The 72,089-nt window shown below is 33.9% G+C and overlaps 4 protein-coding genes across 4 annotated transcripts; 3 read left to right on the top strand and 1 right to left on the bottom strand.

Moving 5' to 3' along the window:
• Nucleotides 1–13,829: 13,829 nt before the first annotated feature.
• LOC141387002 (transmembrane protein 145) lies at nucleotides 13,830–22,399 on the bottom strand. Its single transcript, XM_073955997.1, has 6 exons — nucleotides 21,512–22,399; nucleotides 15,620–16,052; nucleotides 15,409–15,552; nucleotides 15,276–15,346; nucleotides 14,928–15,217; nucleotides 13,830–14,866 (listed from the first exon to the last, which is right to left on the bottom strand). The coding sequence occupies exons 1-6, from the start codon at nucleotides 21,997–21,999 to the stop codon at nucleotides 14,643–14,645; spliced, it is 1,650 nt and encodes a 549-aa protein (XP_073812098.1). The 5' UTR covers nucleotides 22,000–22,399; the 3' UTR covers nucleotides 13,830–14,642.
• Nucleotides 22,400–29,019: 6,620 nt separating this feature from the next.
• On the top strand, nucleotides 29,020–31,184 carry LOC141405313 (uncharacterized). The gene is made up of 4 exons (XM_073989516.1): nucleotides 29,020–29,622; nucleotides 29,680–29,757; nucleotides 29,815–30,182; nucleotides 30,242–31,184. The coding sequence occupies exons 1-4, from the start codon at nucleotides 29,267–29,269 to the stop codon at nucleotides 30,421–30,423; spliced, it is 984 nt and encodes a 327-aa protein (XP_073845617.1). The 5' UTR covers nucleotides 29,020–29,266; the 3' UTR covers nucleotides 30,424–31,184.
• A 15,223-nt stretch (nucleotides 31,185–46,407) lies between these two features.
• On the top strand, nucleotides 46,408–48,709 carry LOC141405879 (uncharacterized). Its single transcript, XM_073990728.1, has 6 exons — nucleotides 46,408–46,996; nucleotides 47,057–47,134; nucleotides 47,196–47,474; nucleotides 47,535–47,588; nucleotides 47,650–48,179; nucleotides 48,239–48,709. Exons 1-6 carry the CDS (start codon nucleotides 46,617–46,619, stop codon nucleotides 48,418–48,420), a joined length of 1,503 nt encoding a protein of 500 aa, XP_073846829.1. The 5' UTR covers nucleotides 46,408–46,616; the 3' UTR covers nucleotides 48,421–48,709.
• Nucleotides 48,710–56,963: 8,254 nt separating this feature from the next.
• Nucleotides 56,964–70,285, top strand: ppk9 (pickpocket 9). The gene is made up of 8 exons (XM_073992310.1): nucleotides 56,964–57,956; nucleotides 61,634–61,831; nucleotides 62,481–63,002; nucleotides 63,059–63,213; nucleotides 69,644–69,709; nucleotides 69,773–69,864; nucleotides 69,929–70,034; nucleotides 70,100–70,285. Exons 1-8 carry the CDS (start codon nucleotides 57,262–57,264, stop codon nucleotides 70,204–70,206), a joined length of 1,941 nt encoding a protein of 646 aa, XP_073848411.1. The 5' UTR covers nucleotides 56,964–57,261; the 3' UTR covers nucleotides 70,207–70,285.
• Nucleotides 70,286–72,089: the final 1,804 nt, after the last annotated feature.

Here is a 72,089-nt window from a genome sequence, read left to right as displayed (position 1 = left end):
ATCTTCTGGGATTGGATCTGTGGTATCTTCGTCGACTTCGCTACTATTTGATACCAAAAGTTTGGAAAAATGCTCTTTCCATATCCTTATCACACTATCTGTATCAGTTACCAGATAACCTTGTGGGTCTCTGCAGGAGGATGTGCCAGTTCCAAAGCCATCAGTTTGATGTTTCACTCTTTGGTAGAATTTTCGGACTTCATTCTGTCTCCTGTACATCTCGATTTGTTCACACTCCCGCTTTTCCATCTCTCTCTTTTTCCTGCGGAAAAGACGTTTCTCTTCTCTTTTTTTCTCCCGATACCTCTATCGTGCGCTACGCGTTGCTACTGATTGTGAAGTAGCCCTATATGCCGCATTTTTCTCTTCGGTAGCAGCACGACACTCCTGGTCATACCATGGATTCCTTGGTGGAGGTGTCTGGTATCCAAGTACTGATTTTGCGGCTGTTTGCATGGAATGGGCAATGTTTTGCCATTGTCCTGATATGTTATCGGGATGAGGAGTGCTTTGATGAAGCAGTTGGGCCAATTGAGTGGAATATGCTGTGGCTATCTGTTGTAATTGCAGCTTACCGATGTCCAACTTCCGTGTTGTGTCTGTTCGCTCTTTGTTTGCTACGTTTAGTCTGGTACGTACCGTTGCTACAACAAGGTAGCGGTCCGAGTCTATGTTTGCACTTCGGAACGATCGTACATCCAACACGCTTGATGCATGTCTTCCATCCATCACAACGTGATCAATTTGATTTCTTGTTTTTTGATCTGGCGACAGCCAGTTGACCTTATGAACATCGAGATGCTTAAATCTGGTACTGCTAACTTTTTTTGCAGCTGCAATGTCTATCAACCCCATACCATTGTCAGATGTTTTACTGTGGAGACTGAATTTCCAGACTGTTAGGCCAAAGATATTCTCCTTTCCAATTTTGGCATTCAAATCGTCTAGTATAATTTTAATGTCATGGGCAGGGCAAGGGTCATAAGTTATATATCTTTGGTCCTTGTCTTCAGTGGGAGCATGAGCGCAAATAAAGCTGATGTTGAAGAATTTTGCTTTTAATCGAATTGCAGCGAGTCTTTCATTCACTGGGGTGAACCTCCGACCAACTACAAGTCCGCAACCAAACTCATGCTTTGTGTCATGGAAGCTATAATACAGTGCGTCACCTTTAGGTGTTGTTGTGACGCCTTTCCCGTTCCATCGTATTTCCTGTATGACAGTAATGTCGGCCTTGTACTTTTCAAGTATATCTGCCAATGCGTAAACCGCACCTTCTCTATAAAGAGAAGTGCAGATTCTAGGTGCAGATTCGCAGATCATACTTAAAACGTTTGCGGGGTTCGTCAACTTTAGAGGGTTTGTTTTTCTTTTCTTTCGTTTTTCATAGCAGGCTGTTTTTTTCTAGGGGAGGTTACTAACCTGACGCCCAAACCCAAGTTGTTAACGTTCTTATGGGTGAACGCGCGGCACATGTTAGCTCACTACCTTTAACGGGTGTTAAAGGCAGTTCCCCAGGTGACACCACGGAGAGGTCAGTGTCCACTTGATATGAAAGAGGGACCAAGATAAATCCTGGGCTTTGCCATGTTAAAGCCGGTCAGGACCGTTCCTTTGTATCTTCCATCCCCTACGTCACCCAGTGTTATTATTTAGTAAAATTATAACAACAATCATACGCACTAGGGTTACAATGTTACGAAATATTTAAAAAAAATTAAACAAACAAAAATAACATAACTCATCTATTTTTTAGCCAATTTTATTGTTTTCTTAAGCTTATTTAATTCCCTTTTTCATAATGGTAAATACTTACATTGATGTCTCCTAAGCAGCTTAGAGTCCGTGGAAAATCCGAATTTGTATAATTTTGTTCAAGTTTTGTATCATACTGTAATGGATTCATGCAGGTTCTAGAACAAAGCTAATATCTATAATTTCTAATACGGATGTAATAACCAATCTACCGAGTTGGCAAGCACTCTCTGCTACATACACATTAGCAAATTAAATTAATAATCAATCATTACTCATTAAAACAGCCAAAATCGTTCACTTGAATTAACAAAATTTTTAAAATACTTCTTATGTTAAAAAAAGTCAAGAAAACTTTCAGGTTCATTATTGAGTACAAAGTTATTTACAAACAAAATCCATATTAGATCCATGCTAATATCCACAACTATGGAGTACATTGGCCTTAATGATGTCTTTATGTAGTTGCAAATTTCCCTCGAGTTATTTTTATACCCATCAACTGTTGCTAAAAGTTGTCGCCCGTCTAACGATATATCTGCATGTATGTGGTTTATCCGTTATCTGACACAGCACATAGATACAAACACGCACACACACTGAGGCTCGCAATCTGTTATTTGGTGGTTTGTTTGTTTTTGTTTTTCTCAAAACAACTAATTGGCAGTGCAAATATAACGTGTATTGTTGTTGTTGTTCTGGTGAACTTATATCCTAGAATGAAATTATATTTGTTTCCTTATTTCATCAGTATAGCTCATATGGCCAGTCCCTTGTTGATACAGGATTCACATTGCCTTAATAAGATTCATTTTTCGTAGAAATCAATTATAATTGTGATTTTGTGTATGATTTTTATTTTTGTTATTAGAAGAATGGGCAAAAATATCTTCCTGTTTGGCTTTAATACATAATAACTACACAAGCTTTAAATCGTAATAGCAAGGTATTCCTTTTTTTGCTAAAAATTGTTTAACAACTAACCCCCTGTTTTTGTAAAAAAAATTATGAGCCGATTCCGTACAGCGAGGCGAGTCGTGTCGCGTTGCCAAATGCAATTTTTCGATTCCGTATGGCAATATCGCCTGACGTCGTCAAATTTTGTCGCCGGAAAATGAACATTTCGGCGACAAAATTTGATTAGCTGTCGCCGTACATTTTTACTAACGAATAAAAATAAAATAAAAAAATAAAAATAACTTGTTATCGACGATTATTTTCTATCGCTGTACGTAGTGCATTTTTTAAATTTTGTCACAGAGACGATAGACGACGCGACATGACTCGCCTCGCTGTACGGAATCGGCCCATTATTCTTCTCACACGAATTGTCAAATTTTGTAGATCGATTTACTCGCTTTAGCGCAAATGTAGAGCGCGGGAATTCTTAGCCGAATATGGATACGAAAAATTTGGTATGTATATCTTCTGAGAGCTGAGCTATAGATGCCTAAATTATTATGAATATAGACGAACGAACAAAAATAAGTTACAAAAACAGGGGGTAAGAACATAAAACCCAATTTGAAAACAATGTGTCTAATATCTTAAAAATGACTTAACTTGTCTGAATTTAACAATAAGCCCCGACAACATATATCTCCATACGTCTCCCTTGAACACAGGAGTTCAATAGTACGACCCTAACCAGGACATTATATTTTTTTTTGTCCTGGACCAAATACTTCGGCAAGGTAATAGCCGCTTAGTCTCCGCGAGAAAAAATGAGGTCGCATATCATTGAGATAATACTAAAACCGGGCTGTGCTTACTGATTTCGAAAAAATCTCTCCTTGTGCCCTCCTCAGATGTGTTCCCGTACTCAATAAAAGTAGCAAAACGTTCACTTTACTCTTAAAACGAAAATTCTCTTTAAAAACTTTTTTACTGACAAATTTCTGCCAAAAAAAGTAGCTATGTGTTTGCTGATTGGGCCTGTCAATCTCCCAATTCGCTCTTTTGCAAGTTTTACAATTAAAAATGTACTTACTTTAGCGGAACTTTTAATAGCTTAGCGTATGATATATAGAATACACATATACCTTTACTTCATTACTTCATGTTTATATCTTACAGTTTGATTTCCCTTGTTTTTCATAACATCGCTACAAATTATATTCTGATATATTCTGGAAGTCAGTCACCTTTCGCTTCTAACCCTCCCACAAAAATGTACACAATAGACAGACGGTTAAAAAGTTGAGTAGTTGTTACAAATGTTATAAAATACCCATTCTGAAGTCCATCCTATATACATATATAGTCACCTAAAATTCCTAAAGACGTAACTCAAAAAAATCTAATGGGTCGATTCCGTATTGCGACGCGAGTCATGTCGCGTCGTCAATCGTCTCTGCGACAAAATTTAAAAATCGTACTACGTAAAGCGGTAGAAAATAGTCGTCGATAAGAAGTTATCGATGATGTAGCGGAGCGTTTTTTGTTTTGATTTGAATAAATCAGAAAAAATATCAGAGCAAGTTGTACACAAAAGTTATAGTTTTCTAAAATGATAAACTCAGTGGAACTATTTTTTGATGATAGTGAAGAAAATATAGTGAACGTAGCATCTATAAGGCGACACTTAAGAGATAAATCGAATCCTTTAGAATTGCCACCAGTATTGTGAGTATGTGTGGTTTCCAACAATCATTTATATAGTAGAGGCATTAAAAATTGCCTTTAAAAAACCCACAGATCAACAGCAATACAGCCACTCCTTAAAGTGTATTGTGCTTTAAGATTTTTTGCAGAAGGAAGCATTCAAAAATCCCATGTCAATGACTTTAACCTCGGGATGGCTCAGCCCACATTGTCAAAGGAATAAGTTAAGTTCTGGAGTTAATAGAGGGAAAACTGTGTAAAATTTGGATTGTTTCCAAATTAACAGAATAGCGTTAAAATAAAAACTATTTTTATTCAAAAACAAATTTCCCGGGCGTTGTCGGATGCATTGACGGAACACACTTACATATAATGGGACCAAAGGAAGACGTTCGCCATTTATATCTGAATAGAAAAGGATATTTTAGTTTAAACATTTTGAAAAACAAAAAAAAAACATTTTGTTGGCAAGTACGTTGTCAATTTCTACTTCATTTTGAGGTCCAATTTCACTGTTATATCATCCTATGTCGCTTCAATTCCGTAGATCGAACCTGCAGGATTTTAAACCATATTAATGTGTAGTAAGTCTGCTACCGCTTGCTCCATCGACGACAAAGATATTTCTTGTGATGGTCCACCTCCTGTAGCTGTAATGTTCTTATTTCGAGACATTTTTCTTTAGTTTGGATTTAAAATGAGTCCATACTCTGTGCCATTCATCTGATGTACCTACACAACTATTTAATTACTCCGCAACATCCTTCCACAGCTCATCAAAAGTGGCTTTATTTTCGCCAAAAAGTCTGACTCCACGAGCTACGTTTGAGTGGGCTTCCATTTTTTCAAGCAGCATATCAAATTGCTGTTTTGTAGTAATTTTGACCAATATAAGTACTGAAACCCCAAAAAACGTATATAATATTAAATAAATTCACTTTTCGGGCGACTTTTCCCATACGTAATGGAAAAATTGCATCTGGAAACTCGACACGACTCGCGTCGCAATACGGAATCGACCCTTAAATGCGTTTTTTGATTGAATCTGATTCATAAAGCTAAAATATATGGTCTTGAAAATTTGCAAGTTTCTACGTTTAAAAATAACGACCCCATTCAAGAAATGGCATTTCGGAAAATGTGGTAAAATTGGCGTTTTGGTTGTAAGGAAGTATCCCAAAAACAGTTTTCATGTTATAACACATAAGAAAAAGCACATAAGATGCCATCTATATTAATTTGTTTTAATAAAAATATCAGGATTTTTTATGCCATCAAACATTTTTTATTCTATATTCAGCAACGAGAGAACGCCATCTGTCGATTACTTGATAATGTAAAAGAAAGCTATCACTGAATGTGCCTATGTATGTGTATGTACACCTAAACTTTGTTTTACGAAAATGTATGAACAAATCGTGTGCTTTCAAGCACAAACCAATCTTAAACATTTAACTTGTAGACAACAAAAACTTTCATTTGATTCTCCTAACAGATGTCGCAGTAGAAAGATTGCAGTCAGAATCCCATTGCTTGCAGCCTGAGACAATGAAAATAAAACCAAAATCTGTCATATATCGTCAACATAAATGCCCAAAGTCGTATCTCCAAAAAAGTCAAAATTAGTTTTTTTGATGGAATCTAATACATAAGATTAAAATACATGCTCTTGCAAAATTTCCAAATTAATAAATTTAATTAACAAAAAATTGCATAAACGTTTACGTTATTGATTTCTTATATACACCTATTTATAAATACTTTGTCAATTTGTACTTTGGAGTTATACAAAATTTGAACACACATAAACACATACATTGAACATAGTAAACTTAGATTTTATGAACCTTTATGTAAATCAAAATTTATAATTTTCATTCAGTCTAAAATAAAGAAACGTTAAGAAAACAACAATTGCCGAACAGTTTTAAATTTTTTCCGAAGAAATATTGACAAAGAAAATATTTTTTTTTTTGGATTGTTCAGAATTTTTTCCGTAATTGTGTACGGATATTTTGTTTGAGATTTGCTGCCTTGGAATTAATCTGGATTGGATTTCCAGACTTTCACTATCTCGAGACTTTCACTAAATCTCTGAACTCTGCCAGAATTTTCCACGTTTATGTGTGGAAGGAAGTTGGAAATTTTTCAAAGCAATTTTTGGAACTTTGCTACGTAGTGGTGAGTAATCATGCCTAGATTACGTTCAAGATCCGTTTCTCCTGTTAATGGGTTTCCGTATTAGTTAAATGCAACAATGAGGGCGCAACTCCACCCATAGAATATCAACTAATGGGCGTAATTGAAGGCTTAAGGGATTTGAACAGAGCCGTTGTAGAAAGCCGTACGGATATTACTTCTTTACGGAAGCAAATGGATGACATGGAAGTAAGAATTTCAAGAACCGCAATGGGAAGTTCAAGCTCAACAAGAAATGATGTGCAGTTGCCAGAGAGAAATATATCAGGTGAGGATGTTACCGGTCAGCACGACAATTCCAATGCAGAAGTCCGTGAAGAGCAAGTTCCGAGCAGGAAGGTAAGAGATGCTGCATCTCATCATGAAAGATTTGTGTACGCAGAAGGTATGTGCAAGTTGTACGACTTGCCGCCATTTACCGGTAATGCAGACGAATGGCCGTTATTTATTGCCAATTTTTATGATACGACTGAAGCGTTTAGATACAGTCATCGCCAGAATTTAATGAGACTCCAGAAATGCCTTTCTAGACCTGCTAAAGAAGCTGTTTCATCTATGCTTATTTATCCGAATGATTTTCCGAAGGTAATAGAGGAGCTAGAGTTTCGTTTTGGGAGGCCAGATATATTAGTACGGTCTCAAATACTAAAAGTGAAGCAATTCCCAAATATTTGTAAAAAGAAACTGGATCAAATAATATATTTTTCAACGACAGTGAGAAATGTAGTTGCCTTCTTGAGGTCAGCTGGATGTCAACACCATTTGATGAGTACTACACTACTGGAAGAAATGGTCTCAAAACTTCCTGTCGAACATCAATTTTAGTGGGCTAGAGAAGCTGCAAAAATTAAACCATTCCCGACTGTGTCTGATTTGGCCAAAGTTGTGGGTATGATGCCATGCAGTTCCTCTTCACTGGTTCAGCCTCCAAATAAGATGATGATTCTCGACAAAACCAAGAATGTGAAAGAGAAATGTGAAATTTGCAAAGGGGATCATATCATTGCCAAATGCAAGACATTTATTGGGAAAATCGCAGTCCCTGAAAGGTGGGAAAAGGTAAAAAAGTTTAAGCTTTGTTTCTCTTGTCTTCATAAAGGTCATGGATCTTCACTGCTTCAGCCTCCAAATAAGATGATGATTCTCGACAAAACCAAGAATGTGAAATTTGCAAAGGGGATCATATAATTGCCAAATGCAAGACATTTATTGAGAAAATCGCTGTCCCTGAAAGGTGGGAGAAGGTAAAAAAGGTCAAGCTTTTTTTTCTCTTATCTTCATAAAGGTCATGGATCAACGGTATGTCGGTTTAAAAAGACGTGTGGATTGGATGGCTGCCAGCGGTTCCATCTACGCAAATGTTGAATTGCAGGTATCCTCACGGTTGTGTTCAAAGTTGTGCCTATTAAGCTATATGGATCATCAGGATATTTGAAAGCATATGCCATGTATGACGAAGCATATTTTATTTCCTTGATCGACGAAAATACTGCTCGTCTGTTGGGACTGAAAGGCAAGTATTCAGATTTGACATTGCAGTGGTATGGAGAAAAGGTGGTAAAGGAGAAGTCCTTCCGTGTCAGTTGTCAAATCAAAGGAACTCATGACAAAGCTGTTAGATATGAACTAAAAAATGTTTACACTGTGAATGAGCTGCGCTTGCCTGTTCAGCCTTTCTCAAGATCGCAACTTCCTGGTTTAGCTTCGTTACCTGTTGAAGTAATACTTCTTGGTTTGAACAATGCTTTCTTAGGTGTACCTTCCGATGTAAAAGAGTTTGACAACTTAATAGCCTTACAGTCAAAATTAGGATGGATTGTTTACGGTGGAACTGGATATACTAATAACCAGCCAACGGTTCAAAAATTTGTACCAAAAAGTGTCCAGTATTTCTTTGCCACAATGTGAACATCAAGTATTATTAGTATTATTGAAATGTAAACAAGTAAACGGCAGATTTTGGGAAAACAGAAGTATATGCCGGCAAACATTAGACCAATGTGCATTCGCAATGAGCGTAATGTGAATAAACAATCAACTCTGTATGAAATTCACATTTTTTGGGCAAATATGGGAAAACACATTTAGATTAAATATTTGCCTAAGAAGTCATACATTAGAACCATGTTGCCCAAGGGGTATTCTTCAATTCTTTCTTTGAGCTCAGGGACCCAATTCTGTTTCTATGAAAATGTGAAATGAAAAATTGTATAAAGGAGAAATATGTCAAATGAAAAAAATTATAAAGAAAATATTTTTCATTTTCATAGAACAAGAATCCAGCCCCAGGTCTGAATTTTCCCTGGTTTGACTAGAAATCAAGAAAAAACACAAAAAAATTGCTAACTTCAACACATTTTTACCAATTTTTTTGTATTACCACCAATACAGCTTCCACAAAATTTATTTATATTTTTATATTAATATTATAATAAATATATTGACAGTTCGGGACTTATTAAATGGTGAACGTCAACTTCAACGATTGAAAAACATTTTTGAATATTACCATATACATATATCGCACCTGTTCAACAAAACGGTAGTAACTCAAAATTTTGACATTTTCACATTTTTTTAAAAAAATATACATAATGATCAACTCCAATAACTGTAAAAATCTCCAATTATTTCCTCTACTATTTCGTCAAAATATAGATCTATAGATCGCTACCGATCAGTAAATTTTGCAAGCTGTCAGTGCGTTTTGTAAACATTTTTCTCTGCAAAGTGGAAAGTGATGAAAGTTAAGCCAATGGGGGAATACTCCAGACTTAAAGAATCATATGATTGAATCTTCAACTAAAACAGAACAAACAATAATAATAAATAAATTACTGTGATTAGTATAGGTAGAGTAGTTGAAATTTGTGACCTTTATAATTAACAGCCTGTATCTATATGTCGAAAGGAAAATGTGTACGAATGAAACAGGCCAAAGCTTGTGGGTTTTTTTCATTTTTTTTTTGAAGCAAAAGCAATGGTAACAGTATTTCGAAAACTAAGGTTTGGAAGTGGTTCATTCGCACGCATTTTCGTTTCGACCAAGGCATTTCGACCAGGTAGTGGCATCGACATATTTGTAATATGTTATTTCAGGCCACCATGTTATAAAGGCCTCCACTCACTTATCAGTCTGCCCGACAGCATTTGTGATGGTATGTGTAAATTTTGAAAAATTTTAAAAAATGTATGTGTGAGTTTTACAAGACCCCAGTCAGCATTTTTTGAAAATTTTAATCAAATTCGAGTCTTTTTTGATCCGACTTCACGATTAAAAAGCTAGAATATAAGCTCATTTTCTGATCATAAATGACTCCTTTGTCGGTAGGAAAACATAACCTCAGGCGACTCGTCTAAGCAAATCACAAATGAGTCTTCCTCTGTATTAGTTTCGAGTCATTTTTGCCCATTTTCTGATGGTATATAAACTCTTTTTCGATTCGCATTTCAATCATTTATTGGTGATTTGTTGAATAATTTGGGACTCTTTTTTGGGTCATGTTTATAATCGTTTATGAATCTTTAGGGAGTCATTTATGAGTATTTTTATTAAACGAAATAAATTAAAAGAATTTCCCCTTTATTCTCTTTTTCTTTCCTTTCCTTTGTTTTCTTTTCTGCTTTGTTATGACTTTTAATTATCCTTTATGTTGGGCGGTGAGTATACTGCTTCTTCATTTCACTTAGCAAAACCTGAACATGTGTTGTGTTTGTATAAACACTTAATACGTTACATTTACATATATTAAAATTTTGTAGAAAGTGTATATGAGAATTTTATTTTTTTTATTTACAACCAAATAAAAATAAAACAAAGCAAACAGTTTTTAATCACCTAACTGTTCAAAATACGATCAGAAGATACATAATTATAATCACTTTTCAAACACCTGCATGACCCTTTTTTGATTAAGCACTTTTCAATCTTCCAGATGATCAAAATGTGACAATAAATAACAAAAAATGGTCACATTTGAAACACTTCAATGACTAATTTGTGATAGCTACACATTTATTGTTGTATTTTAAATTGAACTCTTTTTAATCACTACATGGAGTCACTTTCGAGTCCCTTTCTGATCATACAAGCGACTTAATCAGTTTTTGATCACCAAAAGGACCCTAAAAAGACTCCTCAATGTGATTTTTGAAAAAAAAACAGGCTTCCAAATGCTATACGGGGACTGATGATACTCAAAATAGATTTCAAAATGAGCCCCCATCAGTCTGGGTGAATTGTTTTTATTTTCAAATTGTCAATATACAATTTTCAAAAACAAATAATAATGTTTGTTAAGGAACAAAGAAAAATTTAAAATAATTCATTTTTGTAGTAAAATTTCAAGATTTCGAGAATTGACTGAAAGCTTTGCTTTGCTACACACTTGTCATGCGCACACATACAAAAAGAGTTCTATTTGTCCTCTATTTTCATAGCACGTACTCTATGTCTTCTATTTTTGATTTATTTACAAATACATTTGAATGAATAGGTAATGCAATGAAATCAGAGTCAGAAATTAAACAAAATATTGTCTTAGTTTTGGCCTGCAACTTGTCATCAATGGGTACAGGGGTACTATATAAGTTTCTGGCGTAATAATGAAAACGCGAAGATTTATCATCAACAAAGGTTTTCTAAAGTATTCTCCAGCTTGATTTATACACTTTTTCATGCGCTCAAACCAATTGCTGAGGCCATTTTTCCACTCCCATTGAAACACCTCCAAATTGTGGTTTTTGAACGTTTCAACAGCATTTTTGTTACGAACATATCCGAATAGATCCATGAATCGTCTTCCGCGACGGTCTTAAAAACGTCTTCTAAAGCACGACGATCGTATTTTTTCGAACTTTGTTACACCGATTGACACGGAATCCAACGAGAACAAACCTTTTTTGAGACCATGGCGATTTTGCATTATCAGTTCACGCACGACTGCCCTTTTTAGACGATCTTTGTTTTTGGAGCGACCGTCGACCACGATTGAATTCATTAAACCAGTTTTCACAGTGTTATAAAATGCTGCATTGCTTCATCGCCATACAAAGATTACATTTTTTCGATGCACTCTTGCCGTGATAATCCACGTCGAAAGTTGAGAAAAATGATCGGACGAAAATGTTCACAAGTAAAATCCATTTTTTGGAGGATGGATATTTAAACTTCACGGTAAACAATGAAACACATGGTCTTCCATAAAACTTTACTCAGTACGTTTATGATAAAAAAAGTCAATATTTCCAATGGAAATTTGAAATGGACAGAAACTTATGTAATAGCCCTCGTACCCTCGTATATGTACTCTATTTTCATCCAAAAATATTGCTCACAGTAACTATAATGCTAAGTATATAAATAAAAAAATTAAATGCCATCAAGCCACAAGACAGTTTGCATTTATTCCATACACTTATATAACATTTCTATAATGAAATTGCATCAATATTATCAAATGTATTAACATTGCTTTTAAAAATGTTATGGCTATACGTAAATCAAACTGGAAAAATCCACATAGGTTCGGCTGAGGTTCATTGACGTTAATTTGAAGAGAAAACATATCTATCTAAAAAAAAAACTAAATTTTTAGACATTATTGATATAAAACACTTAAATGAACATTCTATACTCACGACATTGTCCAAATTCTTGTCTTTGGATAAAGTGTATTTTAACTCAAGTTCGAACAACAACTGTTTTATATCCTTCACGCAATTCTTTATATCAGACAAAACATAGGTGGTAATAAAAATTTCTCCCATATTTATTAAAGCTGCATGCAGGGTCAACATTATTACAGGAAATTGAAAAGCCTTCAGAGATGTAAACCATGTAAACCACCAGATGATCATATTAAAGAACAAAGCAATCAATGCAATCATTGCCGCCAACAATATGGACAATACTTGCCATTGAAAAATTATCAGCGATTTCTTAGTCGCGTTGCAAATTTGTTTAAATACTCTCGACAAAAGATGTATTCTAAAGCAAATGGAATCACCCTGAACTTCATTCAGTTCTTCTTTCACATATTGTAACGCACAACTGGCATAACATATACAACAGAAAAAGAAATTCATGGTGTAAACCGTTAAAGACTCCAAGCAGCCAAAATAAACAGATAAAAGGATAAAATTCAGCGATGGTTCTTTAACAAACATGAAAATTCGAAAATAATACATAATCATCAAACTGATGGTTGTTAAGAGTTTTAACCATATCAAACGATCATTCTTTTTCAGTATCCGATGCCGTTTAGATTCATTCAATGTATGGAAATTTTCCAAACGCAATTTTTCAAAATCTTGTATTACACTGTATAGATTAGCACTATGCCTCCATACTCCCCACAGAGTAAATAGTAGAGCCGGCAATCTTAAAATAGTTATGGCATAATTTAAATTTACATAAAAGGAAGATTTCCTATAAGCCGCATTGTCAATATCGGATGATGTCGCAGCGTAGGGTAGGAAACCAAAATACAATAAATGTAAAATTCCACAATAAATTTTGTTAAAGCGACCATTTGGTGAAAAACGTTTTGTTTTAAAATTAAATGGAAAATTCAACAACCCAAGAAGTTGTGTAATGAACAGAGCCACATAGAACCCATATTTGATAATAGGATTTAGTGTTAACGGTGTTGTTGATTGAGACATTACTGAAGTGTGTTTTTTTGTTTTTAGTACTTCGTACAGATATTTTTCTTGTTAATATTTGCCCTTTAGGTAGTGAATGTAGATTTCACCGATAAGCATAAATGAATTAATTAAATAAAATATTTATATTTTTGAAGGCTACCTGGTATGAGTATGTAGTTCTTAATTTTGGATGGTTTTACAACAAAAGAATATTCTTATGAATTTATATATTAAATTCAACGGAACTATCGTTAAGGGCATTATACGCTGAAGGTACCTCCAAAACTAACTGTTTATATTATAGCCTTTTGCTGGGTTAACCTTCTTTATGAGGATTTGTTTGACGTATATGTAATGGAATTGACATTTAAAACCCAGTGGGTTTGTTAAATCCGGTTATATATGTATAAACGTACTATAGTGTCGTTTTTATAAATTACCTTTTGCTAATGGCTGGATTTTAAAAGGCAAAATAAACGATTGTGTAAGTTTTTAAAAACTAAATTTCACATTGCAAATAAATGAATGAACGATCACATTTACCTTTATAATGGTTAGAAGGCTTCAAAACTGTTTGAATAATGCAACCTATAACAATAAACGTAAAAATAACAATTCCCACATTTGTTAATTGATTTGTTTGTTTTATTTTTTTTTTTTTTCTTTCTTATCTCTTTTCATTTAAAATTTATATGACGTGATCAATGGCTGTCATATTTTTATGATGCAATTTAAAATATTGAAATCTTGTAGATCTTACATAGAAATATACACTAAAAACTAATGAATGTATGCAGCGTTTTTTTGTTTTGTAATGTAGTTTGTATTATGTTTCTGTTTCGATGTTACTTAAATATAACATATTCAATGATATTTTCTTAGAAAAATATACATGGAGTAATAATAATAATAACACTAGAATAATTTTTGTTATGTTTGTGTGTCTCATTTCATAAATCACATAAAATAATGGCTATCATTTGAATGAAAGTTTTTTTAATGAATAAAAACAGAAACCATGAATGTTAATAATAATGATCAAATCAAATGGAAAACATATCTAGATACACAGTTATTTTACATAGTTACTAACGTAGAATGTGTGAACTTAGAAAATGTTCGTTGCTTATGTTAAGTTATAATTAATCAATATCGCTAATATTATTCTGTATACAATACAATATTTGAATTATACAAATAAAAATAATAAGAATAATTAAAAGAAATTCTCAAGTTATAAACAAGATTATCACGCTGTTATTTTAGCATTTGGCAAATGCTTATACAAAAAGAGTCTCAACTAATGTATTCCTCTGTGTATTGTGTATGAGATGTGGGCACAATACAATATTAAAAACCATTATCATAAGCACTATTCAGTAGTAATTGCGCATTTTAAACATACGTCCTATTATGTTAGGGGCGGTGGCATATGTCTATGCCACAATATGACTATTCTTGTTAAGGTCTGTTAGAAGATCAGCATCTAAATCTTCTGCCTCTAAAAGGTCTGTGCAGGCATCACCGTTTGGCCTATTCGTTGAATGATTATTGGTGGCATTGGTAACTACCACTACGGGATTGTCTAAAGAATTTTGTCTTCTTTCGCGTTCTCGCACAATATGTGGAGCCTCATTGAATTCATCTAATTCATCCATACCTGGTGGAATAAAGTAGACATGAAACATTCAAATATATGGGATCAACATATTTGCACATACCTGCATATTTTGAGCCAGTCAAAAGTAAATACTGTCCAGATCTATTTGGCCACAAAAGTCCCGTCATAACACAATATGCCAAACAATCAGCCGAATTTGTAATACCCAATAACAATTTATAACGCCACATGGGACTAACCTGTAGCGCCACTATGGCTACAATGGGTAGATAAATAAACCACACAAGACTCGAGGCTCCCAGATGTAGAAGGAAATCCAATTTTTTCGATGAGTGTTCATATTTCATGGTATTACGTAGTTCATATAGGAACCATAACATGAATGTTGTGCTAAAAGTGACATGTCTTGGGTGAAATAATGTCTTAGCAAATGTTTTATTATATTTACCGTAATATGAGAACTATCCATCCAGGCCATGTTTGATATTCGTCCACATCGGATATTATGTCAACTTCCGTCTATATCATTAAAAAAATAATTAGTTTACATTGGTTTTCAAGCGGCACATACACGAACTTACTCTATTCCAGTAGTAGAGGAACACGTGAAAAGCACAATAGGGCACCCATATACTCATCAATATTATCCAACCTGTACGACTAATTTGTTGACGTGTCACAGCCCAACCCTTGGCCAGTAGTAGTAGAATTAACATAAATGTGGTCTATATTGGGAAGAACAAGCGTGATATAATACCACCAAGGATATACATATGTCGTTCCAGAACTTACCCTACTAAATATATCTAAAATATCTCCTGATGTTTGCAAATTTGGCAGTCCCATGCCATTGCTGGCATATTTTATGAGATGTGCTGTTATTAATACTAAACTTACGAATTCACTAAGCAGACTGATTGTAAACAATTTTGTGACAGGATGTTTTTGTAATCGCACCGCGTATATTTGCATGGGCAGTAGAACAATGTATACCAGAAGAAATATCAAATACATTTCCAATAGATTTTGTTGATCGAAGGAGAACTCATACGTCAGAGGATGGGCAGCCGAATTATTGGGATGACCATTGACAACATGTATGTCATACTGTAGTACGGAAATACTGTTATTTAGAAAAGATGCTGGTGCTGTTAGGGTATCGTAGGCGTGCCATTGACACGTTGTGCGATTGCGATAACATGCCACAAGGGCCACATACCAAAACCTATAACAAAGAAAGACCATTTTATTTGGATAAATATAAATATTATGACTTATCCGTAATTGATTCATGTTTATTTATTTAGTTTATACAAATACAAGAAGCTAGGCCATGATTGATTAGTTCTAAAACCCAAATAACAGCTAATAAACGGAAAACTACGAAAAGGCAAAAGTATTAATTAAGCCAACCGGGCAATTGAAATTTCGGGATACATTAACACACAACAAATTAATGAGCATTTATAAACATTAGTTGTGTTAAACATACGGACTATCCTTATAAACAAGTACTTCTCCAACAAAGGCGTCAAAATTGGTAATAGTATTTGTTTGATCCAATACTGTAGAATGTTCCTGCATTTCATATTCCTAATAGAACATTATGAGACAACATTTAATACATATATGTGATGATTGATTGATTTAATACATTATGTATACATAATTTTCGAAAGAACCAAATTATATCACATAAGTAGAAATATGATCACGATATGGAATATGAAAAACTAGATCATTACTTTATTCAACATAATCTAAAAACACCCAATACAATACACAAGGCATAACGACCCAGCAAAATTTGAAGGAAGCGGTTCCATGCGATGACGTGATTTCATGGCATCTTTTGCATTGGTTCAAACGAAGTCGTGAAAGATCCGATCTTTTCATTAGCATTTGAACCAATGCAAAGGAAGCGTGAAAGATCCAATCTTTTCATCAGCATTTGAATCCATTCCATCTTTCCAATAGAGATGAATTTTGTGTTTTAATTTATACAATTTTTTCTAAATATATGTATAAGATTAATTGTCAGAGACTCTTGATGTTGTCGGAGACTCGAAATCACAACCAACGTTGTTAAAACTCTCGTCTTAATGATGTCATTGCAAATGGATAGTGCAAATGACATGCCAAAGCATTGGTGTAAATGACATGTTTTGGATCCAAAAATTAATAGCATCTTTTGGGGTCCACGCTCATATAAAATTCATCGATGAAGATCCTAAAAAGATGACATGCCAGATCACTTGCACCCATGATTGAATGGCATCTTTGGCATCGAACATTTTGCTGGGGAGTGTATGAACCAATTCGGATCCCAGCAAAATGGTCGATGCCAAAGATGCTATTCAATCATGGGTGCAAGTGATCTGGCATGTCATCTTTTTAGCATCTTCATCGATGAATTTTATATGAGCGTGGACCCCAAAAGATGGTATTCATTTTTGGATTCAAAGCATGTCATTTACACCAATGTTTTGACATGTAATTTTCACCAATGCTTTAGCATGTCATTTCCACCAATGCTTTTGTATGTCATTTTCACCAACCATTGGCAATGACATTATCATTACGACGAGAGTTTTAACAACGTTGGTTGTGATTTCGAGTCTCCGACAACACCAAGTCTATTGTAATTAAATAATCTTATTAGCCGATAGCCTTAGATGCTAGTGCTATTTTTTATATAATTTTATTGTAATTTTTTATTATAATAAATATTTGAAATAAATCAATAAATAAATCATCTTATATATTTAGAAAAATGTGTATAAATAAAAACACAAAATTCATCTTTATTGGATCGATGGAATGGGTTGAAATGCTGATGAAAAGATCCGATTTTTCATGACTTCCTTTGCATTGGTTCAAATGCTAATGAAAAGATCGGATCTTTCACGACTTTGTTTGAACCAATGCAAAAGATGCCATGAAATCACGTCATAGCATGGAACCCCTTTCTTCAAATTTTGCTGGGATGTTCTTAAATGCAAACAGCATAACTTCCTTAACATGAAGTTTACCTTATGAATGGAAACATCTTGCATGTTTCCGAAACACATCGCTTTAGTTTTTTGAGTATTAACTGAGAGTCTATTGAGAGTGTTTTGCAAGACAATGATTTTACTAAATACATAATAGAAAGCTTTTTAAGCTGGAAGCTTCTGTAACATGGATACTATGTTAAATGATAGTTTTGTCATAGACTAATAAAAGTATAGACAGAGAAATTGTAGTGTTCTTTTCTGTAGGTGTCGCCCAAACGGAAACTACGCAGACATCTCACTCAATTGCAAAATGTTTTGGGGTAAATTACATTATTTTGTTGAATATTTTTATATGAGGATGTAGATCCGGCCAAATAATACCCAAATATTGTCTTTTACAAGATAAAATAGTTTAAAAATTTATAGTTATTGTCATTTTAGAAATTGAGTGCATAGCTGACTGACTCAATTCACACTCAGTGAGAGAATTTAGGTGAGATGATTTCTCTGCCTATACTTTTATTAGTCTATGATTTTGTTTTATGTACAGATCGACAAAATATAGTATTGCACACATACACTCTTTGTTGTCGACATTCTGTTGACATCGTTTTTTTTTTTATTTAACAGAATACTTGTTTTTTTAATCTCGTATATGGCTTTCCCACTTTTTTTTTGTTATTTTTACAATGTTTTATATCTATCTGATGCGAAAGAAATGTTGATCTTTGCGGAAGAAGGTTTTCGTACGAAAAACAGATGTTTTGCAGAACTATAAACAAGCAACGGCTGATGTCGTTGGCAAGCACTTTCAAAATATTCAAACATTTTTATTCACATTGTTTATCATTGTCTGTACGTCTACACTTGAAGATGTTAAAGTGAAAACCCCCCTGAAAGAGAATCTGGCTGAAATAACTATTAAAAAGGCAAATCTATGCAAGGGACGAATCAGAAAAAAAACTAAGAAATTGATAAAATTCTAACGACAAAATGATGTTAAAAATATATACACATAACTGTTCTAAGAATTTGTAAATAAACCCCAAGGTTACTAAGTTGATTAGCAATCAGTAAAGTGAATATAATTTCTATGCAAATATGGTCATAGTGAATCAGGGGGTTTTCACTTTAACACCCCAGCAAAATTAAATGGAAGTGGTTCCATGTGAAATCATTGTTTCACTGGTTCTTTTGCACGAGTTCAAATGAAGTCGTGAAAGCTCCCATATTTTTCATCGAATTAACATGAGTTCAAATGGAGTCATGAAAGATCCGATCTTGTTCATAATATTGTCATGAGTTCAAATAAATTTATAAGTAACCGCACAATAAATAATCATTACTTGCAAAAGTAATTGTTAACATGAAAGTCAGATGAAAGTGATCGATAGAGTAAAAGTTAAGCTTTTTTGTAAAAATACCATAGAAATTGTTAAAAATTTAGAGAAAAAAAAATAGTTTATATTGGGAAGCTTGTTTCCTTTTGTGGCTATTAAAGAGAAGTATAAATAAGAGCTGTTCCAGCCGACTAACATCGAGATATTAAAACCTATCGAGCTAGAACGTGCGAAGCCGCCGCCAGAAAGACATATGAATACTAGCCATGTGATTACGACCCGAAGGAAGTACAAAACGCCAATGGAAAGACTAAGTTGAATATGACATCTAAACTTGGAGAAACAAATTAGAAGATCAGTGCGTTTGGAAATCTATTCTTAGTTCGGCTTATGGAACAATATGTTGGTTTAGAATAAAAGCCATTAAAGTAAAAATGAGACCACAAAAACATGATAACTATTACAGAATTCAAATGTATACTAGATTTCCCAAACGATGAGCCCGGTGCAGAGATTGCCACATTATTGGAAAAACGGAACCCTAGTTGAATGAAATATCTTGCAGCCATCGGAGGAGATAAATATGATTTTAACAAATCAATATTAAATGGAATCTTGAATCTGGTGATAAAAATCATCTGTGCATTGTATTTTTATGGTTCAACAAAATGCAAATGTTATTTCCGATTGGTGAAAATCCGGATCCAAAGCATTGATGCAAAATGTCATGACAAAGAACTGGTGCAAGATACCATGGCAGTGACAAAGATGTAAATATACTAAGATGGGAAAAGTCAATTGTTAACATTTGTCAATAGATGGAGTCAAGCTCTGTTGTTACGATATCATAACAACATTCTGTTAAGTAGTTAACAATTTCAGTCGTTTTTAACCGCTTAGTTCATATTCAATGAACTGGAAACTATTATGGAAAACAATCCTAAGTCCAACTTTTATTTATTTATATTTTTATTTATTTATTAATCAACTTTACAATAATTCTAAGCCATCGGGCCAATTAAAATGAATTAAATTATATTACATATTTGTGTTTTTTTTTTTTTTGCTTTATACCCCTGTTGTTGATAAAATGTTTATATACTTTGTTTAATAAACATATTTGCATTATGCACCTTTTCCAGTCTTTACAATTCTATGTCTTTGACAATGAACTGGTGCAAGATACCATGACAATGAACTGGTGCAAAATGCCATGACAATGAACCGGTGCAAGATGCCATGACAATGAATTGGTGAAAGCGTGAGCCACTCCCTTGTAAATGTCATCGGTGATTCATCTGAATTGTCGCCGATAACATGTCACTTGCACCCATGATATAACTCATGATTTGCCATCGAACAATTTGCTTCGTAGCGATAAAATGTTTGAATATTTTGAAAGTTTATCTTGTTCATTTGTTCCAACTTTAGGTTACTGTCGCCTGCCAACGACATCGACATCGGCCGTTGCTTGTTTAAAATTCTGCAAAACACCTCTTTTTCGTACGAAAATCAACCTTCTTCCGCAGAGATCAACACCTCTTTCGCATCAGATAAATACAAAACATTGTACAAATAACAAAACAAAAATGGAAAGCTACATACGAGGTGAAGATTGGAAAAACAAGTGTTCTGTTAAATAAAAAAAAAACAATCTCAACAGAATGTCTACAACAAGGAGTGTATGTGTGCTTTACTATATCTTGTCGATCTGTACATAAAACAAAAATATCACTTAACATAGTATCCATGTTATAGAAGCTTCCAGCTTAAGAAGCTTTCTATTATACACAGCAAATCGAAAAGAAATATGTTTTGATATTTTTGTACAAAAGATTAACGTTTAAAATATACCTATAGGTTTTGTGGTTAGATTGGTTTTTATGTTTTCAATTAAAAGACTACAAAATTCATGAATTTATCAACGAAGTCCTTACGATCACCACTGTTTATTGTTTTGTATGTTTATTTCCTAGGAAGAAAACTCACTAGGAAGAGAATCTATGTTTTCGTCATTTTCATACCATCAACCTTTTAGCCAGTAAATCGCAACCTGTCACTAAGATCCAACACAATACATTTTTATCTTATCTTTCATTGGTCTTGCTGACATCTTCTAGATATTTATGGACACGTGAGAGGGGGTTAGGAAATAAATTCTAACACAACACAATTATATTGAACAGACGGAGAAACATTAACACACAAATAACCCCAATGACCCCCAAAATTGCATTTGCCAATTGGCAAACCGTACCTAACTACCAACAACACCACCCTCATCTTCAATCAAGGCCAACACAAGTAGAATTAAATCAGACAAACAAACCAAACAAAAAAGTACTTACCTTGGCTGAGAGACTTCACTGATGACATATGTAAATTGATGTCCTGCAACAACATTACTCGGAGCATCTTCGTCTAAACATAATTGGCCCTTTGGACATGGCACACGTCTCAGGAAATCTCGTTTGCCGTGGACATTACAATCGGGATCGTAAGCCAAGTATTGGATGTTTTTAAACATATGCTGACATGCCAATTCACGCCCGTAAACGCTCAAACTGCGATTATTATAAAAATCCACGAACGTTGATTTATCCAGCACAGCTAGAGTCAATGGCTGGTGGAAATCTTTGTCCGATGTTATATTGCCGTATATGTAACCGAAAGAGTCTTGCGGACGATGAGACTCTGCTTTTTGAAAACCGAATTTCACTAGAAACTTAAAAAAATCTTGTGTATCGAAGGATCCTTGTAAGTGTGTGGAATCGACAACAACAAAACACAACCACATCCACATACAACAAATTTGAGTCCTCCCCTTCATATTCATATTTTTTCTTTCTTCCTCTTCTTTTGCCACCTTTCACTTATTTTCTTTTCTCGTTCTCATTAAGTTAAAATCACAACGACCGGCATTGATTATTTTTTAAATCGTTTCTTTTTCCTGAACATTTGTTCAAAAACAGCTCTCACGTATTTACTTTTATTCCTCTGTTTAAATTTTATTAAATTTATAAATTATTTATTTTTTCTTTCTTCCTGTTCTGGGTAGGCAGATGGGATCTACAGATCGGAAAATGAATAGGCTATTGGATCTATAGATCGAGACAGAAACAAATAGGGATACGCAAGTCGACTTCGATTAATCGATGATTTGTTCTTTCCATGGTACAATTAAAAAGGTAGAAACAACGGCGAATTGCTAGAACAAAGCAACTTTTTTGTAATGTAAAATGTCAAAATTTTCGCCAAATGATCTCTTGTTGTCTCTTTTTATCGCTTGTGTTTGTCTATAAAGTTAACACATGCTATCTCTTACTTACCGAATCATATAGTTTTTTGTTTTGATTTTTCATGGCGAATTCCTAATTTTTGACGTTTTAGATTCGATCAGCTGGGCTGAGCATCTACCTTTCTAATTGTACCATGGTTCTTTCGATTAATTGTATATTGCTCCGTTCCGGAATCTGCAAGGAGCTACTTGCTCTGTTCCAGAACCTGCAAGAAGCTACTATTTTTTACTACGATAACACTTTTTTCTTTATGTTATCGAAAAAAATTGTAAAACTTAGTAGGTTCTTGCAGTACAGACCAGTACAGACCATATAATAAGGCGGAAAATACATTCAACGTTTGAGTTGGGCGTCATTTTTGATAAAAGAATAATGACTTTTTGGCTTTTTTTTTCTCAAAAATGATTTCCTGTAGCGAGAGTGAATGAACTTTTGCCTATTAATGCCAAAAATAACAACGTTCATTCCATTTAAATATTGAAAAAGGTCCCGCACAAACCACATTCAATTTATTGGTCTGTTCCAGAACTGCAAGAATCTACTAATTTTTACTATTTTTTCCGATAACATATATGCTATCGTAGTAAAAAATAGTAGCTTCTTGCAGGTTCTGGAACAAAGCATATGTGATACATGGAATAATATTTACCCCCAGTTTTTGTAAAAAATTTTATTCTTCTCACACGAATTGTCAAATTTTGTAGATCGATTTACTCGCTATAGCGCAAATGCAGAGCGCTGATTTTTAAATGAGGAATCCTTAACGATATATGGAACGGGTATACCAAAAATTAGATATGTATGTCATCTGGGGGCTGAGCTATGAATGCCTAAATTATTACGAATATAGACGAACGAACAAAAATAAGTTACGAAAACTGGGGGTTAATATATGATATAAAATTATATGTATAGCTCTGTTCCTTTACTTACCTGAGGTTACCATTTCTTACCATTTTTAACCTGTAAAGTGTTCCCTTACTTTTAATAGCATACAATTTATATGATAGCAGTTTACCACTTTTACCATTTTTTGCCACTGTTACCATTTTTAAAATAAAGGAACAGACCATATGTAATAATACATGATACAATGATACAAGATAACTAGGCGTTTACACCAGACAGTTTGTCTTCAAATACAACTCTGATTTACTAACACATACATACATTTGTCGTTTGTCTCCCAGCTGTCCATCATTTTTTCATAGACAGTAGGGTTAACAAATTTTTGACATTTTGTGAATAAAGAAGTGAGATGATAATTTAAATGTGTTGAAAACAAAAGAATAGGTACAAAAACAAAATATGTGAACGGAAAACAAAAAGAAATCTATGATTTTCATTCATAATTTTACAACTGTTTTTGCAGTTGTCTGGACGCAAGTTTTGGGTTTTTGACAATCAATACATGAAGTCAACTGTCCTGTCTTTTGTAAACGCAGGGTAACCTCACACTCAGAGCTTGTATTCGCTTTGCCGTCCCTTGATTGACAAAATGATTTTGACAAACTTTGTATGTATGTATATGTTAAAACATACATATGTCATGTTTATTTACATTTCAAATTCCAAACTAATTTAATTTAAAATTTTTAAATTTTCAGACAATTTGGTGTCGATGTTGCCCTGTCTGTCCGACCGTCTAAAGGATAACTCTCGAATGGATAAGCTGATGCAGTCCAAACATTGGCCTCGTCATATTTTTTTTAAATATTATTCAATTTCGAGAATGGGGCATTTCGGTCGACATCTTCCGATACGTCCTCCATAAAAGTTCAAAGATTTGGTGCGTACCATAACTCACGAACGGATCAAGTGACTTTGCCTAAAAATTATTCCTCGCAATATTTTTTCCAGACATACATACATATATCAAGCATGGACTATATCGATCCAGTCCTTCGAGTACTAGCTTTGAAATTCCTTATGGTCCTGTTAAGAGTGATATGATGTGTTTCGTGATCAAGTCTATGATTTCAAATATATTTGTTCAAAAGCTTTAAAGCTCCAACAGCGACCAATATATATGGCTGGTCCAATATATATGGCTGCACATCGGAATATTTCTCCCAAACATCATTGCTTCCTGACATAATGATCCAAATCTCACAAAATCATACGGTGACACTAAAATGAATGTTTGGCACAATGAATATTGAAATGACTCCCCATATATGTATATAATAATGTGTATAATGACTACAACATTATATCTTTTTTCCTTGGGAAATTTTTATTTTTGTAAAGACAAAACATACATAGATGTGGGTTTCCTTAGAGGCAGTTTACACTATCTATCAATGTCATATGACACGAAATAAAAACATCCATATCTACCCACGGAGACAATGTGGAGACGTAATTTTATTATATTTTTGTTGGGGTGGACGCACAGAATAAATGGCGTAAGAAAAATCTCCAATATTCCACATATTAGTGAATATTTAACGATGGAAAATTTCATGTCATATGGCATTTACATATAGTGTAAACTACCCCTTAAGTTGGTTTTATATACATATTCTTAAATATTATATATTTTGTAGAATAAAAATAATACAATACACAGATTTTATAAGATTACAAAAGTTTACATCTTGGGGGGCAGCGGCGGCATTCTTCTTTCTAGATTCACGTGTTCTATAGTGTGTTAGCGCGGTTGGCAGCAGCATTAGTGGTAGCAACAGCAAAGTGGTTCTTAGCCAATTCCTTCTTCAAGGTGGAACTATATTTGCAAGAAAACCTTCATCTTTGTGATATTCAATGACTTTACACGATATGTTTTTTACATATGAGTTGTCACTTCTCCCATTAAAAATATATATGCAAAGTGACAGCTCATATGTAAAAAACATATCGTGTAAAGTACCCATAATAGGCCATGTAGATATGACATCATTAGCCGGATTTAGCACATTATCAGGTTTTATTTGTTAAATCCAGCAAAAATCTACCAGATTTCCCATACAAAAATAAATCCTCCTATTGAGTGGATTTGTTTTAAATCCTCGTATACAACTCTGTTTTTTGCAACATGTTGCTAGAAAATACAAAAATGTGTCGAAGGTCACACAAGAGTGGTTTCATTGAAACTTTTAGGTATTTATAGATCGAGTTCCCCACTACAACAACTTCATGATATTACTCTACTGTGGATCTCGACCTAGGAACCTTTGTTTTCATGAAAATGTTGATATGTAACTCTCTAATGTGACCAAGGACGTTGCAAGCTGACACAAGAAACAAGGTAGATGCATCGGTGAATTGGTACACTGAAATTAATTTAAAATGTAAAAATTTGTAAACAATGCGAAAAATTAAATTCCCAGCAAAAAAAAAATTTGGAAGTTGTGCAATTGGAGTTATGATTTCACAACATCTTTCGATGTAGTCCAAAAGAGTTATGGGTATCTTTAAAAGATACCCAGAAAAAAGTGCATAGTTAAATCACTAGAAAAATTGCCGCTGGAGTACATCCTTTCCTATGAATTCACCTATGAATTTTACAAGAGAGCTCGCAGCTAGGATGCACTCCATTTTGCTTCCACGGCACACAGCTAGGATGCACTCCATTTTCGATCCAAATCACAGCCTTTGATGTAGTGTTTTGGATTGAATTTAAATGCAGTCTAAAGATGCTATAAAATGCAAGCCATTGCAAAAATCCCAAAATAAATAAAATACATTGCTTATTCATGTAAACAAGAATATTAACATTATTACACTAATACAAATTATAAAAACTCTCCATTACATTTGATCATAACTGAATTTACTTCCTCTGCTCTGCTTTTTGTGACACTGCAACTGATATTACTTCTTGCGGAGTGCATTTTTCATAACTCCGTGTGGACTGCATCGAAAGATGTATTGAAATCATAACTCTGCATTGCACTACTTCCAAACTTTTTTGCTGGGATAAACAAGAGTGTATACATTTCGAAGAATTTTGCATAAAATAAAGAAATAACAACTTAAGTTGCGAAAAATTTTGCTGTAATTTACGAGACGGAAATTTTTAATGGAGTGGAGTTGGAGTCCATGTCGAAAGCTGAACTAGTGATGGGAAGGCAACATAAAAAACTTTAGGATGATGAAAGAAAATCAGATGCATTTAGATTAAATCGAGAACGGAGGAAGTAAGTTCAAATGTGATTGAAGTTAATGAAAACTTTTTTTAATTTGTGTTTATATAATAAAGTTCTTTGTGTTCTTGTTTTACACAAATAATAAATGCATTTTATTTATTTTGGGATATTTCGCAATGGCTTGCATTTTAATTGCATCTTTAGACTGATTAAAAATGCAATCCGAAGAATGTATATAAATTCAATCCAAAGAACTGCATCTTAAGTTGTGATTTGGATCGAAAATGGAGTGCAGCCTAACTGCGCGCTCCCATGTAAAATTCATAAGTGAATTCATAGGAAAAGATGTACTCCAACGGCAAATGTACTGCATCCGTGGATGCAAACATTTTGCTGGGAAAAAGTAGTAGCTTCTTGCAGGTTCTGGAACAGAGCATATGTAAGCAACAGACGCAAAAACAATATGTAAATACACTTCATTTATTTCTAGGATTTCATTATGTCCAATTTACATTAGCAACTTTTTCGTCATTTGGAGCTGTTTCGTCATTTATTTGCTAAAACAGTCAACATTTTGCGTCATTTACCATACAAAAATAAATGACGATAGCTGCGTCATTTATTCTAAACAACGCACGAAAACACCATACTATTATAAGCAGCCCTGTTTTTTGTCATAAACTACCAAAAAATGCAACTGTTTTATGATGTCTTTGTTTGTTTGTGTGTGTTGTAGAAAAACAAAAATACTCAAACGATGACAAAAGTGAAAATAAATGTTTAAAAAACTTGCAAAAATTATGTATTTTTGTTTTTAGAATTAATTTAAGTTATTCGATACACATTTGTGTTGTGAAATTCCTATTTCTCTGAATAAATATATTGTGTGCTTGTGTTTGTGTTATTGTATAAGTGTGTATGTGCGATTGTGTGCATAAGCAAATGACGCAAAAAAGCAGATGTAAATACACTTCATTTGATTCTAGGATTTCGTAAAACGAAATCATTTAATGTGCATATGTAAATTTTACTTTAAACGACATTATAAAATGTGCTTATCTAAAAAGGCTTTTGCTTTTTTATACCCTGTTTGCACTTGACCGGATTTAATAAACCCACTGTGTTTCAAATGCCAATTCCATAGCGCGAACGTCAAATAAATCCTCATACAGTCTTTTTGGATAAAAGAATAAAGAAAAATTTGATCTATGTTGCCCTTGCTGTTTATTTCTTTTATCAGAAATTAAACCCAACTTTATAGGTATGTATGTTGGATGTATGTATTTTCGGCTTAACTATAATAATTTACTCAAACGTGATTGTGTTTTCGGATTAATTCATTATCAGTATGTGTCTTTAAGTCGAAACGAAAATGTGTGCGAATGAAACACACCCAAACTTCAGTTTTCGGAATATTATTACCTTTGCTTTTTCTTCAAAACAAACTTTAAAACACACACACGACTCGTATCTCGAACATTAATTTCCTTATCGACAACAGAAACAGGCTGTATGTTTCGGTCATAAGCATTCTTAACAGAATCCCATCATCCTTTCAATCATTTTGTTTGTGGTCATATTTTATAGGTCGCTCTATAGATATCATATGACAGAAAATAAAAGCATTCCATATCTACCCAGCCAATGTGGAGACGCAATTTCACTGCATTTTTGTCGGCGTGGACGTAAAAACTAAATGGCGTAAGTCCCGGGCCACACTAGAGTAATTTCACTGAAATTTTGGCATGAAATTATGCGTCTCTCGATCGAGTTCCATAATAGAGTAAAATCATGACATTGCTGTTGTGGGGAATTCGACTTAAGAACGCCTAATTTCATGAAATTTTTTAATGAAATTCACTCTAGTGTGGACCGGGACTAAGGAAAATCCCCAATATTGCACACATTAGCGAGTGTATAACGATAGAAAATTTCAGCACATATGACATTGATATGCTTGTGCTTGGTTTACATTACGAAATCCACTCGATTTCAACTGTCAATTCCTTTGCTTCTACGTCAAATGAAAACTCGTCTGAAATCGACTGGATTTCATTTGACGTTTAAGCAAAGGAATTGACAGTAGAAATCGAGTGGATTTCATAAATGTAAACTTACTATTGGTTTACATTTACGAAATCCACTCGTCCAGGCGTCCAGGCAACTGCAAAAACATTTGTAAAATTATGAATAAAAATCGTCGATTTCTTTTTGTTTCCCGTCCACATATTTTGTTTTTGTTCATGTTAATTTTTACAAAAATGTCAAAAATTTGTCTTCCCTACTGTCTGATGGACAGCTGGGAGACAGCCCGGTCCACAATAGAGTGATTTCATTGAAAAAATTGCATGAAATTATGCGTCCCTAGATCGACTTCCATAGTAGAGTAAACTCATAAAATTGCTGTAGTGGGGAATTCGATTTAAGAACGCCTAATTTCATGAAATTTTATAATGAAATTCACGCTAGTGTGGACCGGGACTATGTTATCGAAAAAAAATTGTAAAAGCGTGTACATTCTTGCAGTGCTGGAACAGACCAATTATTAATTGGAACGTTTTTAAATTTGTTAGGTTCGTGGTTTAAATGGCGACAACACAACAAATAACCAATAACCAAACATACCAAACATCAAACACTTCTATCGGACTTTTTTTGTAATCTTGGATTGGCGTATTTTTTGAATCATTTAATTTGGGGGAGAAACAACAAAATGATGGAAAGCTATAAAGCATTAAATAAGGAGTTGGTGGAAGAAAACCAGACCATGAGGAAAACGTTGGCGGAGTATCAGACTGAGATAGTCCATCTTAGAGCTAAATTAATGGAGGTCGAAATAAATTATAACAGAATAGGTATACAAGGGGCCTCGCTATTAAAAAACTTCTTCACAGAGCAGCTGAAAATATTAGATCCTCAATCTTCTTTATTGGAGAACAATCGAAGGCGTAGCACTCTGTTGGCTGAAGAAGCAAGGCGGTCCAGTTCTGTGTTACAAACTCCCAGATCATTTAACTCGACATCTCCTGTCCGATCCTCCGATGTTGAAGAAGTTATGGAGAGAAGCCGGTAAGAAAGTGCTAAGCAATTTTAAATACTTACGAAACTAATGAACATTTTTTGCAGAAATATAAATGATGGCAATATGCGTGCAATAGTGGAAGAACAGGAAAATGATGCCAATTTGGAAACGGAAGAGGAATCGTAAGTTACCAAAAAAACATAGAATAGTATGTGTATTCTCAATGTTTAATATTTTAGCAACAATGTAATGTCCCATCGCGATATAAGTGAATACATGGCAAATATGTCGCTGGCTTACAGGACAGATACAACAGAAGATACCGACGCCGATGACGAAAATGAACTATCATCAGCAAGGCAAACAGATACTGGTCAGAGGACATTAAGGGACGTAACAAACACACATATTTCCACTACGAATGAAACGGCAACGTCACCAAAATGCGGGGAATTTGTGACTGTAGTAAGAGGCGGAAGATGTAGAGCAAATACAGCTACGCAAAATAACATAGGGAACGATTCTGATGTGGACGAAGTACGACACTTAACACGTTCAGGAAAGGTGAACTCATTTTCTGCGTCTTTCCCATTGTGCAAAAATAGTAGTAAGTAGTGTCGCGTTATATTTTATTATTATTTACTGATATACATATTTTTATTACAGCTGAAAATGATCAGACTGCATCACATTCCCAAGATGTATCAATGGAAACAATAGAAAATTTTCACGAAGGGAATAGTAGCACCCCAAATTCCAAGGAAACTACTTCAAGAAGACCGCAAAGAAGATGTAAACCAAAGTCTTTGAAAGAAATATCTTTACAAGTTAAATTAAGAAGGACATGACATGTTGACGTACGTACAAATTGAACTGCAAGTTAGATACTTGTTATTTTCGGCTCAAGTTGAATGTTTTCATTAAGCTCGGATCGGGAGCAAATTTATTTCACAGGTAGGTCTTGTCACCCTGATCACAAATATATATAACATTTATTGCGGAAGTCCATGCTTCCCGAGATATGGGCCTCTGAAGTTCCGAAAATTCCCTTGTTAAAGGCCGACTATTTAGACAAAAATGTATGATTTTAAAGGAAATTTTGTTCCCGTTCCCTAGATTTGCATCTGTCCATAGGAGAAAGTCTTAAATCCCCGGCCGAAGGCCGGCTATTTAGAGAAAATGTATGATTTTAAAGAAAATGTTGTTGCCGTTCCCTAGATTTGCACCTGTTCATAGAAAAAGCCTTAAATCCTATTTATAATAAAATGTATAAATATTATAGTATATTCCTTTACAGTAGTATCCATATTATCATTATCCGTTCAAAAATAGCGAAGTTACATACAAAGGAATATTCCGAACTTCAGAGGCCCATATCTCGGGAAGTATGGACTTCCGCAATAAATGTTATATATATTTGTGATTAGGATGACGAGACCTACCTGTGAAAAAAATGGGTTCCGATCAGAGCTTAATGAAAACATTCAACCTGCTCCTGTAGTTATAAATATATGTACTTTTGTTAATTAGGAAACACGTCGAATGGACTAATTAGTAATAAAAATAATTTTTTAATAAAATCGATCGTTTATGCCTATTTCTTTATGCTACTCACAACTGGAACCGATTAACTTTCATTTGCATTCGGGAACTAACAAATACATGAATCGAAAAGACCGTTCTTATATTAAATCATAAAAGTTCTACGATTACATACATATCTACATATATGTTCTGTTGGTATGCCTAAATGATTGACGTTCGACTGCCCTTTTATTTTTTTATCAGAAGTAAGCAAGGTAAGCAGGCAAGGCAGCTTATGTACGCAGGCCTTAATAGTCTAGAAGTTATGGCCAATTTTTATAATTGCAATAAGTTGCTAAATTGTTCCATGGAATCTTTTTTTCCTGTTTTTGGCAGTTTGTGTCACATGGAACACGTTTTGTCACATTTTAACCAAAACACGTTATATCATAATGGCGGCCATACACTAACTGCCAAACTGCACTGCCAAATGACCCCTTCTATACGTGTGTGATTGAATAGTGTGTGGCATGTCTTCCATCCATTTTTCAGAAATGATGAATTTTCCTCCAAAAGCACGATTTTGAGTTAAAATTTTCGACAATTTTTAATTTCTTGTGAAGCAATATTTGTTATTTTCAAAAACTGTCTGTCGATTGCTTGGAGAATAAACAAAATTCATCGGATTGAAAGGGGTTCATTTACAAAATCAAAACTTTTTTGATTTCAATCCTGCTTAAACCCAGATAGCATTTGGAAGACTGTTTTTTCAAAAATCAAAAATCACATTGCGGAGTCTTTTTAGAGTCCTTTTGGTGATCAAGAACTGATTAAGTAGCTTGTATGATCAAAAAGGGACTCGAAAGTGACTCCCTGTAATGATTAAAAAAAGTACAATTTATAATACAACAACAAATGTGTAGCAATCACAAATCATTGATGTGTTTAAAATGTGACCATTTTTTTATTTATTGTCACATATTAATCATCTGGAAGATTCCAAAATGCTTAATCAAAAAAGGGTCATACAGGTGTTTGAAAAGTGATTATAATTATGTATCTTCTGATCATATTTTGAACTGTCAGGTGATTAAAATCTGATTGTTTTGTTTTATTTTTGTTTGGTTGTAAATAATTCTCATATACACTTTCTACAAAACTTTGATATAAATGTAACGTATAATATTAAAGGTACAGACAAACACAACACATATTCAGGTTTTGCCAAGTGAAATGAAGAAGCAGTATAGCAACCACAGCGCAACATAAAGGATAATTAAAAGACATAACAAAGCAGAAAAGACAACAAAACAAAGGAAAGAAACAAAAAGGAATAAAAAGAAAATCCTTTTAATTTATTTCGTCTAATAAAATGACTCATAAATGACTCCATAAAGACTCATCACTTATTATAAACATGACTCTAAAAAGACTCGAAAAGGGTTCCAAATTAATCAACAAAACACCAATAAATGATTGAAATACGACTCGAAAAAGACTTTATATACCATCAGAAAATGGGCAAAAATGACTCGAAATTAATGCAGAGGAAGACTCATTTGTGATTTGTTTAGAAGAGTCGCCTGAGGTTATGTTTTCCTACCGACAAAGGAGTCATTTATGATCAGAAAATGAGCTCATATTCCAGCTTTTTAATCGTGCAGTCGGATCAAAAAAGACTCGAATTTGATTAAAAATTTCAAAAAATGCTGGCTGGGAAATACTCACACATACATTAACAAAAACTTCAAAATATACTAATACTATTACAAATGCTGTCCCGCATGCCCACAGTGTATGGGCCGCATTATATGAAGTCCCAGCAAACCAAAAGCGGAAGAAAAATCAGAGTTCGGACCGAATTCGGTCCGAAAGTCGGATGAAACATCCGAGTTCGGGTCCGAACTCTGACCGAAAGTCATATGTGTTCTCTGACCGAAATTCGGATGAAAATCGGATGTTTTAGCCGACTTTCGGACCGAATTCGGTCCGAACTCTGATGTACTATCGTATAAATTTCTGATTTATTTACCGGAAGTAAAATCTTGTGAAATTCGAAAGTGTTTGCCGACTTTCGGACCGAATTTGGCCCGAGTCAGATGAACTTAGCGTATGAACTTCTGATTTATTTACCAGCATTCGACCAGAATTTGTTTTTATTATTAAAGATGTTGAAAATACACAGTTATAGCAGGTTTATATATAAGTAGAAATATCTAAATCCTATACAAGTTTATCTACTTCAAACATATTAAGGGTTTAATATCATATTATGCTCTGTTAAATGCGCGACTTGGTGGAAAAACAAACAGTGGAGAACAACAAATTCGTCAACATGATCTGTGAAATATGTATGTAAAACAATTGTTATTAATATATGAAAAAAAATACATGTCTTCACATGCAAAAAATGTTGATACATTTAAAAGTGTTAAGAAACTTAACTTTGGCCATATACAAATATAAAACATATGACTTTCCACGGAATAGTGTTGGAGTTTGACGAAGAAAATCTTTACATTCATTAACTTTATAAAAATAAAGAAATATGTATGCAACCGATCACTATGAATAACATTTAAACACTATCAGCATCAACACGCATTACAAAAATAAACCAAATCAAATTTGTGGTCCGATACAGAAATTAAAACCCGAGCACTCAATTTTTCGTTCGTACTGCATCATCTTCGGCACATCAATTACATATTTACAATGTGCGAGCGAAACATGTACAATTCTTTTTTCTCTGCTTATTTACACTTAATTTTGTCAAAGCAGCACAAGGGTAAATAGAAAAATTCCCTTCAGAGAGGGAGAGGACGGGAAAAAGTTCGTCAGACTAGTCGGACAGAGTTCGGACCGAAGTCGGTCAGACTCTTCGGGAAAAACTTTCGACTTTGAGCAGACGCGTCGGACGTCCGACATTGTGTTTGCTGGGGTGTTACTGTGGAGTTGAAAAATCAGGACTTTAAATGAAACATTTATTTTTCTCATATCATAATGGTCCTTTATTACAGGTTTCCTTAACATTTATTTAAGGGATTGCTTCCACTCATCACTATTCTTTTGTGGTAAAAATGTCGATCGGACAAAACGGATTGAAATTTTGCATTTCTAAGGTAACATAAAACATTTAAATGCATTTTTCTTATAATTCCATTGATGTAGTCGGTGTCCACACTAGCTTCAAGTCCAATGAACGTTTTTGCGTATATTTTTGTGGACTAACGTTAAAATATTGCCTTTAAACTAGGGATTTTTTGTTTAAACGATTGATAAATTTTTGTTCCATACGCCAAACGACATGGATATGGAACTAACAAGTTCAAAGTTGTTTTGTTCCATACGCCAGGCTTTATGGATATAGAACAAAACGACAAGATTTTTTGGTTCACAAAGCGGATGTGGAACATACTGGCATCTGAATATCTCAGAAACTATAAAAGATAGAGAAAAACCGACCAAAAAATATGAAAGAGCATGGTTCCTTTATCCAAAATGTCAAAAATGGCGTATGGAGCACTTAAGCATGACACCGACGATATCTGTTAAGGACTCTGAGAGAGAACATCAAATGATAAAAATGAAAGCTTTATTCGTGACTCGTGAATCGTAAGTGACGTTTTATATGATGTGGATAATTTGAGCTGTGTCTAAAGACATCGGATTTTTGCATATTTTTGAAAATTATAACGCTGTTAATTCGTTAATTAAACAATTGAAGCTGAAGCTTTGCAAGTTTTATTGATTATTTTCAATATGACATCGAATTTCTGTCATTGGAACGATATAATTCTATATAATAAAGTAGTTACAATTGGTTGAAATTTCAAAAATATGCAAAAATCCGATGTCTACTAATTAGTTATACAGTTCGTAATACGATGCAACTACTATAACGTGTGAAGTGTTAAATAATTATTATAGGATAAAGCAGATGTAACTATGAAGCGTGGGACTCAATGTCTAACTATTTGGAGTACATAATACATGTTGTTATATACAAGCATTTGTTCATTCTCGGATACCTATGTTGTTTTATCACTGCTGGATTAGTAAAGGGTATAGTAGTAATGTGGCGAGAACTGCAAAAATCTACTGTTTACTACTTTTTTCGATATTATAAAAGAACAATTCCCAGCAAAATAAATTGGAAGTAGTGCAATGTAGACTAGTTCTTTCACGGCATGTTTTTATGCAGTTCAATCGGAGTCGTGAAAAAGGCACTCCATTCCTCACATTATAACCGGATTTGGATGCAATCCAAAGAATCACATCCATTTGTCACATTTTAACAACATCCGGAGGCAGTTCAACGGAGTCGTGAAAAAGGCACTCCAATTCCTCACAATTTAACAGCATCCGGATGCAGTGCAAACGGAGTCGTGAAAAAGGCACTCCGTTCACTACATTTTATTAGCAGTTGTTAGAGATCCCTACGTATACATAAATCAGTTTGTACATCTCTACAGGCAGCGGAATACATTTCCAAATAGAGATAATCGTGTTAACATTTCCCAACATTTGTTAATACAAACTAGGTAAATAATATTTAATTTGTGAACATTTTTCCGGTAACTCACGAGAAGAAAATTTCCCAATGGAGTGCTGTTGGAGTACATGTCGAAATCTTAACTGGTGATGGGAAGACAATATCAAACCCATTTAGCAGATGAAGCAAAAGCACTTAAGCTTGGATTAAATGAAGAGCGGAGGAAACATACATGTTTGCGATTGAATTCAATAGAAAATTTTCATAATTTGTGTAATATGCTGTTTATATTAGAGCTTTTTGCAGGGTTAATACCCCGTTTATATATAACCGGATTTAACAAACCGACTGGGTTTTAAATGTCAATTCCATTGCTTATATTTCAAACAAATCCTCATAAAGAAGGTTAACCCTGCCAAAAGCTCTAATATAAACAGCATATTAATTTAATAAAGTTATTAATATTTTTGTTTTACACAAATAATAAATGCATTTTATTTTGTTATTCAAACACGTGCTCTAGACTGCCTCCTATTCTATCTCAAAGGGTCAGTTAAAATGCAATGCCAAAGGGTCAGTTAAAATGCAGTGCCAAAAGTTCAGTTAAAATGCAATGCCAAAGGGTCAGTTAAAATGCGGTGCAATGGAGTGCCTCTTTCCGGGGTCACTCCCTTTTAAAAATCATGAGTGAAAATGCATAATTTGATGCACTTCCAAATCACTTGTACATATCATTTAACTGCCTCTTTGGAGGCAAACTTTTCGCTGGGAAAATATTGACCAGCTGCCGTTAAACAACTCCTATGGCATACGAAGTGATGAATGTTTGTGGCATTTCGAACCGGAGATAAGCAGTGGTGCGGCCGTGAAAATGTTTATCTATGAAACTCAAACAGAATTTGGTACCTGTCATTCGGTAAATAGTTTAGTGGCACGCTATAATGGCCCCGGCACATACGGTACGTTGTGCGTTGCGTCACGCGTTAAAAACAACAACCACATGAAAAAAATGTAAGTGATGCCAAGTTTGTTCTTGAAGTTTTCTTGTGGTTGTTGTAACGCGACGCACAACGTACCGTATGTGCCGGGGCCATAATTCCTATGAATATTGGAAAAGTAATCAATGGCATCTGTTGAAATGAATGTGAGAAGAAAAAAGAAAATGTAAGCAAATGCTTCTTCTTCCACTGGTTGTGTTGAGCACGGGTTACAGTTCATTATGCTCAAATTATAAATCTCTCAACAGCATATGATGTATTTTTTCAAAGTTCTGGAGATATACCAAGTATTACGAAACAGCGTTATACATTTACTTTTATTCCTCAAATTTTATTGAATTTATAAATTATTTATTTTTTCTTTCTTCCTATTCTGGGTAGGCAGATGGGATCTACAGATCGGAAAATGAGTAGGCTAATGGATCTATAGATCGAGACAGAAACAAATAGGGATACGCAAGTCGACTTCGATTAATCGATGATTTGTTCTATCGATTAATTGTCTATAATGCGCTTAAAAATCCACTGGATTTCACGAAATCCTGAAATACATCCCGGTGTTTACACTTATTTTTTTGTTGATTTCAAACATATCACAATGATCAAGTTAGATGCATATGCGCAGCTGATCGAACATGCATTTTTAAAACAAGTTGTTGTAAATTGAATTAGTCATCAAAAATATACTACAATATAGAACTTTACAACTTTATTTCGAAAATTATCGTAAAATTATCTATATATCGTATTAATTGTGTATAGTAATAACAAATGAAAAAATAAAAAATTATTTTATCGTTGAGACATCATGATAATAAATTTTGATAGATAAAAGTTGTGTCAAGAACTTGCAGCAGTTTCCCCGTTTAGTGCTAAAAATGCGTTCCAGTACTCCGAAGTTTAGCAAGACTTGCACTTCTCTTTAAACGAGGAAAATAATTTTAAAAAGTGAAATTACTTTAAAATCAGTATTTTAAAAATTTGAAAACTACTTGAATCACTTAATTATGCAATATTCTTGCTGAATTGACAAAAATATTCCCTTTTTGGACTTAAATATGGAAATAAAAAATTATGAAATTGGGGAAAGGGAAAAATTCCGCGCGGAATTTTTATTCATGATAACCCTGAATATTTTTTTCACATTGTTTACAAATTTTGATACTAAAAATTTTTGTTGCATCAATTGACCATCTACCTTGTTTATTGTGATACGTGAAAAGTGTTGCAACTTTTGATAGACCGTGTTTAGACACTCAAAATGGAAAGAAAAATTTTCTTCTCAATTTCTTTTAAAATTTCCTTGTTGTTTAGACACGGAAATCATGTTTGTGTCAATTTTATAATTTTTCTGATTCTTCTTCACACTCATTTTCTCATTGCGCCGTTCAAAAACAAAGCCAAGGCAAAATTGTAATGAAAAGTAAAAATGGACGTGTGTGATAAACAATTAATTATGAAAGGAACCATTGAATTGCATTTTAATTTTGACATTTCCATTTATTTCGAATTGTTTTTGCTTAAAAAAATAGTTTTTCCTCCAAATGGTTTTTTTCCAATTGTCTCCGCTGTTGTTTGTTTCTCGACAGAGAAAATAAAATGAAAGAAAATGCAAAAACAAATCTGCAGCCAACTTCAGGTTGTATGCGAAGAAAAACGAAACAAAACAGAATTTGCCAGTACAGAGGTGTGTGTACCCCCTCTTATTCCTCTCTACTCCCTCGCCCATAAACTCAATTTTCTTTCCCATCAACTTTCCCTGTATAAACAGGGACATACTTTTTCAGGCAATAACAGGGTTGTATATCATGTGTACTGCGATTTCGATGTTGATTTCGCTGAAATCACGAAATGAGATGATTTCATTTTTGTATGCGGAATTATGATAATTTTTGCTTGATTCCGTGCGAAATCACGAAACGCCTTCGAAATCACGAAAAGACGCCGAATGTAAACCAAACATAATAAAGCCAAAAATAAATTCAAGGTTTGAGTTGGACGTCATTTTTGATAAAAGAATAATGAAAAATTCGATTTAAGTTGCCTTTGCTGTTTTATTCACCCAACCCTTGAAGCCTATATATATATATATATATATATATATATATACTAAGCGCACAGCTTGTCTCTAGTTAGCACGCAGCTCTTCTTTAACCAACTATTCAGTTCAATGCTTAAAACACAACTAATAGGTCATGTAGATATGACATCATTAGCCGGATTTAGCACATTATAAGGTTTTATTTGTTAAATCCAGCCAAAATCTACCAGATTTTCCATACAAAAATAAATCATCCTATTGAGTGCATTTGTTTTAAATCTGGCATAAATCCTAGTATACAACTCTGTTTTTTTTTGAAACTTTTAGGTATTTATAGATCGAGTTCCCCACTACAACAACTTCATGATATTACTCTACTGTGGATCTCGACCCAGGAACCCTTGTTTTCATGAAATTGTTTCAATGAAACAGTCTAGTGCAACCAAGGACGTTGCAAGCTGACACAAGAAACAAGGTAGATGCTACACTGAAAATAATTTAAAATGTAAAAATGTGTAAACAAGACTAATATTTACGATGTCTAAACGATAAAATAATTCGTTTATTTATTTTAAATGGGCAAACTGCGATAAAGTAATTCTTTATTTGCTCTTTAGTTAGCATTAGTAGCATAATTTGCTATCATTAAGTCTGTCTGGTTACTTTCCCAGCAAGAATTGTCCAGCAAGAACTTTTTTAGAGAGTAAAGGGTTTTTATTCTCTTTTGGTAGAAAATTGTAAAAAGTAAACAAACACCTTCCCAGCAAAAACCGGCAAGCAATCAGCTGGCTTGCCAAAAAGAACAATTTGTCCGCCAAAGCAAACACGTTGTATTTTATTGAAAATAAAAAAGAAAATGATACAAATTTGTTCTCCATAAAACAATACAATTAGACTATGTAATTTCCACAATAAAATTGTTTTTAATGTTCACAAACATAAATCAACAAAAAACTAAAAACAGATGATTGACTGTTTCAGGAAGAAGAAGCATTGCTTGTACTTGCTAGAAGAAATTTGTCCAGCAAGAATTTGCAGACTCTCAGTGCAAGGACTGTCAAAATGTCTCTCTCAAATCACTCTCTTTTGCTGGTTTTTTGTGTTAACACACGACTTCCAGAAACAACTGTTACAAGTTGTTACAAATTTTAGGGTAACCAGACAGACCTATTTTCAGTATTAAACAATAAATTTGTAATTTGACGTATGTTTTTCTTGAGACTAATTCAATTTACAAAAAATTCTTTTGACGTTTCAAATTCGATCAGATAGGCTGATGCATCTACCTTGGTAATTGTGATATGAACAAAAATCAGCTGACTGCCATTTAAATCCCCCAAAATTTATATCTAAATGCAATGAGATTTGTACTAGATTTATTAAATCCAGTCGAGGATTCGTGGCTAGTCTAAATGAGCTATAACTCGCAGTTGCTGATTCCACCCGTATTTGCGATTCTCTAATTCATTTTTTGAGTTACCGACAAAAATCGATAACTCTAAAGGCCTGCGTACATAAGTTGCTCTGCCAGATTGCCTTGCTTTCCTGCTTCATTTTTGACAGAATAAAAATAAAAGAATAAAGAAGGCCGAGGAAATTTCGAACTGGGTTGCCCTTTTCTTTTTTATTTTTTTATCAGAAGTAAGCAAGGTAAGCAGACAAGGCAGCTTATGTACGCAGGCCTTAAACACCTCTGCACATACCGCGCGTTAAGCGTCGCGTTACAACAACCACATGAAAACTTCAAGAATAAACTTGGCATCACTTACACTTTTTTATGTGGTTGTTGTTGTTGTTATTAACGCCACAGCAAAAAGTTGGAAGTTGTGCATGTGGAGTTATGATTTCACAACATCCTTCGATGCAGTCCACACGGAGTTATGAAAAATTCACTCCGTTGGATACAATTTATAAGCAGTTGCTTTAGAGGTCCCTAAAAAAACAAAAACAGTTGGTTGATCCCTACACACCGCTGGCGAAATCATTATTTCTAAAAATAAGAGAGAGTCCAGCAAAAAAATTTGGAAGTTGTGCAATTGGAGTTATGATTTCACAACATCTTTCGATGTATTCCAAAAGAGTTACATTTTATAAGCAGTTGCTGTAGAGATCCCTAAAGAAAAAAAAAAAACAGTTGGTTGATCCCTACACACTTCTTTAAAAGATAAACAAGAGTGTATACATTTCGAAGAATTTTGCATAAAATAAAGAAATAACAATTTAAGAAATTTTTGCGGTAATTTACGAGACGGAAATTTTTAATGGAGTGGAGTTGGAGTCCATGTCGAAAGCTGAACTAGTGATGGGAAGGCAACAAAGTTCTTTGTGTTCTTGTTTTACACAAATAATAAATGCATTTTATTTATTTTGGGATATTTCGCAATGGCTTGCATTTTAATTGCATCTTTAGACTGATTAAAAATGCAATCCGAAGAATGCATATAAATTCAATCCAAAGAACTGCATCCTAAGTTGTGATTTGGATCGAAAATGGAGTGCATCCTAGCTGTGTGCTGTGGAAGCGAAATGGAGTGCATCCTAGCTGCGCGCTCCCTTGTAAAATTCATAAGTGAATTCATAGGAAAAGATGTACTCCAACGGCAAATGTACCGTACACTTGTAGTGATTCAACTGCATCCGTGGATGCAAACTTTTTGCTGGGAAAAAGTAGTAGCTTCTTGCAGGTTCTGGAACAGAACATATGAAAATACAATTCATGGAACATATGAAAATACAAAAAAAAAAAAAACAAACATTGTTCCACAACATCCCATACGGGACAAGGGAGACTTCTCTCATATCAATGAGTGCACCCCGATTCATATTTAGCTCAATGATATGGGACCTACTGTTTATCGCCGAGTCCGAACGGCGTGTCCTAAGACACCACTTGTAGAGAAATTTTTCAAGGCTGAAATACTCAGGAAATGTCGCCAACATTACTGAGAGGTTTTTTGCCACCGTTGAAAAATGTTTGGTGTTGCCTGGCCGGGGAATCGAACCACCGACCTTCGGCGTGCATACCATTGCACCACGGTGGCACCCATTGAAAATACAATTCATTTATTTCTAGGATTTCGTTAAACAACATTATAAAATGTACTAATCTAATAGCACGGTTACACTACAGCTTTTTGCCGGGTTAACCCACTTCATGAGGATTTATTGCTTAATCTGGTCAAATCTGACCAGATTTGCCATACAAAAATTAAATCCTCTCACGACTGGGTTTATTTTAAATCCGGCATAAATCCACCAAAAATACAGTGTTGTATTCGGTATTTGTGCAAAAAAATCCAACTCTACTCAAAAAGTACCAAAAGTTGCAACTGTTTTTGTAACAGAGTTTGTCGTGTTTTACACGTTTACGATTGGTCGCATGAGATTTTATGGAGTTAATAAATCTAAAGTTATTTGAAAATCACAAAATTATTTATTTTTTTACATTAGAAACTTTTTAACAAAAAGAACGCTTGATACCATGATACAAAAATGTATCCATATGTGTAAAATATACCAATATGAGCAAAGTCCCAATTTACATTAGGCGAGTTTACTTGCGGCAATTGTCAGTTTGTAGGTGAGAGAGGGGGCTGAGAGGCCAAGGGTTACCATATGCCTCACCTCTCTCTCCATCAAACTGACAATTGCCGCAAGTAAACTCGCCTAATGTAAATTGGGACAAAGAGGGGACGATATCTCATACGAGAAATTGTAAAAGTGTAAAACACGACTTTATTAGTTATTTTGTATGTATACGTAAACAAACATCAGCTGACAGTTTATATCCTCGAAAAGCTAAGTGTAACCAGCTAAGATTAACCCACTGGATCTATTAAACCCAGTGGGTTAACCTTCAATAGTGTAACCGGGGTATAAAAAGGCTTTTGCTTTTTTATACCCCGTTTGCACTTGACCGGATTTAATAAACCCACTGTGTTTCAAATGCCAATTCCATAGCGCGAACGTCAAATAAATCCTCATACGGTCTTTTCGGATAAAAGAATAAAGAAAATTCGATCTATGTTACCCTTGCTGTTTAATTCTTTCATCAGAAATTAAACCCAACTTTACAGGTATGTATGTTGGATGTATGTATTTTCGACTTTACTATAATAATTTACTCAAACGTGATTGTGTTTTCGGATTAATTCATTATCAGTATGTGTCTTTAAGTCGAAACGAAAATGTGTGCGAATGAAACACACCCAAACTTCAGTTTTCGGAATATTATTACCTTTGCTTTTTCTTCAAAACAAACTTTAAAACACACACACGAGTCGTATATCGAACATTCATTTCCTTATCGACAACAGAAACAGGCTCTATGTTTTGGTCACAAGTCTGTGTTTAGACACACAAATTTCTCGGGAAAGTAAATTGAGTTTTTTGGGAGAGAGCGGAATGGAAAGAGCTCCTCAATACTCTTTTCTACCCCCTATTGCCTAAAAACTGAATTTACTTTCCCGAGAAATTTGTGTGTCTAAACACGGACTAAGCATTCTTAACAGAACCCTATATCCTTTTTATCATTTTAGCTCTGTTCCTTTACGTGCAAGAATCTTCAAGTTTTACAAATTTTTACTCGAAAAGCGTTCCTTTACTTCAGACACCATACAATTCATATAGAAGCAGATTACAACTTTTGCTACTTTTGCCGGTTTTACCATTTTCAAAAGTAAAGGAACAGACCATTTGTTTGTTGTCATATATTATAGGTCGCTCTATAGTCCCGGGCCACACTACAATAATTTCATTGAAATTTTGATATGAAATTATGCGTCTCTAGATCGACTTCCATAGTAGAGTAAAATCATAAAATTGCTGTAGTGGGGAATTCGATTTAAAAACACCTAATTTCATGAAATTTTTTAATGAAATTCACGCTAGTGTGGACCGGGACATAGATGTCATATGACAGGAAATAAAAGCATTCCATATCTACCCAGCCAATGTGGAGACGCAATTTCACTGCATTTTTGTCGGCGTGGACGCAAAAACTAAATGGCGTAAGGAAACTCCCCAATATTGCACACATTAGCGAGTGTATAGTCGAAGGTCACACTAGAGTGTTTCATTGAAACAATTTCATGAAAACAAGGGTTCCTATGTCGAGTTTCACAGTAGAGTGATATCATACTCTTATGTTACACGCTAAAACTTTCATACGAAACTTTCCCATTATTTTGGCGTTCATAGATCGAGTTCCATACAAAGGTAATTTTATTAAATTACTGTAATGGGGAACTCGACCTAAGAACGCCAAAATAATGGGAAAGTTTCGTATGAAAGTTTAAGCGTGTAACTAACTCTTATGTTACACGCTGAAACTTTCATATGAAACTTTCCCATTATTTTGGCGTTCTTAGGTCGAGTTCCCCATTACAGTAATTTCATAAAATTACTTTTGTATGGAACTCGATCTATGAACGCCAAAAAAAATGGGAAAGTTTCGTATGAAAGTTTTAGCGTGTAACATGAGAGATAAGAGATAAAGTTGCTGTAGTGGGGAACTCGATCTATAAATACCTAAAAGTTTCATTGAAACCACTCTAGTGTGACCTTCGACATAACGATAGAAAATTTCAGCACATATGACATTAGCTGTGTTCCTTTACTTACCTGAGGTTACCATTTTTATCATTTGTTACAATTTTTAACCTGCAAAGCGTTCCTTAACCCCGAAAAGTGGCAAAACTGGAAGCAATTTTAAGAGAGTGAGAGTGGAGAGAGAGCGAACAAAATTTCACAGGCTACCAACAAAATTTCTGCAGGTAAAAATGGCAGAGCTGATTTTTCGACTTTTGTTTGACGATTATTTCACAATGAAAAAGAAAATGGACGCAAAACAGAAGAAAATGTCGAACGCTGACGAAACTTAATTAAAAACTGTGAAATAAAATACGAAAATTGATTTTTTATGTTTCTTTTTGACATTGCTGCCAGATGTACCATTTTTCCGTTCCTTTACTTTTCTGGTAAAAATGTTCATGGGTGAGCAATTTTGACACTTTTCTCTTTTACCATCCTTACCATTAAAACAGTAATGGGGTTTCTACACGGTATGTTTTTTACATATTCATGCATAGCAACTGTCACTTTTTTTCGCCCATATGTAATTCCTTCTGCACGGCAAATTTTTTTTCTTCATTCGTTTTCTGTTGTTTTCTTTATTTATATCGCGTACAAACAAAACAGCTGTTTACCTTTGGTTGTACAGACGAAAATAGAGCGCGTTCTATTCGAAAAATATACATATGTATGAACATAACACTTTGATGCATTGAAATTTCTGTATGGTTCACACCATGTGTACAAAATTCCGATTTGTAAAAAGTGACAGTTGGTATTCACAAATATGTAAAAAACATACCGTGTAGAAACGCTTTAAAGGAACAAAGCTATTGATAGAGATTGTAAACTACCTGTTACCCTGCGTTTACAAAAGACAAGACAGTTGACTTCATGTATTGATTGTCAAAAACCCAAAATTTGCCTCTGTGACGTAGGCGTCCAGACAACTGCAAAAACAGTTGTAAAATTATGAATGAAAACCATAGATTTCCTTTCCGTTCACATGTTTTGTTTTTGAACATATTCTTTTGTTTTCAACACATTTAAATTATCATCTCACTTCTTTTTCACAAAAATGTCAAAAATTTGTTAATCCTGCTGTCTGTGAAAAACTGATAGACAGCTGGGAGATAGCCGACAAATGTATGTATGTGTTAGTAAATCAGAGTTGTATTTGAAGACAAATTGTCTGGTGTAAACGCCTAGTTAGAGAAAGTGTACATTTGGTGTACGTCAAGAATCTACGCATTTTTACTCCGATAACAATTTTTCCTTTATGTTATCGAAGAAAATTGTAAAAATGTGTAGATTCTTGCAGTTCGGGAACAGAACTAAAAAGTTTTTAAAATTTTTTCCACTTTTACACATTTTGCGTTCCCGTACACAAAATGGAACAACTCTAGTTTAGTAAAAACTCTCCGATTTTTTGAAATTTTTTCCAGAGGTAGATATTGTTGCGCTGATCACAAAAAAAGAATAATTTTCTTGGGGGACGGACCCGGTTACCCGGTTATTGGACCCGAAAGTCCGGGTACAAAACCCGGAATGGAAATACCTATCCAACAAGTGGTCATATTTCCAGATGGTCAGGTGATATAACCCAAAAACTGATTTTTGGACCCGGATTTTTCCATAAAACCTTCAAAAGGTCGAATATGGGCCCATTATGTGAGCCCGCTTAATGTATGTCAGATTATAGCTCGCACTTTAACCTTTCCAAAATGGTGCTATATGTTGTAATACCTTCTCTGGATCCAGAGATATGGCTCTTAGAATCTCGAAAACCCGGTTTCTCCAAGTGGCTATTTATAGAAAAAAATTATAATTTAAAAATACATCATAAGCTTTCCAATGATACTCATTTTGTAGCAATCGGTTCAGTAGAGCCGGGTCCAACCCGGGTTTTGTACCCGGACTTTCGGGTCCAATAACCGGGTAACCGGGTCCGTCCCCCAAGAAAATTATACATTTCCGTGATCAGCGCAACAATATCTACCTCTGGAAAAAATTTCAAAAAAATCGAAGAGTTTTTACTAAACTAGAGTTAAGCCCACAAAATTTATATGAAAATCGTTTACGACTTTTACAACTTTTACCACTTTAAAAAGTACGGGAACAGGCCACATGTGTGTTACTATATCAGAGTTGTATTTGAAGACTATTGTCTTGTGTAAACGTCAAGTTAATTGGAACGTTTTTTCATTTGCTAGGTTCGGGTTTTAAATGGCGACAACACAACAAATAACCAATAATTTTCGCTTTGTGTTCTAGCTCATAAATTAAAAAAAAAAAAAACAATAACCACCAAACAAACAAACACTTCTATCGGATTTTTTTTGGAGTATTGAATGTTGGATTGACGTATTTTTTAAATTATTTATTTTTAATTTGGGGAAGAAAAATAAAACGATGGAAAGCTATAAAGCAATAAATAAGAAGTTGGTGGAAGAAACCCAGACCATGAGGAAAACGTTGGCGGAGTATCAAACTGAGATAGTCCATCTGAGAGTTAAATCAACGGAGGTCGAAATAAATTATAACAGAAGAAGTACACAAGCGGCCTCGATATTAAAAAACTTCTTCACAGAGCAGCTGAAAATATTAGATCCTCAATCTTCTTTATTGGAGAACAATCGAAGGCGTAGCACTCTGTTGGCTGAAGAAGCAAGGCGGTCCAGTTCTGTTACACAAACTCCCAGATCATTTAACTCGACATCTCCTGTCCTATCCTCGTCTACCGATGATGTTACCGATGTTGAAGACGTTTTGGAAGCTATGGAGAGAAACCGGTAAGAAAGTGCTAACCAATTTTAAATGCTTACAAAACTAATTAACATAATTTGTTGCAGAAATATAAATGATGGCAATATGCGTGTTATAGTGGAAGAAGAGGAAAATGATGCCAATTTGGAAACGGAAGAGGAATCGTAAGCTACCGAAAAAACATCGTAATAGTATGTACATTATTCTCAATGTTTAATATTTCAGCAACAATGAAATGTCACATCGCGATATAAGTGAATACATGGCACAAGCGGCCTCGATATTAAAAAACTTCTTCACAGAGCAGCTGAAAATATTAGATCCTCAATCTTCTTTATTGGAGAACAATCGAAGGCGTAGCACTCTGTTGGCTGAAGAAGCAAGGCGGTCCAGTTCTGTTATACAAACTCCCAGATCATTTAACTCGACATCTCCTGTCCGATCCTCGTCTACCGATGATGTTACCGATGTTGAAGAAGTTTTGGAAGCTATGGAGAGAAACCGGTGAGAAAGTGCTAAGCAATTTTAAATGCTTACAAAACTAATTAACATAATTTGTTGCAGAAATATAAATGATGGCAATATGCGTGTAATAGTGGAAGAAACGGAAGAGGAATCGTAAGTTACCGAAAAAACATCGTAATAGTATGTACATTATTCTCAATATTTAATATTTCAGCAACAATGAAATGTCACATCGCGATATAAGTGAATACATGGCAAATATGTCGCTGGCTTACAGGACAGATACAACCGAAGATACCGACACAGATGACGAAAATGAACTAATACCAGCAAGGCAAACAGATACAGGTCAGAGGACATTAAGGGACGTAACAAACACACATATTTCCACTACGAATGAAGCGGCAACGTCATCAAAACGTGTGCAATTTGTGACTGTAGCAAGAGGCGGAAGATGTAGAGAAAATACAGCTACGCAAAATAACATAGGGAACGATTCTGATGTGGACGAATTACAACAGTTAACACGTTCAGGAAAGGTGTACTCAGTTTCTACGCAAAATAACATAGGGAACGATTCTGATGTGGACGAATTACAACACTTAACACGTTCAGGAAAGGTGTACTCAGTTTCTACGCAAAATAACATAGGGAACGATTCTGATGTGGACGAATTACGACACTTAACACGTTCAGGAAAGGTGTACTCACTTTCTTCGTCTTTCCCATTGTGCCAAAATAGTAGTAAGTAGTGTCGCGATATATTTTCTTATTATTTACTGATTTACATATTTTTATTTCAGCTGCAAATGAACAGACTGCATCACATTCCCAAGATATATCAATGGAAACAATAGAAAATTTTCACGAAGGGAATAGTAGCACCCCAAATTCCAAGGAAAATACTTCAAGAAGACCGCCAAGAAGATGTAAACCAAAGTCTTTGAAAGAAATATCTTTACAAGTTAGATTAAGAAGGACATGACATGTTGAATTACGTACAAATTGAATAGCAAGTTAGATACTTGTTATTTTCTAGTTTTAATTTTATAGTTTTTTTGTTCTGTGTAACTAAATATATGTACTTTTGTTAATTAGGAAACACGTCGAATGGACTATGAAATAATGTAGCTATGAAATAATGTGATTGCTAATTCCAACAGCAATTGGATAATGGTCTCCCGCATTCCCTACAACCCTACAAACCATTTGATACTATTTTCCAAAACCCGTATAATAAATTTAAATGTCTAAATGTTTTATGTTTGATTGTACATGAACAATGTTTTTTCTTTTTAAACTGGAACTGGAAGGTGGCAAGGGTGATACCCATTCCGAAGTCCGAGAACTCTTTTGAATGTGAAAATTTGAGGCCAATAAGTATGCTACCAATAATTGGGAAAGTTTTTGAGCATGTCATTAAGTCGCAAATTTCGGTATATTTACAGCAATCCAATCTGCTGAATGATCATCAGACAGGATTTCGCAATGGCTGTAGTGTGCCTGCTTCACTTCTGGCAACAACAGAAGCAATTAGAGGGAATGTAGATAAGGGGAAGATTTGTATTTTAGTGTCATTGGACTTATCCAAAGCCTTTGATCGTGTGAGTCATAGATTATTGGTACACAAATTAAGAACTATGTATAATTTCTCCAATTCTGCATGTTCATTGTTGAGATCTTACTTGGAAGGGAGAAGGCAATTTGTTACTTTTAAAGAAAGGGACTCCAGTACACGGTTTGTTAAATCTGGCGTGGCTCAGGGTTCCGTTTTGGGACCTCTGCTGTTCACCATGTACTTGAATGACATTTTTGACAGATTTGAAACGGAAATATGTTCTATATACGCCTTTGCAGACGATATTCAAATTATTTTTCACCATAAATCGGTCGATCATTTACAACAATCAGTGAACGAAATTATGTCCAAAATTCAATATTGGGTTTTAAGCAATAATTTTCTACTAAATGTATCGAAATCTAAGGTAGTAAGATTCGATTCTAGACATACTGAAACCATTGTTGTAGATATGTACGGTAGCGAGGTATCTTTAGTCGACAGAATCAAGATCCTAGGAGTTATTCTAGATTCCAAACTGAGTATTGATTACCATGTAAATAACATATATTCTAAGGTGTGTTTCACGCTAAAGAGACTATACTCTCTTAACTCGTTCTTGCCCTGCTATGTTAGGTATATTATTGCTCATGCATTACTTATGTCACAAGTGAGCTTCAGCATGTAGGTATATTCATGTACCTCAGCGGCGAATCACGATAAGAGTGCTTGTTAACAAAATTGTAAGATATATTTATATGGTGAAACGTTTTAATATATTAGAGAGCCAAGAAGGAAATATTATTTATCAATACAACCATATCGCACCCTATGTAAAAATGTTTTTAACATGTTCATTTACCAACTATTTAAAAGTAAGGAATTTACTATTATACTACAAAGTTTTGAAAACTCAAAAGCCTTTACATTTAGCGCAAAGATTTAGCTTTTTACATTCGCAAAGAAATCGGTTACTCTATATTCCTCTTAGCCATTCTTCTATTTATGATAACTCCTATGTTATAAATATTGCCCACTTGTGGAATGATTTACCTCCGGAATTAAAGTTATTTAGTTATAGTTGTAACCAATACCGGAATAAGTTGATAACATTCTTTCAAAATTAGTTCATTTATTGCTAACTGAAGGGTTCTTTATATTTATATTTACTGTTCATTTAATATGTTGTAAGTTGATGCTGTTTATACAAATGTAGAAATAATTTAGATTAAGGGTTATTTGAATTGATATATGTAAATCTATTGTAATATGCTTATGGCCTATAAGGTTTTTTGTATTGCAGAATACGATGAATATATAATAAAATAAAATAAAAATTTTATGATTTTAAACTATGTTAATTTTTTTATATACATATTTTGCTTGCAAAGCATTAAACGCTAACTCATATTCAATTATAATTATAGCTTATTCTGAATTATAAAAATTATACCAGAGTAGTTATTTACTTGTCAAACATTCAATGTACGTCATATTCAAAGATTAAATCATAATTATAACTTATTTTTAAGATATTAATATTTTTATAATTATCATCATGGAGTAGTTCAATCTGCAATTTAATTGTAATCGACCATTGAGCTTAAAATTGCATTATATTACTTAATTTTACTTAATTTTATTTTCGAGTAGCTATGATATTCATGTGGATTCTTTGTAATTATATTTAAATTGGCCACAGAATTGTAAACTGGCTTCAATTGCAAAGTAAATAAAAAAAAAAAAATAAATAAATAATTAGTAATAACAATAATTTTTTAATAAAATCGATCGTTTATGCCTATTTCTTTATGCTAATCAAATCTGGAACCGATTAACTTTAATTTGCATTCTGGAACTAACAAATACATGAATCGAGAAGACTTTTTTTATTAAATCATAAAAGTTCTACGATTACATACATATGTATATTTTCTGTTGATATGCCCAAATGACTGTAAATGTGTGAAGTATTAACGCCGTTGTATTTAACAACTTCAAAACGTCAAAAATACGCATTTTTAACGTATGTAAAAAGCATACATGTATCATATTTCTGATGCATTTTCGACGAACGATGCATGATTGTGCAACTAAAATATTTTGACGAAGTTTAAACAACACAAAGCAACTGAATATACGGAAGTCAATATAACATATCTGTTAAGGACTCTGAGAGAGAACATCAAATGATAAAAATGAAAGCTTTATTCCTGACTCATGAATCGTGAGTGACGTTTTATATGATGAGGGTAATTTGAGATGTGTCTAATAACTAGACATTGGATTTTTGATTATTTTTGAAAATTATAGCGCTGTTAATTCGTTAATTAAACAGTAGAATCTGAAGCTTTGCACGTATTATTCATTAGTTTCAATATGCCATCGAAATTCTGTCATTTTAACGATATAGTTCTACATAATAAAGTAGTTACAATTGGTTGAAATTTCAAAAATATGCAAAAATCCGATGTCTACTAATTAGTTATACAGCTTGTAATACGTTGCAACTACTATAACGTGTGAAGTGTTAAATAATTATTCTTGGATAAAGCAGATGTAGCTATGAAGCGTGGGACACAATGTCTAACTATTTGGAGTACATAATACATGTTGTTATATCCAAGCATTTTTTTTATTCTCGGATACCTATGTTGTTTTATCACTGCTGGATTAGTAAAGGGTATAGTAGTCATGTGGCGAGAACTGTAAAAATATACTGTTTACTACTTTTTTCGATATTATAAAGGAAAAATTTGTTACGTAGTAAAAATTTGGAGATTCTTGCAGTTTCCGGAACAGAGCAATTAGATGAATATTACTAGGTAGTGTTCGGATAGAATTTGATGTTTCGAATATTATTGAGATATATTCGAAATATGAAATACGGACATGCAAATAAATAAGTCAGTATTCACACGCACAAATTTTTCAGTAAATTAAGTTTTTGGGAGAGAGCGAAGAGGAAGGAGCTCCCTACACCCTTTTCTGCCCCCCTATTTCCCTAAAACTCAATTTACTTTACCGAAAAATTTGTGCGTGTGACGATTGACCAAGAAGCTAACCGCAATGCCAATATATTTGGAAAAGTCATCACTATATAACAATTTTTTTTTGGAAATTTAATTTATTTAGGAGGTCTCATATTTGACGATCTTTTCCATGAAGTTTTCTGGCGATGCTTTCCATAGACAAGTCATTTCCAGGGGAAAATTCACCAGTGATGGTCTTCTTTACACAATTTTATCACTGATGATAACGGTAAAGCTGATTTTAATATCTATAAGAAATAGCATTATTGATTATCTGATAAGTTTTTCTTAAGGAAAAGTCATCACTACACCTTTTTCAGATGTAATTCGAATTATTTTAATTGTAATTCGATAATTCTATTTGTAACATTTCATTTGTAATTCGAGAATTCCATTTGTAATTCGAATTATTCCATTTGTAATTCGAATTATTCCACTTGTAATTCGAATTATTCCATTCGAAATTCGAATTATTCCATTTGAAATTCGAATTATTCCATTTGAAATTCGAATTATTCCATTTGAAATTCGACGGATTCTATTTGCAATTCGTATTATTTTATTTGTAATTTGAATTGTTTTAGTTGTAATTGGAATTATTCCATTTGTAATTCGAGTTATTCTATTTGTAATTTCAATTGGAATATTTCGAATTACAAGTGGAATAATTCGAATTACAAATAAAACAATTCGAATTACAAATAAAATAATTTAGATTACAAATATAATAATTCGAATTATAAATAGAATAATTCGAATTTTAAATGGTATAATTCGAATTACAAATGGAATAATTCGAATTTCAAGTGGAATAATTCGAATTACAAATGAAATAATTCGAATTACAAATAAAATAATTCGAATTACAAATGGAATAATTCGAATTACAAATGGAATAATTCGAATTACAAATGGAGTTCTCGAATTACAAATAGAATAATCGAATTACAAATGAAATGTTACGAATTACAACTGGAATGTTTCGAATTATATGTGAAAAAGGTGTAGTAAACTTTTCTAAAAGAAACCCAGCAAAATTTGAAGGAAGGGGTTCCATGCGATGACGTGATTTCATGGCATGTTTTGCATTGGTTCAAACGAAGTCGTGAAAGATCCGATCTTTTCACTAGCATTTGAATCAATGCAAAGGAAGTCGTGAAAGATCCGATCTTTCCATCAGCATTTGAACCCATGCAAAGGGAGTCTTGAAAGATCCGATCTTTTCATCTGTATTTGAACCCATTCCATAGAGATGAATTTTGTGTTTTTATTTATAGAAATTTTTCTAAATATATTAGATTAATTATCTACAATAGGCTTGATGTTGTCGGAGACTCGAAATCACAACCAACGATGTTTAAACTCTCGGTGTAATGATAATGTCATTTCAAGAGGTTGGTGAAAATGACATGCCAAAGCATTGGTGAAAATTACGTGTCAACGCATTGGTGTAAATGACATGCTTTGGATCCAAAAATGAATAGCATCTTTTGAGGTCCACGCTCATATAAAATTCATCGATGAAGATGCTAAAAAGATGACATGCCAGGTCACTCGCACCCATGATTGAATGTCATCTTTGGCATCGAACATTTTGCTGGGAAGGTAATAAATCATAAATTCTAATTATCACTTAAAGTGAGGAATGTAAGTAGCTATTATTATACCCTCAGCATTTATGCTAATGAGGGTATATACACTTTCATACGGGCAAAATGTGCCTCATTGAAATAATTGTTTTAGACCCCAAGTATTTTGGGACGAAATGTGTTTCAGACAGTTTTGAGTCGATTGAGCAATGTCCGTCCGTCTGTCTGGCTGGAGCGCACTATAACTCTCGAACGGATGAACCGATTCGGTTCAAATTTTGACTTTCGTAATATTTTGTCCATACTTAGTTTAAGTTCGAAGATGGGCTTTGCACATCCTGAAATGTGTGCCAGACTTAGATAAGGTTTCAATATGGACTCAATCGGTCCACTCCTTTGGGTACCTCCCACACAAAATTTCGGAAAAGTTCAGTTTAGGGCCATCTCTCGAATCGCTTTGATTTTTGTTTTAGCAACTTGTATTTACTGCCCCCCTTACGACGGCACAAGTTTCATTAGGGGCAAGTCCATACTTCCTGAGAAGTATGACACCGTGTGTAGTGGATGGAGCGCAAGATAACTCTCGAACGGATCCGCCGATTCCGTCCAAAATTTGGCCTTCGTAATATTTTGTCCAAACATAGTTTAAATTCGAAGATAAGCCATATCGGTCCACTCCTTCAGGTACCTCCCCCACAAAAGTTCAAAAATGTTCGGAAAAATTGTGCGCACGATAACTCTTGAAGGGAGTGACCGATGTAACCCATACTTTGCATATCCTAATACATATATCTACCAGAGGTAGATCAGGTTCGGATACGATTTTAATTCGCTACCTCCATTACGACGGTAAAAGTTTTTTCCGGGGCAAGTCCATATTTCTTAAGAAAACAGCCCGAAAGCTGTAAAAAATCCCATATCGGTCCTCAATAAGGTTACCTCCCCCACAAAGGTTCAACATTTGTGTCTTAGGGCAGTTACTTCCTAATCCACATGTTTGTCGGCAAGTTCAAATGTCCAAAATGTACACAAAATTCTGAAGGGACCTTAAATACATTCGATCTGTCCGTAGGTGAAAGTTTCACTTCAGGGTATATATGTATCTGTCGGCAAAGCCGACTGACACTTTTTACTTGTTTTTTAAATTTGTTTGCTACAAATATAATATTTTGAAGTCAGTTCCACTTTTTAAATAGATATTACCTTTTATTTTTTATGCACATCATTTGTCATTATCACCATTCTTTCTTTATTTCCAAATATGTTTTTTTATGTTTTGGGCAGGAACAGCAATGCCATCAGTAGCCATCATATTGTGATATGGCTTATACGATGCAAACATTCATGTCAATATTGATGTTAATGCTACTGGACTGCTGTAGACTGTTCAATGCGAATGCATTGGGATAAAAAATACTGAAGTGTCTTTATTAAACGGCCGTATTAATATCCTGCATGTAAGAACTTTGTAATATAATCATGCCCTTATCCTGAAATGTTAAGAACAAACACACTCTTCCACAATGGCTTGTAGGGTAAAAGAACAATGGGAAACAATGAATTCAGTTATTACTTTTACAGTCTTTCGCTTTAGCTCTGCTACTTCGGCCACAATGATGATGATAATTGCTCTTATAGAAATGCGAACATCCTATTAATCCAGTCATCAAAGTAGTGATGAATGTGTATCTTTGAAAAGGGTAATGACTTGCACATATTTGTTGTATACCCTTTCCTGATGTCATGTAGCAGAGAAAATCAGATTTCAAAATTAGAGACAGTAAGGTCAGGGGATATGCCTTGGATTAGTAGGACAAGGGTGGTTCCGAATTGTAGACACGACTGTCTTGGTAAAAATACAACATCTGAGATGATATTTTTTTTAAAAAAAAAAATTCTTTTGCTTTTTGTGGATAATATATAAACATCGAGGGTATCGTACGATTAAACTTGTTGAGTCCTGAAGATATCATAATATGAGAAATATTTTAGGGTATACAAGAGCCTGTTTAATTGCCGCATCTCAATATTGTTACTGTGTTTCGGTTACTCTTTTTTAACTTTTTACTTTTGTTAAAAAAAAACGGGAAATTATACTTTCTTTTGGCTTGTTTTATTTCACCACAATACCAGTCTTGTCTTCGTTCCACATGTTAATTAAATAATGGTAATGAAGAGAGAGGGTTTAAAGTAAATGTTCATTGTCCATTCCCATTCGTTTGGTCATAAAGACAACTTAACCAAACTGATTCGTTGTTCAGAAAAAGTCGAGTTTAATTATTGCCACGTATGTAGATCTGAAGGATTGTTCGTGGTTTTGTGTATGTATGTGTGAAACAGTCGTCATCGTAGTCCTCCGCTTGGCTTGAAGTTGTTGTTGTTCATTCAGAAATCCTTTTTATTACACAAAGAATATTGCAATAATCCATAAAGTTTGATTAAAAATAAATGAAAATCCTTTGGCAGAAGAGTTTGTTGGTTGTTGTAATGATAGTTTAACAACAAACATCATTAAATGTAATGGGCGGGAAAACAATGATGTTGTCATTTTTATGGAGGAGCAGCTTATGGACGGCAATCAACGAAAATTAAATCGCCAACGATAATAGTCATATGGTTAGTGGAATATGCCACACTGAGGGCACACGCACTTATATCGCAGATGAAGGCAATTTACTTTCTGTGCCTACTAATGGACGAATAAAAAATAAATTGAGGGTAGTCGTTTTTTCTGGTTCAAGGTACATTTTATTTCTAGCAAATTGCAATAACAATAAAATCAATTACTGGGATGTGGGTAAAAGGGGGTAGATTTTACCACTTGTTAACTCAGAGTGAAAAAATACTATTCTGGCTTAAAATTATAGAAAGTATTTAATAAAATTCGGACGTCGCTACGCATCTCACATCCGCCCCTGCCGACAGAGGGGCGACATCCAATAACGAAAGGATCACTTACACCCCATAGTACGGAGGCCTATAAAAGGGAAGAACTACCGGCTAGAGACCATTCAGCAGACAATACAAAGCAGAAAAACAAAAATACTACAACAATTTACTACTATAACAAATACAACAAGTAAGTTTCCATCTTAAGCTAAAAACAGATACAACGTTTGATTAAAGTTTTGCGTTGGGCGTCGAGAAAAAAACAACAACAACAGGGCGACGACGATACCAAAGTCCAGCGTTTATCTGTTTGTCGGCATATATTTCAAATGAATTTGAATTTTTCGGCATCATGCCCAACAGTGTAAAAACGGCCAAAACGACACAAAACTTTAATCAAACGTTGTATCTGTTTTCAGCTTTAGTGTTACTAAGGTTGCAGTGGTATTCAGATATTCAGACTGTATTTGGTTTCAGGAGAGACTTTATCTTGATATTGATACCTGATATTTCGTTACACATTGCAACATTTGTTACAGGTGTTTAATTTCACAGCCATTTAACAAAGAACAAATCCAATTCTTGATGTATGATAACGCAATAATTAGCATTTATAACAGCAACATGGTGAAACTAAACATTTATTACATCAAATATATAGAAAAGTAATATCAGTTCCTTTTCGGCAATTGCTATATTAAGTTGTGAACTCAAAAGAAAATTTGATAAAAATAAAACACTGTAAATACATATATTACATGGCGAAACTACTGAAAAATTTATTTCACACTCGTAAAAGTGACAATATTCAAGATGATTTGACTTTAACATCAAACATTAAATTACTGCAACAGCTACGACAACCCGAAGACTACAACAACACCACTAACTCATCATCATCTGTACCGGAACCCAACACTAATTCATTGTCTTTGAAGAATCAACAGTATCCTGGCAACAGCAAAGTCAAATATCAGCACCAGGATGTTGTGCATGTTAAACCCTACGAGAAACGAGTAGCAAATGAGACAATTCTTAATCATAGACAAGCCAAGCGACAAGAGTTGGCGCTTTTAAGCCAACCTGATGCTCTTGATGCCGATGAAGATGGTGACAACAACAGCTCTAACGTCATCAGTAACATTCATCACCACAACATAACAACGGCAAGGCGCATACGACGACCTCCTTTATGGATGGGCCACTATGAAAAGGCCAAAACCAACGAAAACATCAACAATTACCGTAACACCGAAACAAAAATTCCGTTTCTTCATAATGATCCTCCTCCTGTTAAGGAGGATGTGACTGTAAGTGATGACAAACAAAGCGGTGCTAGTTGTCGAAGCGGCTTATTGGCAAAGGCACATTCGTTTATTATCGAATTTCTGCTGGATTCTTCCATACATGGTTTTGTCTATTTGGCGAAAATTGGATTAAATTTCATAGAAAGGTATTGTGCTATAGACACACAAAATACAACCAATACGCACACATGCATGATTTCTTTCTTAATCGCACTTCTATGTAAATATGTAAATGCCTATGGAATTAATTAGTAATCAAATATGTTTGTGATTTAAAGTCACGATAAAGAGATATTTTATATTTTTTTATTCCGTTATGAGTAGGGATTTTAAATTCAGCTTCAAAAAGAATTAAACGGCAGGTTTGATATAATTATTACAAAATTTGTTGGATTTAAACAAAGTTTTGTTGAATAAAAAAAAAACAAAAAAATAATTAAACATTAAAAATAGGTAGCCGATAGTAATTCGACGAATATGTATTTAAGTTATTGTTGAGAATAAGGTCAATAGTTTTTTGTTGTTGTTCTATGTTAATTTTTAAATGTGTGTTATGTTTTGCACGTGGCCCTATGTTCCACCTAGGAACCCGAATATTAATACATAATATGTTTTGCACAGTGGTTTTTTTATAAACATAGCATTAACTCCAGGAAAAGGCTCAATATTGGAAATGCAAATAATTATACCCTCAGCATTTATGCTAACGATGGTATTTACACTTTCATACGGGTAAAATGTGCCTCATCGAAATAATGGTTTTAGACCCCAAGTATGTTTGGACGAAATGTGTTTCAGACAATTTGAAGTCGATTGAGCAATGTCCGTCCGTCTGTCTGTCTGTCTGGCTGGAGCGCACGATAACTCTCGAACGGATGATCCGATTCGGTCCAAATTTTGGCTTTAGTAATATTTTGCCCAAACTTAGTTTATGTTCGAAGATGGGCTATATCGGTCCACTCCTTCCGGTACCTCCCCCACAAAAGTTCGAAAATGTTCGGAAAATTTGTGCGCACGATAACTCTTGAAGGGAGTAACCGATTTGGTCCATACTTTGCCCATCGTGAAATGTGTACCAGACTTAAATGACGTTTCAATATGGACTCAACCGGTCCACTCCTTCGGGTACCTCCCACACAAAATTTCGGAAAAGTTCAGTTTAGGACCTGTTCTCGAATCGCCTTGATTTTTGTTGTAACAACTTTTATTCACTGTGCCCCATACGACGGTACAAGTTTCATCAGGGGCAAGTCCATACTTCCTGAGCAAATAGACTGAAATATCGATCCACTCCTTCAGGTACCTCCCTCACAAAAGTTCAAAAATGTTCGGAAAATTGTGTGCACGATAACTCTTGAAGGGAGTGACTGATGTAATCCACACTCTGCACATCCTAATATATCTACCAGATATAGATCATGTTCGAATATGGACTATATTTTTCTACTCCTAGCATCTCTCAAACAAAATTTCGGATAAGTTCCATTTAAGACCTGCTCGCGAATCACTTTGATTTTTGTTGAAGCGATTTGCATTCGTTACCTCCATTACGACGGTAAAAGTTTTTTTCAGGGGCAAGTCCATATTTCTTGGGAAAACAGTCCCAAAGTTGTGGCAGCCACGATAATTCCCGAACTGTTCAACCGATTTGGCCCAACATTTGGTCTTCTTCATATTTTATCCAAAATTCTTAAGAGACCCTAAATACATTCGATCTGTCCGTAGATGAAAGTTTCACTTCACATTGGCTGAGGGTATATCTCTGTCGGCAAAGCCGACTGACACTTTTTTACTTGTTTCCTTTAGCCCCCATATAGCGGTACCGCCCGATTTCAGGTGTTTTGAGGATTTTGTCTTAATTTTTTGTCCGAATTGGCTGTAACTTGGCATTTGGAATTACCAATTGTACAGAAACTCCCCCACCAAAAATTGTGGACATGGATAAGATTTTGGTGTAGCACCCATATAACAGTAACACTCGATTTCTGGAAATTTAAAGTTTGTATCCGCATTTTCGGCATAAATTGACTGTAATATGGTTATGGACGTCTCAGAGGTCAAAAAAAGTTAAAAATAAAAAAAATAATTAAAAAAATTAAGTTTAAGTTTCACTTAAAATAGAGAAATAATTTGTCTCTAATAGTACGGTTACACTAGAGTTTTTTGCCGGGTTAACCCACTTCGAGAGGATTTATTTGACGTTTGCGCTATGGAATTGACAATTGAAATCCAAACCGACTGGGTTAATCCGGTTAAGTGTAACCGGGGTATTAGCCTCTATAAGTATATTCTTCCTCATGATGGAATCTCTCAAATAAAACGCTTGCATTTAAATTAAAAATGGTGGCAAAATTAAACGGCTAAATGACAAATTATTTTCTAGTTTTGAGTGCATTTTTATATAAAACACTGAAACTTAATTTTTTTTAATATTTTTTATTTTTGAATAAGTTTAATATGTAGTGTTTTGTTGTTGTTAAGGGGTTATACTTAGTTGTGCTGGCCAAACAACTCATTTTCCATGATTTTTTCAAGGAAACTACCAAAATTTTTAAGTAGATATTTTTTCATCTGAAAGAGCACATATTTAACTACTTCTGGAATTTTTGTTGTTGTTTAAAAAGCCCACCAAAACATATGAAAATTGGTCCATTCGCTTTTGAGCTATCCTTGGCGCCGACTTCAAAACTGCCAGTTCGAAAAACACGCGCTTAAAGTAAGTCTTTCCCTTCCAATGCTTATATCTCTGTCAATTTTGCTCCGATGTACTTCAAAATAAGGTAATATTTTTTTCGATTTTTTGAAATGTACCCCTTAATTTTGAAATCTGTGTTATGTTTTGCACAGTGGCTTTTTCATAAACATAGTATAAACTTCAGGAATGTGTTCAATATTGGAAATGCAAATAATTGAAAAGAGTTTTTGCTGCTTTTGTATGACTGCAAAAGACAGTTGCATAACACGCATCTACAAATAATTTTCAAAAAATTACAATCCCACGGCGGCGGGTTCTTTCGTAGCGGATTGACCCGAAACCATAGTGTTTCGGCCAGCGGCTGCCAACCCAGCATCAAACCTACGGTTCTATGTTGGTTTTTATGCTGCTACAACAACAACAAATAAATTTCGGGAAATTTGACAGGACTGAAACCATGAAATTCTTCTAAGAATTATTTATATTTTTTTAGCTTCATGTTGTTTGAATATTTGACTGTAATATACACTTACTTACAGCTCATTTACTCGGTAGTTGATATAAATTATCATAAACATTTCCAACCATGCTTCATCTTGCACTGTTCTATTCGAAATATGTTTAGTTTTAGTGCAATAAACTTCCAAAAAGTCAAAAATTAAGAGACAACTTAATATGCGTTTTGAATTTGTTGAGTTAGGACACTCTTTGAGTAATATAGCGATATGTATGTTTGTGTATATAGAGATAGGTACACTTCCCAATTTTTATGTTTTTTTCGCTAAATTAAAACATATTTTTCACGACTTGATCTTCTAAAGCTGATTAATTTCCATGGAAACGACCGTGAACAGCTTGTCGATAAGGAAAACATTATTTATTTAAATTAAAATATGAATGGCAAATTGGATTTATTTTATATACACTTGTATGTGCATACATCATTTTATTGTAAAGAGAGAAAATATTTTACAGGAGACTTACAAAACATTACCTTTTTCAACTGCAAAAAAAAAAATCTACACATTCATCCATCATTGTTAAATTTTTAATTTTCTATGTTCGCGAATAACATATGGCCTGGCATTAACCAATCGCTTTATTTATCTGTACTATCCATTTTTTTAGGACATTGTGGTTTGCCTTCATCTGTGTGGCAATATTTAGCATTATATCGCTTAGCCGTCGCACCTGGCATCGTTTTCAGACATCTCCAATGGTTATCTCAATGGATCGTAATAAATTGGTTTGGAATACCAGCTTTCCATCATTGACCGTGTGTCCCCACAAACGCATCGATGAGCTTAAAGTCGAGGAGTATATCGAGTAAGTATGTAACTGTATGGGACAAATGTGGTCGGGGTACTTGTCGTACTCCACTCGCGCAAACCAAAAACCATGACTACAGTGGCGGTGGCTATTGATAGTTTGTCCTTTAGCCAATGTGCCCACAAAAACTTACCACAATGCAGGCATTGAATTGAGAGTGGATTAAAATTTATAGGTTTTTTATAAGCTAGCTTATATTTTTGTTTTGTGACGGAGGGGAGGGAATGGTATTGTAAAGCACATTGAAGAGCAAGTACTCAGTATATAATGAATGTTCAATGAAATTGAAATTGTGAATTAATGTGCGGCGGCATTGAGTGGATATTAAAGTTACATTAAATGAAAATATCTGTGTGTACTGATAACAGTTTTAATTACACAAATTAAAATACGCGTTATTACATTTATGAGATTTATAAATTTCAATAACAACCGAAAATTGCATTAGAGAGTAATGATGTTTCGTGGAACATTAGTGTGTATACTTGTTGTCATAACTTATACGCCACATATAATGGTGAATAATTAAAATTAAATTAAGAAGACAAATTGTTTCAATGGAAATTTACACTATATGACACTCTACGTTTTATTTAATGTTTATAATCATTTTAATATTTTTTACTAATAACATATTTTACTCCAGTTCCCATCCCGATACCTTTACCACCGAAGAGGACAAAGAAGGTTTTAAGATATTTATTGATAAATTAGCTCACCTCTCATATGAAAATATTGATCAGCTGCCGTTAAACAATTCCTATGGCATACGAAGTGATGAATATTTAGATTTACTCTATGAACTTAAGTGGCATTTCGAACCGGAGATAAGCAGTGGTGCGGCCGTGAAAATGTTTATTTATGAAACTCAAACAGAATTTGGTACCTGTCATTCGGTAAATAGTTTAGTGGCACGCTATAATTCCTATGAATATTGGAAAAGTAATCAATGGAATCTGTTGCATCATGGAGCACGGGTTACAGTTCATCCATTGGACGGAGAAATTTATGCACAAATTATAAATCTCTCAACAGCATATGATGTATTTTTTCATAGTTCTGGAGATATACCAAGTATTACGAAACAGCGTTATACATTTCCGGAAACCGATTACACGACAGTAGAGTTGATTGCATTGGAAATTTATACAGCCGAAGCGGCTAAAGAGTAGGTTTTTCAGGTATGAACTAAATTTGTTATGTGCTAATTGATTTGGTTTTTAGATTCTCTACCAAGCAAAGGAAATGCCGTTTCATTTATGAGGCTGAAAATATGCTCACAGTTCCTGTTTATAGTTTTGGCATGTGCATGGCTGAGTGTCGCATGTTTTTGGCTCTGAAAGTGTGTAATTGTGTGCCCCATTTCTATAGGAATCGATGTAAGTAACAAGGCATCAAAATGAAACAGAACAAGGCGTTGGGAAGATAACACTGTGCGACAACAAAAAAAAATAACAAGGAAAATCGAGTAGATTATGAAAGTAGAGCTAAAAATATGAGACACGTGTATCGGCGTTTTTAATGTTTACGTCGGAAAGTAACCGAAATAGGCGGGGCAAGTTCCGCCCATTTTTAAAATTTTCGAAATATTCGAGTTTAGATATCTTGGAATAATTGCATTTAAGGTATATAGTGTCTTTGACAACTTTACTTAGGAGGGTGTGGGGAATATTTTTGATAAAAATTTTAACCCTCATGCGGTTCAACAAAGGGGTCTTTTTTGTCCTTTTTTCGAAAATCATTCAAAAACTCATTAAAAATGTGATCGTATTAAATACAAATATTCTACAAAATTATTCGCCATAAAATTTTACTGTAGGTCTCAGAATACACCAAATCTGTAACTCTTGTCTAATCGCCAGGAATCTCTAAAAATGAAAAACACGTTTTAGGGTTAAAGTCGGACTTCATCTGAGTTTATTCAAAATTGCCCCACAAAACATAATTTTAGAGAGATGATGTCAGAGACAAAAATATTCTTAGTCAAATTTCCCCATAGGTCACCAAAGAAATGAAATGTCTATTTACATTCTATAGCATTAAAATATCAGTATCAATTTTGCTGAAAAAAACATGAAAATATTTCCCAATTGTTTTGATGAAAATTTTTTCCTTCTTTTTTCTAGTTGATACATAGATGTAATATAAAACTTGGTTATAGGTGAAAAGTGTCAATGGATGAAAAATTCTACACAAAATTTCAGTATGAGTTTCAAAATAAACCATAAATCTATGTACACTATTTCCTTGACAAAAATTAGATTACAAATTTATATATATTATGATGGAATTATATGTTTTAATTTTGTACTGTTAATTTTACATAATTCCATACTGGATCAAAAAAAAAAAAAAAAATCCTTTACTTTTTGGGAATATTGTTAAAGAAAGAAATGTTCCAAATGAAATTTCATTATGAGTCCCTGAATAAAAGAAATCTGTTACCATAACATATAACATTCTTAGCAGCACTTGTTTTTGATATATAGGTTTTAGTGCCATATTTTCCAATTTTCATACAGATTGTCGTTGTGATTGAAAAATATAAATATCATGTTGATGGTTTTTTGTTATAAATTCATACAGAAGATGTTGCGCGTTCAATTTAAACAGCTTTAAAAAAATTTGTGGTAAATATATATTTGAAAAATATAAAAAAACCCAGGTATATCCCGTATAGAAGCTGAGATATTCGCTTTGGAAAAAAACGTTGTCTTTTTATCCACATAAGTTTTTTGCCCATTCCGACCCCTAAATATTATCCGACCATTACCAAAATCAATAGGCTTCTTCCCCTCCGGGACCCCCATCAACATCCAAAATTTCGTGACGATCCGATCAAAATTGCGACCTGTAGCGTGATTACAAGGTTTAGATGGACAGACGGACAGACGGACGGACGGACACACATAGCCAGATCGACTCAGCTCATCGAGACAATCATTTTGGTATATATAAGTATGGGGCTACGACCATTATTTCGATGCGTTACAAAATTTTGGCCAAAACCAACTTATAATACCCTCCCCACATAATGGTGTACGGTATAACAAGTGCTGTTAAGAATGTTATATGTTATGGTTACAGATTTCTTTTATTCAGAGACTCATAATGAAATTTCATTTGGAACATTTCTTTCTTTAACAATATTCCCAAAAAGTAAAGGATTTTGCTAGATTTTGATCCAGTATGGAATTATGTAAAATTAACAGTACAAAATTAAAACATATAATTTCATTCTAATATATATGGGGAATTCCAAGTGAAATCGGACAGTTCGGAGAAAAGTAATTTTTGATTTCAATTGTTTTTGGTTCAGTTAATGCTCCTAGCCAACAGAACATTTTAGTATATATTAAATTTTTTTTGACCAACGGTACAGAGATATCGCCTATTGAAATTATCACATTTTTAAAGAACTATGTCCAAATAAATACTCATAACTTCTTTAATATTGGTCCAAATGGGACCATCTTTTTTTGAATTGTTTGTTTTTTCATCAGCTATCGAAAGAAATACTTAAAAGAGAAATGCACAGTGGGCTTCAATGCAATTTTCGGGATTTAATATTTAAAATCAATTTTTAAATATGATTGTACCCTTCGATTTTTTCAAAAAAAATTTTATGTTAAACTACGTTCAATTACAAAAATTTTAAGCCCTATTTGGTAATGGGATTCGGACAATTACTATTTTTTCTGAATTTTTTAAAATTTGTCAATACAATTTTTCCTTAATACCTTTGTCCAAAATTTGTATTTCCTGTATTTTTGAAGCTAAGAGTACATATTTATCATTATATATTATATATAAAAATAGAAAAAAAATCCACAGTGGACTTTAATGGAATTTTCGCTGATGCATTTTCAAAATCGAAAAATGACGCAGTTTTTAACAGGGTTTTGGAGTCGGAGTCGGAGTCTACGAGTCGGAGTCGAGCAATTTTGCTGGAGTCGGAGTCGGAGTCTGAGTCGAAAAAAATAACTCGACTCCGACTCCGGGCAAAATTTTTTCCACGTTATAGAAATATAACATTAAATTTGGAACAAGAACATTTTTTTAAATCATTATTTATTTTAAAAGAAAGGTATAAGAAAACATATATGCAAACGGTATATTATACTAAGTTAAAGGACAATTCACAGGATACCTACTATCCTCTGAAGTGTAGTCTATTCATCCCTATTTTGTTGATCCAATTGATTCTTTGCATTTTCCTATCACAATCGAATTAAGATTGGACCTTTAACCTCTTTCGTCAGAAGTCTTACTGGTCTTCTCACAAAGGTCTATTGGTATTCTCATCTTGTTTTTTATGAGAAGTCATCCTTGTCTTCTATTAAAGACATTGTGGTCTCTATGGGAAATCTTACTGAATACCCTGTGACTCAAAATGGAAGTCAAGATCTGTGGGTGGAAAAATTCCTTTTCGGAATTCTGAATTAGGGCATTATTAATTCGTTCTTGGTCAACGACACATTCATCCCGCCATAACTTAGAAGTCTGACAAACGGCGAATCTTTCTTCTAGGATTCATTATATACTCAATGAGGGCTTTAGATGTAGACATTCAAATAATCGGATCTGTCCGCCAGGAACAGACAAAGTTCATGTGTATCCGAGTTTTCTACACAATCAATAGCATATACGAAATTCAATGAAATACATAATCATAGAATTTTCGTGAGAAAGGATCGGATAAAAGTGATAAAGGACAATGAAAACATGACAATATCGATTTATCCTAGTGGACCGACCCTACATAAAATTTTCCTAGCAACAGCACTTATAAATTTTAGAAAAAAAGTAAAAAGTATAAATAGTATAGAATAAGTGGTCAAATTTTTAGGTCGATCGGAACAATATTGCCTAAGTATGAGCGTTGGATGGAAACAATTTATTTTATTTTTTATGCAGCGTATAAACTGTGTTTTTCTCAAAACCGGCCACAAAAATATATGACAATTTATTTATTTATTTATTTTCAAATTCATATATGATACAAAAGCCAAAAAAGGCCAATTCAATGCATGTATCTTAATACAAAATAACCTGAGTTAAAGGTACAAATAATAAAATCAATCAATAAATACACAAAAGTTAATGTTTAGTTTTTATGTTAGTTGGCTCCCCATCCATAAATCAATATACAAAATATCATTAAAAACAACAAAATGTACCCAGTAAGTGACAGAAAAATTAATTATTACCTAGGAAATGTCTCAAAATTTTCAAGCGAAAAGCATTATTACTATGAGAGAAAACAATTGGCTTATCAGTTTTCAAAGTAGAGTTGGTTGGCACCGCAAAATGCTTTAATAAAAACAGGATTTCGTAGACGGCCTCAAAACTTCGTAATATTTTTCTCTTCAGATGAAGAAAAATGTAAAATGGCTTTTATTGAACTTTACAACTGGGGGTCTCCTTTTAAAGCTAAGCACACTAAAATGTTGGCTTACATCCAGTTTGAAACTTGGTCATTAATTGCTTATAATTTTTATTGCATGTAGTACTTATAATTTATAATTTCACATATTTTGAAAGCTTACAGATTTTCTCACGCGGAAGAATTCCGTCCAGAATATACTCGTGCAAAAAAAGGAAAATCGACAAAAACTTTCTAACTTTGCTATTTTTCAATGTAAAATTCGGCAGAAACAACATTGATATGTTCGAATGTATTCAAACGAATGCCCTTTCTAATGAATATGTAAGGAAAAAACTAACACATTAGCCTATATAGGCCAAATTATAGGAAAAAGTTAAAATTTTGTGCACATTTCATTTTTAGTGGTAAAGGAATGCACTCTCGGAGTCGACCCGGAGTCGGAGCCGTGAAAAAAACTCGTCTGAAGTCGGAGTCGGAGTCGAGCGAAAAATACCTCGACTCCGAAACCCTGGTTTTTAAGATGTTTGAGATAAATTCATAAATATAAAATCAAAACAAATATTTATAAATGAAATTTTTAATTTTTTTAATAAAATAATAAATTTTGGGCAAAGGTATAAAGGAAAAATTGTATTGACAAATTTTAAAAAATTCAGAAAAAATAGTAATCGTCCGAATCCCATTACCACATAGGGCTTAAAATTTTTGTAATTGAACGTAGTTTATCATATAATTTTTTTGAAAAAATCGAAGGGTACAATCATATTTAAAAATTGATTTTAAATATTAAATCCCGAAAATTGCATTGAAGCCCACTGTGCATTTCTCTTTTAAGTATTTCTTTCGATAGCTGATGAAAAAACAAACAATTCAAAAAAAAGATGGTCCCATTTGGACCAATATTAAAGAAGTTATGAGTATTTATTTGGACATAGTTCTTTAAAAATGTGATAATTTCAATAGGCGATATCTCTGTACCGTTGGTCAAAAAAAAAATTTTAAAATATACTAAAATGTTCTGTTGGCTAGGAGCATTAATTGAACCAAAAACAATTGAAATCAAAAATTACTTTTCTCCGAACTGTCCGATTTCACTTGGAATTCCCCATATATAAATTTGTAATCTAATTTTTTAGGGAAATATTGTACATAGATTTATGGTTTATTTTGAAACTCATAGTGAAATTTTGTGTAGAATTTTTCATCTTTTGACACTTTTCACCTTTAACCAAGTTTTATATTACTTCCATGTATCAACTAGAAAAAAGAAGGAAAACATTTTCATAAAAAAAATTGGGAAATATTTTCATGTTTTTTTCAGCAAAATTGATACTGAATTTTCATGCTATAGAATGTAAATAGACATTTCATTTCTGTGGTGACCTATGGTGAAATTTGACTAAGAATATTTTTGTCTCTGACATCATCTCTTTAAAATTATGTTTTGTGGGACAATTTTGAATAAACTCAGATGAAGTCCGACTTTAACCCTAAAACGTGTTTTTCATTTTTAGAGATTCCTGGCGATTAGACAAGAGTTACAGATTTGGTGTATTCTGAGACCTACAGTAAAATTTTATGGCGAATAATTTTGTAGAATATTTGTATTTAATACGATCACATTTTTAATGAGTTTTTGAATGATTTTCGAAAAAAGGACAAAAAAGACCCCTTTGTTGAACCGTATGAGGGTTAAAATTTTTATCAAGAATATTTCCCACACCCTCCTAAGTAAAGTTGCCAAATACACAATATACCTGAAATGCAAGGATTCCAAGATATCTAAACTCGAATATTTCGAAAAATTTAAAAATGGGCGGAACTTGCCGCGCCTATTTCGGTTACTTACCGACGTAAACGTTAAAAACGCCGATATACGTGTCTCATATTTTTAGCTCTACTTTCATAATGTACTCGGTTTTTCCCATCATTTTGAAAAAAATTGAATTTTGTTGCACAGTGTAATTGATCGATCTGAGTGGGTATAAAAAGTAAACATTAATTTGGGCGTCATGAAGAAACATAAAACAACATCCAAAAGTTTGACGATTCAATTTATCTATCTATATATATAAAAATGGTGTAAAAAATGTATAGTAATTCATAAAATGAGAACGGCTAGGCCGATTTCTGTAAAATTTTTTGACAGTTATTCGTATTTTCGAGGAGAAGGTCTTTACGGAAGAAAATTTTGGAAAATATCTCTGGAAAAGTCGGAAAATTGGAAAAATCGAAAATTTAGTTTTTGTATGAAATTTTATTCCTTAATAGCGAGACGAAGTTCGCCGGGTCCGCTAGTATTTTATATTTATTTGAAATATTTATTATAATAAAAAAATTTATAAAAAAGGCTATTGACTAAGCTGAAAATATTCCTCTATGTATTCAAGAGAATCTGTTTATATTTGTTTTATTTGCAGTAAGAAATGGACGGGTTTTACCGGTTTGTGGTCTACAAGGATTGGCTTGCGTGGCTAGTTTGAAAAGTAGGTACCAGTGTTTTAATGTGATTGCCAAAGATTCCTATTTGATTCCTTTCTCTGTTACAGATGAAATGATATCCCTAAAATCTATAAAGCATAAAATCAATTGCAATTGTTTGGCCAACTGTGATGATTCCAACTTCTTTGTGCAATCTTATGTGAGTTCATTTTCCCAAAGTCTAATTGTTATCTTCCAAAATGTCTAATTGTTTTATGTTTCAGCGTTCTCGTGTTTGGTTCTTGGGGGCCAATTTACAGTGGGGCATTATAGATTATCCGAAAATGCAGTTGCGAAGAGATGTCCTCTTCTCTTTTGCTGATGTTTTGGGTAATGTTTTTGTGTTATGGCAATGAAAAAATATAACTTATATTTTATTTTTCTGTCTTTCACAGTTTATATTGGTGGTCTGGTGGGTTTCTTTTTGGGTTGCAGTGCTTTAAGTTTTACCGAAATTATTTACTATTTCACAATAAGATTAGCCAGACGATTATTTTCTTAAATTTATTTTATTGTCATTACCTAATTAATGTTGAAATAAATGCGTATGTGTGTTGTTGTCGTTGTTGTATTCAAGAAAATTTTCTAATTGTCCGTCCTGTTGTCATAAACATAAGAAGGCCATAATCGTTTCCACCCCTCTAATTGCAAAAACATTGACATTTGACAAGCGGAAAATGTAGCGATTTGTTTAAATTGCAGAGTAGTTCCAGTACTTCTCCATTCAACCAAATATTTAAGGAGATATTAGGGTAAATTATTTTTAACTTTTATTTAAAAATCTTAGAAAATTGAAATATAAATAAAATAAAAATGTCATGATATCACTTGCATTTTTTAGAAAACAAATTGACAGTTTGGTTCATAGAAAGTCAATTCTATAAAAGTCACAAAAAGTAGAAAACGTCAAAAACCCTTAAAATCTCTCTTAAAATGACCTAATTCGTTTATATGCCGGTCAATACCCATGCTTTCTCGACAATATGCCAAAAGAGAGAGAGAGAAATAGATTAACATGATAACTCATACGGATCAACCGATTAGTACAGACTTTGAACCTAGTAACATTTTGTCCAAACTTACATCCGTCTCGAATATGGACTATATCGGTACACTCTTTCGGGTACCTCCCACACAACATTTCGAAATTTTTCGCACAGATGTAGATTGAGGACATGTCTCGGATCGTTTTCTTTTTTGTTGTTGCTGCTGTAGTAACCCGAAACCTACGTAGAAGCATAAGCTAGATGCTGGGATGGCAGCGGCTGGCCGAAACACTAGGGTTTTGGATCAATCTGGTACGAAAGAACCTGCTGCCGTGGGATTGCTTTTTTGTAGCTGTTGTCCTCGCGGCCGCTGTTGCACCGAAACAACTTTTTTAGGGTCAAGTGCATATTTTTTGAGATAATGTCCCAAAAGCTCTAAAAACTCGGCCGCAGCAACTAAAACGACTGATGAGCACGATAATTACAAATTGAGTATCTGACTTGGCCGTTTTGGCCACATTGTAAACTTTCTACTAAATATGATGATGCATCAAGTTCCAAACAGGTCTATGTCGAATAACACATTTGTCACCTTCATCTACCTTACTTGTCAGTTTAAAAGCTGTTCCAGTTTAAGGCCTGTTCATGGATCATTTTGATTTTTTTACGGAAGGTATTAATTTTATAATAAGGAATAATGGTCCTAACGCTCTTCAAAAACCCACGGTGGTCACAAGAGGTTGTTCGCTCCTTCTACGTCATAGTTTAAATTTTTGGTAAACATTCTAAATGGTTCCAAACTTGAAGCCATTATCTCAGTACAGTCCGATGTGAAGTTACGTTTTGCGGTCCCATGGCTATCTAAGCAAGCAAGGAGGCCAGAATATTTATGAGAAAGTGCGTTCAGAGCCAGATTCGTATAAACCAGGACACGCCTGGACCTTCACATCTAACTTGGTGGCGAAAGCACGGAGGCAGATGCAGCATAGCACCACTTAATCAGGTTCCAGAATACTACAACTGTCAGGCCAGGGCATCAGTAAATATAAAGTTATGTGTCCAGTATGCCATAATTAAGATCATACTGGTCTTCACCTTAATGCCCAGTAGCAGCCCAATGTGGATTAGACGCTGCTGGATTTTGTGAAAGATGACAGCATATGACGTTGAAGATGTGCACCACTGCACTGTGGTTGCGAAACCATGCGTCGGCTAGTGCCCCTTTAGAATTACCTGTAGTTCCCTTAGTGCCCTTAGAGAGTTGTTGCTCTCCACAGAGCTCCCAGGTCAGTCACCAATTCAAAAATCGGCTGTATGGTAAGGGGTAGCTTACGTCAGAAAAGAGTCTCTCATCAGACTTTGTAGTTGGCACTACTGCCGGTTTGATACCATACATATC

The sequence above is a fragment of the Musca autumnalis genome, unplaced genomic scaffold (genome assembly GCF_047663935.1).
Source record: "Musca autumnalis isolate F117 unplaced genomic scaffold, ASM4766393v1 scaffold_5, whole genome shotgun sequence".
Classification (NCBI taxonomy): Eukaryota; Metazoa; Arthropoda; class Insecta; order Diptera; family Muscidae; genus Musca; species Musca autumnalis.
This window is presented reverse-complemented; position numbering and strand designations above follow the sequence as displayed.

Coding starts and splice junctions, on each gene's coding strand:
- ppk9 (XM_073992310.1), top strand. CDS start 57,262: ATGGCGAAACTACTGAAAAATTTATTTCACACTCGTAAAAGTGACAAT. Junction 69,710..69,772: donor TTGCGTGGCTAGTTTGAAAA/GTAGGTACCAGT, acceptor TCTCTGTTACAG/ATGAAATGATATCCCTAAAA. Junction 69,865..69,928: donor ACTTCTTTGTGCAATCTTAT/GTGAGTTCATTT, acceptor TTTATGTTTCAG/CGTTCTCGTGTTTGGTTCTT.
- LOC141387002 (XM_073955997.1), bottom strand. CDS start 21,999: ATGAATATGAAGGGGAGGACTCAAATTTGTTGTATGTGGATGTGGTTG. Junction 15,347..15,408: donor TCCTCTACTACTGGAATAGA/GTAAGTTCGTGT, acceptor TTAATGATATAG/ACGGAAGTTGACATAATATC. Junction 15,218..15,275: donor TGGATAGTTCTCATATTACG/GTAAATATAATA, acceptor TGTCACTTTTAG/CACAACATTCATGTTATGGT.
- LOC141405313 (XM_073989516.1), top strand. CDS start 29,267: ATGATGGAAAGCTATAAAGCATTAAATAAGGAGTTGGTGGAAGAAAAC. Junction 29,758..29,814: donor TTGGAAACGGAAGAGGAATC/GTAAGTTACCAA, acceptor TTAATATTTTAG/CAACAATGTAATGTCCCATC. Junction 30,183..30,241: donor CCCATTGTGCAAAAATAGTA/GTAAGTAGTGTC, acceptor TTTTTATTACAG/CTGAAAATGATCAGACTGCA.
- LOC141405879 (XM_073990728.1), top strand. CDS start 46,617: ATGGAAAGCTATAAAGCAATAAATAAGAAGTTGGTGGAAGAAACCCAG. Junction 46,997..47,056: donor GAAGCTATGGAGAGAAACCG/GTAAGAAAGTGC, acceptor AATTTGTTGCAG/AAATATAAATGATGGCAATA. Junction 47,135..47,195: donor TTGGAAACGGAAGAGGAATC/GTAAGCTACCGA, acceptor TTAATATTTCAG/CAACAATGAAATGTCACATC.